General features: G+C 37.0%; 1 protein-coding gene across 1 annotated transcript; it reads right to left on the bottom strand.

Annotated features, from left to right (window-relative positions):
• Positions 1-23,436: 23,436 nt before the first annotated feature.
• On the bottom strand, positions 23,437-54,972 carry RHEX (regulator of hemoglobinization and erythroid cell expansion). The gene is made up of 7 exons (XM_074220419.1): positions 54,860-54,972; positions 32,481-32,548; positions 31,363-31,495; positions 30,908-31,014; positions 28,850-29,038; positions 24,933-25,012; positions 23,437-24,091 (listed from the first exon to the last, which is right to left on the bottom strand). The coding sequence occupies exons 3-7, from the start codon at positions 31,383-31,385 to the stop codon at positions 23,891-23,893; spliced, it is 600 nt and encodes a 199-aa protein (XP_074076520.1). The 5' UTR covers positions 31,386-31,495; positions 32,481-32,548; positions 54,860-54,972; the 3' UTR covers positions 23,437-23,890.
• Between the last annotated feature and the right edge of the window lie 5,788 nt (positions 54,973-60,760).

Genomic DNA, 60,760 nt, shown 5'->3' with positions numbered 1-60,760 from the left:
ATAGCCCCTTTATTAAGAGCCTTTAGAAGAATCCCTGGAGGGATAAACCCTTTGGTTTGTGTGAATAGCCTAACGTCCATCTTGCTTAATAGAAATAGGAAAAATAGTGTGGATGAATTTAGAGTGGCCCCTCTTTAAGGTGGAAACATTGGCTAGATCAGCAAGGACCTTAATTTAGGAACATACAGGATCGAGATCCTGTTCCTCCTAGGGTGCTTCAAACACATATACATTTAAGATGATTGGATATGGCTATGTCTCTTTGGCCTAAAATGTCCAACTCCTACTGGCTCCCAGGACCCAACCTGGAAACTTGAGCAGAGTCCACCATCTCCTTCAAGAGAGTACACTATCTCCTTCACCATCCTCAAGAATCTCTGGTTTGACTACTACAACTCCTTCCTCCACAGATCACAAGCTCACTTTAGTTTAGTTGACAATCTCTGAGAAAAAAAATAGTTTTTTCCTGTGGGCAATCTAAAGACTTGCTTCTCTAGACTTTATCCATATTCATATATATCTATAAGCTTTCACTAGTCCTGTATGCAAACATTTCTATCTTGATGTATGGGGTGTTTAGGAAGAACTAGGACTTTTTTCCCCATTATAAAAATATTTTATTTTTCCAATTACATACAATAGTAGTTTCTATCATTTTTTTTGCAAGGTTTTGAGTTTTATAATTTTTTCTCCCTCCCTTCTTTCCCTCCCCCTCCCCCAACAGAAGGCAATCTGATATAGTCTTTACATTTGCATCCATGATATGCATAGATCAAAACTGATCAAAATTAAAACAGCTCCAAAAGGAAGAAAGAAAACATGAGAGATTGCAAAATTACATAATATAAAAGACAACATTAAAAATTGAAGATAACAAGCTTTGGTCTTCATGTAATCCCACAGATTCTTCTCTGGATACAGATGGTATTCTCCATCAAAGCTTCCCTAAAAATATTTAACTGATGGGATGAGCAAGTCTGTCAAGGTTGTTGTTAGTACAATGTTTTTTCTGGTTCTGCTCATCTCACTCAGCATCAATTTATACAAGTCTTTCCAGCTTTTCTGAAATCCTGAAGGACTAATACTTCTGCAGTGAAGTCTTGCTGAGCCCTTTCCAGGGAAGCTTATCCACCTTTGGTGGTTCACCTGGCACCTCATCTGTGACTCCAAGAAACTGTAGCATGTGTAGTGGCTACATCAATCTTCCCAGCAGACAAGTTAAATCAGGTTGAAGGTAACCAACAAGCCTCACACCCACCAGAGATTTAAGGGGGGATCTAACATATATAATGTGAACAACTTGTTCCAGTGACAATGAAGGCAGGTGAAGCAGGCATTATGGACTTCTGGGAGCTTGGTTAGACATTGAAGATGCCAAGGTCATCCAGGGTATCTGGGGCCATCACCAATTATCTTGATTTTTGTCCTGCCACTGGACTTTGATAACTGTGAAAGAGAGAAAATGAGGCTGAGGACTTTGTGCAACTCTGCCTCACTTAAATCTAATTCACATAGGAGTCATGCTATCACCCCATGATGCTCTTGGTTCCCTTCAAAAACGAAGGACGGGGTGGCTAGGTGGCACAGTGGATAAAGCACTGGCCCTGGAGTCAGGAGTACCTGGGTTCAAATACGGTCTCAGACACCTAGCTGTGTGGCCTTGGTCAGGCCACTTAACCCCATTTGCCTTGCAAAAACCTTAAAAAAAAACAAACAAAAAAATGAAGGACAAACAATAATAGCTTTGGTAGGCCATGCCTACTTTTGTAGAGCTTTGTAGACTTCACCTCTTAGCCATCTGAAGGGTGTCATTGAAGGAAGATGTATGGAGTGTCCTTTATCAAGTCCAAGCTTCAATGCCGATGAGATCCACCATCTAAGATTGGGCATAGCAAAGATCATTCCAGGGTCTAATTCACAGGAATGTCAAACTTCACAGTGAACCAAAGGACCAAAAACTCAGTGGTATTGGCTCTGGGATGGCATTTTGAGGATTATAATTATAAAGAAAGAAATATTATAGGGTGTTTTAGATCTAGAAAGGAACTTAGATGTCATCAAGTCCAAGGCCTTTCCTTTTACATTATGAGAAAACTGAGTCAAGGAGAGATAAAATGACTTATTTGGAGTCACAGCCCTGGTAAGTATCTGAGAGGATTTGCCAATTCCAAGTCCAGCATGGGTTTAAGTGAAGTGGGAATCAGTCCACTATGAAGTGTCTTGGGGCTTCCTTGCATTTTAAACAATAGAATTTAGAACAGAAAGAAGCATTAAAGACCACAGTCTAATTCTCTTTTTTTGCAGAAGAGCAAAATGAGACCCAGAGAGCTTGAGGTTTGCCTAAGATCATGAAAGTAGTTAGTGGCTCACTTGGAATTTGAACCCTACTGTTCAGTATCCAAATTCAGTCTTCTTTTGACTGTACCACACTGAGTTGATATGAGTCTCTCCTTAGAAGTGGGAGCAGGGACTGGAGTAACTGAGGAAAAGAAGATTATGGGGGCCTGGGACCTAGAAGAAGAAGGAAAATGAAGGTGAGGGAGTCCCAAATTTTGCTATTTACAACTGTACCTGTGTGAACATGGACATGTCATTCTCTTCTCTGAAACTCATTTGTAAAATGAAGTAGTTGGAATAATGATCTCAAAGGTCCCTTTCAGTGGACTCCAAGTAGGGATTCAGAGTCCACAATGAGGGGGAAAAACAATAATGACTTAGCTAGGGAAGCTATGTTCCTGTCAAGGGGGGACTTCATAAGTCCAAGAGAGAAAGAAAGGTGTTTCTTCAGCTTGGGTCAAGGGATCCTTGGGTTGAATCTCTTTTACCTAATGGGGCCTGAGCCACTGCATCCTCTGGATCTATCTTGAATTATCTCCTTAATTCTAAACAGGGGAGTCTAGATCCTAGCCCCAGAATCCCGGGCAATTGTGGACAGTCATGATTTTTGAAGCAATAATGAATGGAAAAAAAAGAGACCTTGTGGATTATATTATAATTAAAGATAGGTGTGATCTTTGAAAAGTCAATAATGATAATACAAAGTAGAGATTCACTAGTAGAGATTCTTACCTGCAATAGAGAATAATATTTTCATAGTAATAACTCTTTATTGTTTGTGGAGAAAAAAATAAATCCTTGGTCCTGTCAGAAAAACTGATAAATTCTAGCTTCTCCAGTGGTCAGATAGACCATCCCTGTAGCAGATCAAGGATTCTTAACCTGGACCCTCTGGCAGTCTACTGAAGCCTTTAAACCTCTTCTTAGAATACCATTTTTAAATATATAAAATAAAATGCATAGGATTACAAAGGAAATCATTTATATGAAATATAGTTATCAGAATATATTTTTTTGAAGAAACCAAGTTCATGGAGAATTTATATCCCTACACAAGCTACTGTAGAGGGTGACTGATCTTTCACTGCTCTAGCCTACCAACTAATGGTTCCTGTGAATTTTATTGAAGGGGAATCAGTCATTCTGTGTCTAAATATAATTAGAAACTCCTGTCTCTTTGGACAGACTCCTCTCCTCAAGTTCCATCTCATATCTTTCCAATAAGATATTCATGACAAATGGTTTTTCTTTTTAAATAAAATTAGTAAACTTTACTGTCTGTATCATCTCAAACTTTATTTTTTTAATTAAAAAAAAGACAATCTATTTTATGGGGTAATGGAAAGATCTGTGCATTTAGAAACAGAAAATCTGGAGAGAAAGACTGAATGGTCAAATCAATCTCCCTCCCTCTGTTTATTTTTCTCATCTCTAAAATGAAGAGTTGAACTGGATGACTTCTAAAGTCTCTTCTGTCTCACATACTGTGTGGCCCATAAATGTTAGCTCGCCCACCATCTTCATCTGAGGATGGCCAGTTGTACCCAAGGACCTACAGTAGTCCTGTGACTCCTTCCATCTTAGTTTTAGACAGTTTTCCTATTTGCTATTATATAATCTCCTTCTACTTCCAGTCACATTGGATCTTTCATCTCTTGTCTCTGTCCATATTTAATTGAGCCCCTAAGACCACTCCTGACCCTCCCTCAGTTTTCCCCAAACTGCTTCTCCACAGCGGTTTTCCTCCTTATTGGTCAAGACGTTCTAAATTTAATGACTGCTAGTAGATGGGTCTCATTCCCAAGAGGTATATTTTACTTGCTTTAGAACCAAAATAACTGAGCACAGCACAAAACAATCCAGCTATCTGAAAATAAGAAGAGCAGGACAAAGGATTAGGAAATCATTACAATCCACTGAAGTAGACCACTACAGGGAACACATTGGGTATGTGCTCAATCAAGATTTTAGAACTGAAAAGTACAATAGAGACTGTCTAATTCAGAAGTGTAGTATTTGTTCCTGGCAGGTTGTATGGAGCTCACAAAACTCCTTAGAGGGCCTAATCTGAAAAATTATATTCTTGGAAAATGTTAAATAAGATAAATAAAAATATAGTATAATATCTTTAGTTGTTATAGTCATGTCTGACTCTTCGTGAACTCATTTGGGGTTTTCTTGGGGATTGTTTCCTTCTCCAGGTCACTTTACAGGTGAGGAAACTGGGTTAAGTGACTTGCCCAGGGTCACATAGCTAATAAGTATCTGAGGCTATTCAAACTTAGGAAGATAAATCTTTCTAATTTCAAGCTCAGGTCTCTATCCGCTGTACCACCTAGCTGCCCTATCCAATATAGGGTATTTTATTTATTTTTTCCTAAATTGGTATGCTGTCTCCAAGAATTTGCTTCTATTTGAGTTTGAAACCACTGATCTAGCTTGACTTCCCCCTTGCATTTTACATGTACCCTCTATTAGCTCCTCTCCCACCTCTCACTCTTGGAGAAGTGTCCTGGGTCTCAGGGCAAGGTAATCTCTCCCCCTCATGACTCTGGGATAGGTATCTCTGAGAGGTATGAGTTCATTCTCTAATGCCATTGGCCTGAGGCCCCCTGGTATGCATTGTGTTAAGATTTAGAATAGGGTACATTAAATAGGGTACATTTTAAAAATGGTATGAAACCTCCCCCCACCAAAAGTCTGTAACAGACATACAGAAACCAGAAGAAAGTGGATTGAATTTTAAGGAGCACATATGGCAAAAGGATAATTCACAACTCCGTGCATAGGAATAATTTATTTACTTTTTTTGCTGGGTTGTTTTGTGGAGTCCTGCTGCTCCCTGCCCTTTTATGGCCAGACTATATATGTCTGTGTGCTGTAAAGGAAATCATAAGTTGAATTGAAGCCTCTTTCTCCCTTAAAGAAGTTTTTTCTTAGGGGTTTTGCTGAAAGCCTTTCATCTGAAAAGGTTAAAGCAAACTCCTGAGGAGCAAAAACAGGACTGAGCTTGATAGAGAGAAAACTATCAAGGTCACTCCAATCTGCAGGCATCTTAGAGAGGATGCCCCAGGCTGAAGTAGGTTCTGAAAAAATATTGACTCTTTTGTCAACTTCCCCTCTCAGTGCCTGTTGTTCCATACACACTATAATATAATCTGCCATTTCATTATCCAGACATTTCCAGGAAACTAAATTTTCCCTATGCCACAGAGATAGTTAAGCAGAAAGTCTAACCTCTAGCTAAATGTTAGAATTTTTTCCTAACTGGGAGCCCAGAGCAATTGTGACTGAACTGATAAACTCTTTTTCTTATGAGTGGGGAACCATGCAGACTTTAGGGGCCATTATAATATTGCTCCTAGGCTTAAACAAACTAATTAGAATACTAAGGGATGAGGAAACTGAAGTGCAGAAAAGTGAGTGACTGGTCCAGTTACATAGATAGGTAATAAATAGTAGTCAGAAGTTTTCTTCCAAGAGAGGTTGAGAAAATAGACTTTCCTCCTTATTTTTTTACACAGATGGGGAATTACGTATATGGAATATTGGATATTCTGTTAGTTATTGCTGATGTTTTCCTGAACTGTTTTTCCTCTCATTCTTTGGTGCAAGAATATATAACTGGATGAGTAGGGAAAGGAGGAGGAATGGATTAGGAAAATGAAGATGATAAAAAAAAAACCCGAAAGTATCAATAAAATGTTTTTAAAAGAAAATGTAAAGACAAAAGTAACAGGGTCAAGATTCCAACAAGATCCTTTGTTTGCAAACCCAATACTCTTCCTATGATACCATGATTGAGTAGAATTTCCCATGCAGGATCTGGTCTCTCAAAGAGTGTGTGTGTGTGTGTGTGTGTGTGTGTGTGTGTGTGTGTGTGTGTGTGTGTGAGAGAGAGAGAGAGAGAGAGAGAGAGAGAGAGAGAGAGAGAGAGAGAGAGAGAGAGAGAAATGAAACCCAGACCTGGTTAGACAGGTGAATTCTATTTACAATAAAGAAGCCTGAAGTTTCTTGTATAATTATTGCTTTCTATTTTATTACTGTATATGAAAATGCCCATTTTATAAAAAAAAAACAAGTGAATTCTATAAAACATTCAAAAAACAATTTACTCTTATGTTACCTAAATTGATTGTTGCTAGGTGGCACAGTGGATAAGAGCACTGGCCCTGGAGTCAGGAGGACCTGTGGTCAAATCCAGTCTCAGACATTTAATAATTACCTAGCTGTGTGATCTTGGGCAAGTCACCTAACCCCATTGCCTTGTAAAAATGAATAAACAAACAAAAAAAAAGAATGTAAGAACCTTGAGAAGGTAGGAACTGTTTTTTTTTTTTGCCTCTTTGTATCCTGTTCTTCAGGCAGTTACATCGCACATAGTAATTAATTCTTAAATACTTATTTTGATTATTTATGGCTTTGCAACTATAGAGGGAAAAGGCATCATCCTTCTTTGAGATAATAAGGTCTTGATGGCCAAGCAAGGAGAGATAAAAAAGAAGCAGTACTTTCTTCAAATGTTTGAAGGGTTGGAGCCCAAGAGGATAGGTCCTAGATTTGTTTTGCTTGACTCCAGAGGGGCAGGGATTAGCAGCAATGGGTACAAGTTGTGGAGAGTCTTCCACAGGGATGAGTTTTCAGATGACTACTTGTTTGGGGATAGAATAAGAGGGATTTCTAATGTGCATAGGTTGTATTTAATGACTTTTGAGGTCTTTTCCTAACTTTGGGGATTTTCAGATGCTGTCATTAAATGATCTTCCAGCTCTATAACCTATAATAGGTTTTTATTAATTTTTTAGTGACCTCCATTGCCCCTTTTCTCTACTGTTTTACTTCTGATCTATGGATGGCCTTCCTCTTTCTTCCTATCCTCTATCAAAGTTTACTCTGGAAAGCCATACTTAAAATGATGTATACCATAATAATGTTGTTTGTCCTTCAAAGAAGACCACATCAGGGAGGTGATGCCATGACATGCCCTGGAATTGAATTTGAGAGAGGGAAGTCTGTGCTAAGTCACCAGCCTCACCATCTGGGGGTCCAGTGACCAGATATGAGTCAGGATGACTGGAGCTGGTTCTTGATGCCAGGCAATCAGGTTTAAGTGACTTTCCCAAGGTCACACAGTTAGTAAGCATCAAGTGTCTGAGTTTGGATTCAGCCTTTTGTTCTCCTGACTCCAAGGTTAAGTGCTCTACCTACTGTGCTACCTAACTGTATATTGTGAATTTAAATGAGTGATTTATAGCTCCCAGAAATATTTGCATTTTAAACCTAAACTATCTACAGAGAACAGACTGTGTCCCTGTTTAATCCTGCTTAATCCATTCAGAAAAATTTTAGGCACTTTTTTAACTCCTTTTTTTCCTTAATAGCATTTTCCCCAATTACATGCAAAGATAGTTTTCAATATTCATTTTTGAAAGATTTTGAGTTCCACATTTTTCTCCCTTCCTCTCTCCACTTTCTCCCCAAGAAAGCAAGCAATCTGATATATATTATACATGTGTAATCACATTAAACCTATTTCCATATTAGTCATGTTGTGGAAGAAGAATTAGAAGAAACAGGAAAAGCCACAAGGAAAAAAAAATTTTAAATGAAAATAGTTTTCTTTGAGCTGTATTCAGACTCCATAATTCTTTCTCTGGATGTGAATGAAATTTTCCATCACAAATCTTTTGGAATTGTCTTGGATTTCTGTATTGCTCTAGAGCTAAGTCTGTTATAGTTAATCATCACACAATTTTGCTGTTAATGTGTACAATGTTTTCCTGGTTCTGCTCACCTCACTCAGTATCATCAGTTCTTGTAAGTCTTCCAGGATTTTCCAAAGCCTGCCTGCTCATCATTTCTTATGGTACAGTAGTATTCCACCATATTAATTTACCACATACATATACTTGTTCAGCCATTCTCCAACTGATGGACATCCCCTCAGTTTCCATTTCTCTTTTTATAACTTCATTTTGAAGTTATGAAGATTTTTGCTGGGAAGAGGATGCTTCACCTTCCCTTCTACCCAACCTCTCACCCCATCCTCAAATCATATTCTGATGTAAGACTAGCTCTACTTTAAAAAAAATGTAAAAATATGGGGTAGTGAGGTGGAATAGTGGATAGAGCACCGGCCCTGGAGTCAGGAGTACCTGAGTTCAAATCTGACCTCAGACATTTAATAATTACCTAGCTGTGTGGCCTTGGGCAAGCCACTTAACCCCATTGCCTAGGAAAAACTAAAAAAAAGAAAAAAGAAAAAATAACATGAATAGTAATATGGGATAGAGATTCTGAGAGATCAGAGTACATTTATTTTAGATGTTACATTCTTCCTCTTCCCCCCTCCTTTTAACTCACTCCATGGAAAAGTTAACATGGTTACCTAAGTCACCAGATGGCGCCCTAGTGCTGAAAGTGCCTTGCCCATTTATGAGCTGGCCAACATTGGCTCTTTTGAGATTCTCCCATTCTCTGTCATTGGGCTGCCTCCATAGCCAGTAATCATCCAGAAATCATATAAGTGCTAGCTCCTTCAAAGCTCCTTTGAAGAGAGTTCTTTGATACAACTTAACATGTGCTCTCATTTCTCAGAATAGAGGTCATCTATCATACTGCATACCTAATTTGCTCATTTTTATTGAGGAAACTAATACTGAAGCGAAGTGATTCACCCAAGGTCAGAGAGAAATGTCCAAGACAGAATTTGAATTGGGGTCTTTCTGATTCCAAGCCAGAACTCTATCCACTGTATCAACCACCTACCCATTTATTAATTTGCCATTTAAGGTCCCAGTCCTATTTATTAATTAATCAAAATTCATTAATATTAATGTTATTTCATTATTAACATTTATTAACTTCTAATTAATAAAATATCAGTTAATAATTGATGTTAATTATTTATAAAATTGAAATGTATTAATTAAATCTGTTTAACTACTAAAACATTAATATTTTTTATTGATAAATCAACATTTATCAATTAAAAAGTATTATGATATGTTCATTGTTAATATTTTAGTTAATAAATTATACTTAATAGCTGCCCCGTAGTCTTTACATTGTTTCCATGCTATACACTGATCAAAATTGAATGGAGAGAGAGAGAGAGAGAGATCATATCCTTAAGGAAAAAATAAAATATAAGAGATAGCAAAATTACATAATAAGATAATTTTTTAAAAAAAATTTAAAGGGGTCGGCTAGGTGGCGTAGTGGATAAAGCACCGGCCTTGGAGTCAGGAGTACCTGGGTTCAAATCCGGTCTCAGACACTTAATAATTACCTAACTGTGTGGCCTTGGGCAAGCCACTTAACCCCATTTGCCTTGCAAAAACCTAAAAAAAAAAATTTAAAGGTAATAGTCTTTGGTCTTTGTTTAAACTTCACAATTCTTTCTTTGAATACAGATGGTATTCTCCATCTCAGATACCCTAAAATTGTCTCTAATCGCCGCACTGATGAAAGGAGCGAATCCATTAAGATTGATCATTCCCTTCCATGGGGGGGGTGGGGGGTGGGGGGAGGGAAGTAAGATAGGGAAAAAAATTGTAGAACTCAAAATTCAAATAAAATCTTAAAAAAAAAAAAAAAAAGATTGATCATTCCCCAACTGACAAATGGTCAAGGGATATACAAAGGCAATTTACAGACGAGGAGATCAAAGCAATCCATAGTCATACTTAGTAGAGAAATGCAAATTAAAACTTCTCTGAGGTACCACCTCACACCTCTCAGACTGACCATAAGACCAGAAAGGATAATGATCGTTGTTGGAAGGGTTGTGGGAAATCTAGGACACTATTACATTGTTGGTGGAGCTGTGGACTCATCCAACCTTTCTGGAGAGCAACTTGGAACTATGCCCAAAGGGCAACAAAAATGTTCATACCCTTTGATCCAGCAATACCACTACTGGGTCTATACCCTGAAGAGATGATGAAAAAGGGTAAAATATCACTTGTACAAAAATATTCATAGCAGCCTGTTTGTGGTGGCAAAGAATTGGAAATCAAGTAAATGTCCTTCAGTTGGGGAATGGCTTAACAAATTGTGGTATATGTATGTCATGGAACACTACTGTTCTATTAGAAACCAGGAGGGATGGGAATTCAGAGAAGCCTGGAGGGAATTGCATGAACTGGATACTGAGTGAGATGAGCAGAACCAGAAAAACACTGTACACCCTAACAGCAACATGGGGGCAATGATCAACCTTGATGGACTAACTCATTCCATCAATGCAACAATCAGGAACAATTTGGGGCTGTCTGCAATGGAGAATACCATCTGTATCCAGAGAAAGAACTGTGGAGTTTGAACAAAGACCAAGGGCTATTAACTTTAATTTTTAAAAAAAACTGATATCTTATTGACTGATCTTGCTATCTCTTATACTTTATGTTTCTTCCTTAAGGATATGATTTCTCTCTCATCACATTCCATGTGGATCAATGTATACCATGGAATCAATGTAAAGACTGGCAAATTGCTTTATGTGGGGGGGGGGGGGGAGTAAGATTAGGGTAAAAATTGTAAAACTCAAAATAAATAAAATCTTTAAGTACAAAAAAAAGATTAACCATCAACCCCATGTTTCTGTTATAGTATACAACATTCCTTTGGTTCTGCTCATCTCGCTCAGCATCAGTTCATGTAAATACTTCTAGGCTTCTCTGAATACCCATCCCATCCCCTCCTGGTTTCTAATAGAACAATAGTGTTCCATAAGATACACATACCACAATGTGTTCAGCCATTCCCCAATTGATGGACAATCACTCAATTCCCAATTCTTTGCCACCACAAACAGAGCTGCTATGAATATGTTTGTACAAGCGATGTTTTTTACCCTTTTTGATGATTTCTTTAGGGATTAGACCCAGTAGTGTATCAAAGGGTATGACATTTTTATTGCCCTTTGGGCATAATTCCAAATTGCACTCCAGAAAGGCTGAATGAGTTCACAGCTCCACCAATAATGTATTAATGTCCCAGATTTCTCACATCCCTTCTAACATTGATCATTGTCCTTTCTGGGCATATTGGCCAGTCTGAGAGGTGTGAGGTGGTACCTCAGAGATGCTTTAATTTGCATTTCTCTAATTAGTAATGATTTAGAGCAGTTTTTCATATGACTATGGATCACTTTGATTTTCTCATCCGTAAATTGCCTCTGCATATTATTTGACATTTGTCAATTGAGGAATGGCTTTTTTAAAAATAAATTTGACTCAGTTCTCTATATATTTTATTATATATATTTTCCTTTGTCAGAAACACTAATTGTAAAAATTGTTTCCCAATTTACTACATTTCTTCTGATCTTGGTAATAGTGGTTTTGTTTGTGCAAAAGCTTTTTAATTCAATGGAATCAAAATTATCTAGTTTGCTTTTAATGATGTGCTCCATGTCTTCCTTGGTCATAAATTGCTTCCCTTTCCATAGATCTGACAGATAAACTATTCTTTGATCTCCTAGTTTGTTTATAATATTGTCTTTTATGTCTAAATCCTGTACCATTTTGATCTTATCTTGGTGTAGGGTGTGAGATGTTGGTCTAGTACAAGTTTCTGTCATATTAACTTCCAATTTTCCCAACAGTTTTTATCAAAGAGAGAGTTTTTATCCCAGAAGCTGGACTTTATCAAACAGCAGATTACTATAAACACTTCCTGCTATCTCTTTTGTTGGGGATTTATTTGTTTTACATTACATTATTTATTACATTACATTATTTATTTATTTTACATTACAATAATCTTGTTATAAGAATAAACATAACCCCCCCCCCCCCCCCAGAAGATGAGAAACCTCAAGAGTAGTGAGAGAGAAAAAATGTACTTCAGTCTGTGTTCAGATTCCAATGACTCTGTCTCTGGGGTGAGTTGCCTTCTTTATCATAAGTCCACCAGAGAAATTGCTCCAATATTTTTTCCCACAGTTGCTATTACTAGCTGTATTTCCCTCCACTCTATTCCTTCCCACTCTCATTTATTCTCTTCTCTATCTCCTTTCACCCTGTCCTTGTTCAACACTGTGTTGTATCTGAGTACCCTTTCCCACAATCTTCCCTCTCTTCTATCACTTATTCCCCCTTCCCCCTATTCCCCTTTATCCCATCCTTTTCTTCTCATTTTCCTCTATGGTAAAGATAGATTTCTATCCCCTTTTAAGTGTATTTGTTATTTCCTCTCTGAGCTATTTCTGATGAGAATGAAGGCTCACGCATTCCCCCTCACCTTCCCCCATTCCACTCCATTAAAAAAGCTTTTTCTTGATTCTTATGTGAAATGTCTTAGCCCCTTCTTCTTCTCCTTTCTCTTCCTTCTAGTACTTTCTTTTATCACTCATTGACTCCATATTTTTACTATATTATACCACTATATTCAGCTCCTTCTTGTGTCTTGTCTATATATACTCCTTCTAACTGCTCTTGTAAATGAGAAAGTTCATATGAGCTATCAGTATCTTCTTCCCATGCAGGAATATAAACAGTTCGACATTAAGTTCTTCATAGTTAGTCTTTCTCTCCCCCTCTGTGGTTCAGTCCTGTACTTGGAAATCAAATTTTCTCTTCAGCTCTTATTGTTTCAGTAGGAAAGTTTGAAAGTTCCCTGTTTCATTGAAAGGTCCAACTTATCTCCAGAAAGAGGATGTTCAGTTTTGCTGGGTAGTTGATTCTTGGTTGTAAACCAAGATCTTTTGCTTTCTGAAATATCATATTCCAAGCCCTGTGAGCCCTTAATGTAGATGCTGCCAGATCCTGTGTAATCCTGACTATAGAGTCATAGCAGTTGAATTGTTTGTTTCTGCAGATTTTAGTATTTTCTCTTTGACTTGGGAGTTTTGGCTATAATATTCCTGGAAGTTTTCTTTTGGGATCTCTTTCAGGAGGTGATTGGTGAATTCCCTCAATTTCTATTTTACCCTCTGCTTCTAGGATCTCAGTAATTTTGCTGTATTATTTCTTGAAAAATGAAGCCTAGGCTCAATAATTTTTAAATTATCTCTCCTGGGTCTGTTTTTGAGGTCAGTTGTTTTTCCAATGAGATATTTCACATTTTCTTCTAATTTGGTGGGTTTTTTGGAATAGTTTTATTTCTTCCTGATTTCTTGCAAAGTCATCAGCTTCCTTTAGTTCTATTCTGCATTTGAAGGAGTTATTTTCTTCAGGGAACTTTTTTATCTCCTTTTCCAGCTGGCCAATTATGCTTAAGTCATTCTTCTCCTCATTTGCCTTTTGTGTTGTTTTTTCTATTTGACCTAACTTGGTTTTTAACATATTACTTTCTTCAGTATTTTTTTGTATTTCTTTCTCCAACCTGCCAATTTGGTTTTCATGATTTATCTGCATCAGTCTCATTTCTCCTCCCAGTTTTTCCTCTACCTCCATTAATTGCTTTTCAAAGTATTTTTTTGAGCTCATCCATAGCCTGAAACCATTTTCTATTTCTCTTGGAGGTTTTGGATACAGAAGATTTGATTTTGTCATCTTCTGAATCTTCCATGGGACCAAAGAAATTTTCTGTGGTCAGATTCTTTTCCTATTATTTGTTAATTTCCTCAGTCTACAACTGATATACTGCACTTCCAAGGCTTTGGGAGTTTTTTGGGTCACCTCACTGGTACTTTAATTCCTCTAAGGTCTTATGAGAGGCTCTGATTGCTTTCTTGCCTTTTCTTTGATATATGGATGACCACAGGTGTTCCCCTCTGCCCTGGAACAGTGAGGAGAGTCCCTGCACAGCTATGGTATTATGGAAGCCCAAACTTCAACCTGGCTCTGAGTGTGGGAAAACAACAGGGCAGAGAGACATCTGCAGTCTCCCCTGACCCCCTTACCATCTGTGGGATACACTCTAGAGGTGTAGGTTGGCTTCCCCAATTCCCACTGCAAGTTCTCACCACAGGACTGCTCTGAGGCTAGGCTGGCTCCACACTCATTCTCATGTAACAGAGTTCTCTGACCACCCTTTCAAGCTGTTCCCAGTGATCATTGGGCCAGGAGGTCTGGAAACCTCTGCCTCTGCCAGGACCCAGGCACCCCCAGGGATCTAGGCACCCTGCCTGGCTGCACTGCAGCTGCAGTTTTTTCCAACCCCTGGTCCCATTGAAACAAACCTTTCCTGCAGAACTTCTAAGTTGTCTTAGACTGGAAAATTCTATCACTCAGTTTTTCTGTGGGTTCTGCCCCCTCTAAATTTTGACTAGAGTCATAATTTGAAGGTTTTTGCAACTTTGGGGGGAACAAGTTTCCAGGAATTCCTGCCTTCATGAGCCATCTTGGCTCTGCCCCCCCCCACTATCTCTTTTGCATCTATTCTATTCCACTGATCCACGACTCTATTTCTTAGCCAATACCAGACAGTTTTGATGACTGATGCTTTATAGTATAATTTAAATCTGGTAGGGCTAAACCACCTACTTTTTCACTTTTTTTCATTAAATCCCTGGATATTCTTGACTTTTTATTTCTCCATATGAATTTACTTACAATTTTTCTTGCCCATTAAAGTAATTTTTTGGAAGTTTGATTGGTAAGGCATTAAATAAATAGTTTGATTTAGGTAGAATCATCATTTTTATTATATAAGCTTGGCCTATCCATAAGCAGTCGATATTTGCCCAGTTATTTAAATCTGATTTTATTTGTGTGAGAAATATTTTTGGTCATTTTTGTAGAGTTTCTGAATCTGCCTTGGTAGGTAGACTCCCAAATATTTTATATGATCTGGAGTTACTTTAAATGGGATTTCTCTTTCTAACTCTTGCTGCTAGTAATATATAGATATGTTGAGGGTTTATGAGGGTTTATTATATATCCTACAACTTTGCTAAAGTTGCTAATTGTTTCTAGAAGCTTTTTAGATGATTTTTTAGGATTCTCTGGTATACCATCATGTCATCTGCAAAGAGTGAGAGTTTTGTTTTCCCTTCCCAATTCTAATTCCTTCAATTTCTTTTTCTTCTCTTATTGCTGACTGAGACTTACATTTCTAACATAATATTGAATAGTAGTGGTGATAACAGGCATCCTTGTTCCACCCCTGATCTTATTGGGAATGCCTCTAGCTTATCCCCTTTGCCTATAATGCTTGTTGGTGGTTTCAAATAGATACTGCTAAAATCCTAAGAAACAATCCTTTTATTCCTACATTCTCTATTGTTTTTAGTAGGAATGGGTACTGTATTTTGTTAAAGGCTTTTTCAGCATCTATTGAGATACTCAAATGATTTCTGATAGGTTTGTTATTGATATAGTTAATTGTACTTACAGTTTTCTTAATATTGAACTAACACAGAATTCCTGGAATAAATCCTGCTTGGTCATAGTGTATTGTCCTAGTGATAGTTTGCTGTAATTGCTTTGCTAAGATTTTATTTAAGATTTTTGCATCTATATTCATTAGGGAGATAGGTCTATAATTTTCTTTCTCTGTTTTATTCTTACTGGTTTAGGTATCAGCACTATAATGGTGTCATAGAAAGAGTTAAGCAGAGTTCTGTCTTCACGTGTTTTTCCAAAGAGTTTATATAATTTGAACCAATTGTTCCTTAAATTTTTGATAGAATTGACTTGTGAATCCATCTAGCCCTGGAGATTTTTTCTTCAGGAATTCAATAATGGCTTGTTGAATTTCTTTTTTTGAGATAGGGTTATTTAGGTATTTATTTTCCTCTTCATTTAACCTGGGCAACTTATAGTTTTGTAAATATTCATCCATTTCATTTAGATTATCAAATTTATCAGCATAGAGTTGGGCAAAATATTTCCAAATTGTTACTTTAATTTCCTCCTCATTGGTGGTGAGTTTACCTTTTTTCATTTATGATACTAGCAATTTGATTTTCTTCTTTCTTTTTTTTAAAATCAAATTAGCCAGAGATTTATGAATTTTGTTTTTTTCATAAAACTAACTCTTGGTTTTATTTATTAGTTCAATAGTTTTCTTGCTTTCAATTTTACTAATTTCTCCTTTAAGTTTTCAAATTTTGACTTTGGTATTTAATTGAGGGGGGGGATTAATTTGTTCTTTTTCTCTCCATGGCTCATTATTGTATGTAATTTTTATTGCACTATGATCTGAGAAGGATGTATTCACTATTTCTGCCATCCTACATTTGATTATAAGGTTTTTATGCCCTAGTACATGGTCAATTTTTGTGTAAGTTCCATGTACTGCAGGAAAAAAGTATATTCCTTTAATGACTACTCAAATTTCTCCAAAGGTCTATCATTTCTAGGTTTTCTAACACTCTATTTACCTACTTAACTTCCTTCTTGTTTATTTTATGGTTAGATTTATCTAAATCTGAGAGCAGGAGGTTGAGGTCTCCCACCAGTAGTTTTACTGTCTGTCTTTCTGTAACTCATTCAACTTCTCCTCTAAGAATTTGTATGCGATACCACTTGGTTAATACATAATTAGTATAAAATTGCTTCATTGTGTATGGTACCTTTTATGAGGATATAGTTTCCTTATCGCTTTTAATAAGATCTATTTTTGCAGCTGCTTTGTCTGAGATAAGGATTGCCACCCCTGATTTTTTCACTTCAGCTGAAGCAAAATCTATTTTGCTCCAAACTTTTACCTTTACTCTGCTTCAAATGAGTTTCTTGTAAGCAGCATATTGTAGGATTCTAGTTTTAATCCACTCTGCTATTTGCTTACATTTTATGGGAGGATTCATCCCATCACATTCAAAGTGACAATTTCTAACTCTTCATTGCCCTGCATACTATCTTCCTTCTGTATTTTTCCTCTTTATCCATATTCTCTAGTATTTTGTTTCTGAATACCACCTCCTTCAGTTTGTTTGCACCCTTATATCTAGTCTTCCATCCCTTTCTTTCCCCTTTCCCTTTGCTCCTTCTTCCTTCCCTTCCTTCTGTAAGTTCCTCTTTTCCTCCCCCCTTCCCCTTTTCCTCTTTTCCCCTTTTAATACTTGAAAGGTAACATAAGTTTCTTAATTTAACTGAATATGTGTATGTTAACTTTAAGCCAAATCTGATGAGAGTAAGATTCAGGTTGTTCTCACCTCCTCTTTTCTTCCCCTCTATTGCAATACATCTTTATGTAATGTGATTTACCCTATTCAATCTCCTCCATCCTCCTATCTCTTTACTATTCTCCCCTTTTTAAGATTTTTTGCATCTATATTCATTAGGGGGGGTAGGTCTATAATTTTCTTTAAATCATTCTATCAGAGTCATGGATAAGTCATGAATGTTCATTACTTCTGGCTAAGTATATTCTCTCTAATAAAGTTATGATTCTCAAGAATTATTCTCCCATGTGGGGATATAGCCAGTTTCCTCTTATTGGATTGAAGTTTTTTCCTTTACCCTTTTTTAACCTTTTCATATGTCTCTTGAGTCTCCTGTTTTGAGTCCAATATTTTCTATTTAGCTCTGGCCTTTTCATCAGGAAAAATTGGAAGTCTCCTATTTCATTAAATTTCCATCTTTTCCCCTGGAAGAGAAGACTCAGTTTTGCCTGATAGTCAGTTCTTGGCTGCATTACAAGCTCCCTTGCTCTATAGAATATCACATTCCAGGTCCATTGATCCCTTAATGCTGATGCAGATAGGTCCTGTGTAATCCTTACTGTGGTTCCTTGGTATCTAAATTGTTTTTTTCTCTCCTCAGTGTTTTCAAGAAGCTCAATGATTCTTAAGTTGTCTCTCCTGGATCTATTCTGAAGGTCAGTGGTTTTGCTGATGAGATATTTTTCGTTTTCTTAGGTTTTTTTTTTGGTCTTGCTTACATATTCTTATTGCCTCATGAAGTCATTGGTTTCCACAGATTCCATTCTCTTTTTTTATAGAAGAATTTTCTTCGTTTATCTTTTGCAACTCCTTTTCCAATTGGCAATTCTATTTTTGTAAGAGTTTTCTGTTTGCCCAATTGAGGTTTTGAGAGAATTATTTTCTTTTTGCATTTGTCCAGTTGTATTTTCCAAGGATTTGTTTTCTTGTTGTGAGGTGTTACTTTTCTCTTGAGTTTCTTTTCCCAATTTTTCCACTTGATTTTTAAACTCCTTCCTGATTTTTTCTTGGAAGTTTTTCTGGGCTGGAGACCAATTCATATTCTCCTCAGAAGTTCTAGATCTCAGGGGGGGGGGGGGGCAGAGCCAAGATGGTAACAGGAGAAGAGCCTTTCTTAGGTGCTCTCTCTCTAATATTAACAAAAATCATAAAATAATGACTCTAACTAAATTTTTGAGACAGAACTCATAGAAAGATCCAGTGAGGCAATTCTCCAGCCCAAGGTAACCTGGAAAATAGTGGAAAGACTCTGCTACATGGGGTTAGACAGGCAGCTCCAGTGCACCTGGGAGCCATGGCTCATGGCAGCAGGGACAATTTCCTGACCTAAACCCTGGGGAGCACCGGGCACAACTTGGAAGATCAGCAGGGGGAACCTCTGCCAGAGCAAGCACATGAAGCCCAGCCCTCAGGGCACTCAGTGAGCAGCAGTGACTGTAGTAGCCCAGATCCAGGAAACAGAAGCAGGAAGAGCCAGTAAGCAGGAGCCCCCAGGCAACTGAGCCTTGAGTGCTCAGCCTACCAAAGGTAGGGGAGTGGAGAGAGACCCCCGAGATTTGTCCTCTGTACCTGGAACAGGACTCTGGGGGTCTGACCACATTCAGATCCTGATTGCAGTCTAGGACCCCCATAGAACAGCAGCCCCCCCCCAGCCCTGTGGCAGAGGAGTACACATATGGTCATTCACAGACCAGGAGGGAAGACAGAGCTTCACACACTGAGATTCTTGGCGGGGGGGTATCCCAATAATACTCAAAAGCTCAGGAAGCACTCCAAAATCGGGCACAGGTTGGGGAAATGATTAAACAGAGAAAAAAGAGGAGCACCATTGAGAAATACATTATCTATGATCCCAAGAAGGATCAAAATACTCAATCTGAAGATGAGGAAGTACAAGCTCCTTCATCTAAAGACTGCAAGAAAAAACAGAAATTGGGCTTAGGCTATGACAGAGCTCAAAAAAGATTTTGAAAATCAAGTGAGGGAGATAGAAAAAAATTGAGAAAAGAAATGACAGAGATGCAGGAAAAACATGAAAAATAGGTCAGCAGCTTAGTCAAGGAGATCCAAAAAATGCTGAAGAAAATAACATGTTAAAAACCAGCATAAGTCAAATGGATAAAACAGTTCAAAACGTTATTGAGGAGAAGAATGCTTTAAAAAACAGAATTGTCCAGATGGAAAAAGAGATAAGATAGCTCTCCAAGGAAAACAAATTCTTCAGATGTAGAATGGAGCTAAAGGAAGCTGCTGACTTTACAAGAAGTCAAGACACAATACTTCAACACCAAAAGAATGAAAAATTAGAAGAAAATGTGAAATATCTCATTGAAAAAACAACTGATCTGGAAAACAGATTCAGGAAAGATAATTTTTTTTTAGGTTTTTGCAAGGCAAATGGGGTTAATGGCTTGCCCAAGGCTACACAGCCAGGTAATTATTAAGAGTCTGAGACCAGATTTGAACCCAGGTACTCCTCACTCCAAGGCTGGTGCTTTATCCACTATGCCATGTAGCCACCCCCAGGAAAGATAATTTAAAAATTATTGAGACACCTGAAAGTCATGATCAGGAAAAGAACTTTGACATCATTTTTAAAGAATTTCTACAGGAAAATTGGCCTGATATCCTAGAAGCAGAGGGCAAAATAGAAATTGAGAGAATCCACTGATCTCCCTGGAAAGAAATCCAAAAAACAACCCCCAGGAATATTATAGCCAAATTCCAGAACTCCCAAGTCAAAGAGAAAATATTACAAGCAGCCAGAAGGACTCAATTCTAATATAGTGGAGCTGCAGTCAGGACCACACAGGACTTAGCAGCAACTACATTAAGGGCTCATAGGGATTGGAATATAATATTCCTGAAGGCAAAAGAGCTCAGAATGCAAGAATCAACTACCTAGCAAAACTGAACATCGTCTTCCAGGGAAAAAGGATGGACTTTCAATGAACCAGGGGAATTTCAAATGTTCCTGTTAAAATGGCCAGAGTTGAATAGAAAGTTTGATCTTCAAATACAGGACTCAGGTAAGCATAGAGAGTGGAGGAGAAGGGTAAAATATGAGAGACTTAATGATGATTAACTGAATGTATTCTTGCATAGAAAAATGATACTAATAGTACTCATAAGAAACTTATTTAATAGAACAGGTAGAAGGAGCTTTTATAGATGAAGCACTGGAAAGAGCTGAATTTGAAGATATAATATATTGTAAAAATGGAGTCAATTGCTAAAAGGGAAATGAAATGGGAGTAAGAGAAAGGAAGGGTGGAATAGGCTAAGACATTTCACATAATAAGTTTTTTATTACAATCAGCTATTGCAATGATATGGAAGTGGGGAAGATGACAGGGAATGAGGGAACCTTCACTCTCATCAGAGGTGGCTCAGAGAGGAAACAGCACATATACTCAATGGGGTATAGACATCTAGAGTAAGAAGGAGAGAAAGGGGATAGGAGAAGGGGGAGGCATGTGAGTGATGGAGGAGAGGGTGGACCATAGGGTAGAATGGTCAGATATAACACATTTTCTTTTTAACTTCGTGCAAGGGGCTGGGATTGAATGACCTGTCAGGCCAAGTGGCTGCTGGGCCTTAGGGGTGGTATGTGGCCTTGGGGCCTCTTGGCCCCAGGGCTGGTGATCAGTCTGCTGAACCACTCAGCTACTCTGCAGCACATTTAAGAAGAGGGACAAAGTGAAAGGAGAGAGAAAATATAGTATATGGTAGTGGGGAAGTACGAATGGAGGGAGTTGTGATCAGCAATGGCAACAGTGGAAAAATATGGAAGTAGCTTTTGTGATGGATTTATCATAAAGAATGTGATCCACCTGCAACAGACCTGGTGGTGTTGGAACACAAACTGAAGCACATTTATTATTATTATTGTTGTTGTTATTATTGTTGTTGTTGTTATTATTATTATTATTATTATTATTTTGATTTTTGTAGGGCAATGGTGTTGGAGTGACTTGCCCAGGGTCACACAGTTGGGTGATTGTTGGGTATCTGGGGCCATATTTGAACACATGTGCTCCTGACTCCAGGGCCGGTGCTCTGTCCACTGCACCACCTGGCTGCCCCATTATTATTTTTTTTAATTTTAATTTAAAATTTTTCTCGTTCCTTTTCTTTATTGCTCATGAGGGTCTATATTTGGGAGGTATTATATTTACTCTTAAATAAGAATATTTTAGTAATATATAAAAAACATCATTTATACAAAAATAAAAATAAATATAATGAAAAAGTTCTAGATCTCCCTGAGTTAGGATCTTCTACTTAAAGGTAGTTTTTTATGGACCCCTCTTTCTGCTGGCTTTTCATTATTTTCCTAAGATCTTGTGTTGGGGAAGGGGCTGGTTCACAAACCTTTGGTATTGAGAGGCTTTGCTCACTGGGTTTAGTAACTCCTAGTGGGCTGGCTAGTAGGGGGTGCTGGTTGCTTTCTCTAGGGTGTCTGTGACTTTGATTTGAGGCCCACTCCCTAGGCCTGGGGGAGGGGTGCTGCTGGATACTGTTATCCTGCAACAATGTGGGTTGGGCCCTGGGGCTAGATAGTTAATCTCCTTATTCTACTGAGGGAGCACTGATTCCCATGCCTGGGCCAGGAGGTAGGGGTGGGGGGGCTGTTACTGTGTTTGTTCTGGGAAGAGGACTCTGCTGAAAGTATGGAGTCCACAGCCCTGGTCTTCCAGACTAGTCTAGTTGACCCAAGCAGATTGATGTCCAGTCACATTGTCCACCTCCCTATGTTGGAACTCCCCCTCCAGTCCCAGCCGCAGCTCACACAGCCAAAGCCTCTGCAGCTGTTCTTAGGTTGGTCGTTGGGATTTACCCTACCACCCCTAGGCTGACTCTGCTCTCTGCCCCTGGTTCACTCATGCTCCCCTGAGACAGACCTTGTTGGTAGGTATTCTTCTCCTAGCTTCTTTTTCTGGGTTTTGTTGATCAAATTTCTGTTAAGAGGCATGATTCATATTAATTCTGAGGGAAATCCAGGAAACTTTAGCATAGTGCCTGACTTTTTCCATGGCATACATTTACTTCACTTAGGTCAATTTTCCAGTCGTTTGGTCTATTGTTTCAAGTCTTATTAACCATCCTCCCTAGAAAACTCACCCTTCATTCACTTACCTTAGACTCATTTTATATCAGATATTCTCAAGTCTCTATGACATATATGGGGTCAAATATTTTGTGAGTTATTCCCAGAACTCTAGTTTTTGATTGATTTTAAAGTATTAATGATATTAAAGCAAAAATTGTAAACTCATAAAATCCTCACAAAAATATTACAGCAACTTATCCCCCCAAAACCATGTACTATGATCTTGTTCACGAGTTGGAGTCATCTCCAGGACACAAGGATAATTAAGCAATTCATATAGAAAAACAATTAACACAATCATATTAAAAACAAAAAATACCTAAAGTCATGTGACTAAATCAAGAGATGTAGGGATAAAAAAGCCTCTGAACAAGTCACAGATCAAATAGTACATAAGTAACAATAAAAATAATAATAGCAGCTCCTGTTTATATTGCCCTACTATGTAGGCATTTTACAAATATTATCTCATTTGATCCTCACAGCAATGGGTACTATTATTACTCCCATTTTATAGATGAGAAAACTGAGGGAGACAGAGGTTAAATGACTTGTCCAGGGTCACACAGCTAGTACAAGTGTCTGAAGTCATTTTTTAACTTAGCTCTTTCTGACTTCAGGAAGAGCACTGTTCCACCTAGTACTGTACAAACACACTTAAAAAATATGTAATAAAGGCACTTATTTGCCATCAAAAACATTTTGATTTATTTGTATTTTGAATTTAGCAAACAAAAATAGTCATATACTTTCATTATATATATGTATATAGAAACATTAACATATAGAAAAATACATACAATATATTTATTTATTAGAATAGGAAAAGATCGGACACAGAAAGAGGAATTGTATTCCACTCATTTTCTTTTTTTAGCATACAATAAATTCAACTTGCAGCGTTTAAAGCTATCTTACTTGTCTGTGCTCCTTTCTGTCCTCCCTTCTAGTATCTTTTTTGCATTTAAGAAAAAGCCTCAATGACCTTGTTTTATTTCTTTCTTTTATTTTCATTTCTATCTCTCTCTCTCTCTCTTCTCTCAGTTTGACTTCTCCTGACAAGCAGCATTATTGTCTAGCATTGTTATCTCTGCATGTATTATATCACCCTAGTAGAGTTTATGCTTACTAAGGACCATGAAACCCCAGCACCCAGTATGGCTTTCTTTATACAGTAGGCACTTAACAAATCTTCTTGAATTGAATGGAATGGATTCTAACATCTTCCTGAACAAAATGTTCCATGTCTTAGCATCTTGATGATTTTTGATCTGAATCCTTCTTATTATAAATTGTTTCATTGTGTTTATTAGGGAAAGAAACTCCTTCCAATTCAAATGCAGGAATTTACAGAGAAGGGAGTCCCATTTGGCTGTCAGAATTCACATAGCCACTTCTGTGTACTCCACTTTCTCAGAGGAAAAGGAATAATCGAAATTCCAGGCATAGTTTTTATGCTCTTTGGGGTTCACATTGACATAATCACCAGCTGCCTTTATGTTCTCATAGTCCTCAGGAGACAAAGGCTTTCGGCAACCAGTGACTGGAAAGACCAGGCTGCTATAATTTATATCCTGGGGTGCCTAGGAATGCCAGAAAGAAAGCAGAAAATGAGGAACCAAAATCCAGTTTTCATTATGGATGGGGTGATGGGTAGAACTCAGCACAACATTTTCATCTCTTAGTATATTTAGGGTAGGGTCAAAGGGATAATTAATTATTCAGAGAAAGAGATAATGAAACCCACATTACAGTTATCCCTTCCACATCACAGGGATTAAGAGTACAGCACCATGGCAATCTGGAAAATCCAAGTGAAATTTTTTGCCTTCCCTTCATATCAGAGAAGTTTGATTTTTTTTTCTTTTTCTTTTTACATCACATTTTGGTAAAAAAATGGGTTAATCATTGGGACTTAGGTTCTGCATCATCTACCAACCTTTATGTGTCTGCAGCTTCCACACAACTCCCTAAAAATTTCCATTTAATTTCATATACTGACTCACAATATATTGAAATGGGGAAAGTTACATTGTAGAAAGGATAATAGTCCTCCATTTAAGTGGTATGTGGGCAGGGGGTGGGCAGTATTGGTGAGTTACAGAGTGGGTAGGGAGAAGCCTAGGGACTCAACTCCCAAGGATGCCAGTATTACAGATCTAACTATATTCAAGAGAGCAGGCCTGTGATCTCTTCATTAACATATTCATTTTGGTACTCACCTCAGATCTTTGCCTCTTACTCAGTTCCAGCAGGAAGGTGTATGATTTACTATCTTTTTTTCCTTAGCTCCTTCTCATACTTCCTTGGCCATTTCATTCTGAGATATCTTTTTCCCATGCCAATTCCCCTCAGTCGGAACTATTCTGCCCACCCCACCAGGGTTGTCCAGTTGTTGCTTTTGTCCCTGGAAGACCCTCTTACCTTGCTGGTAGAAGCTGTAGGATAACTTTCAGAACTGTCAGAGCTGTCTGAGGAGGAATCACTGTCACTGTCATTATCATCTAGGGAAGAGAAGCATAACACAGGATGAAAGTGCATCAGGATTGGATAGGAGCTTAGAGGTGATCTAAGCCAACCTCCTTAGTTTATAGAGGATTTCATAAACCATTCTTCTTCCAGGGAAATTAGTCTATATATTGATTAAACACTTCCTGTGTCTCAAATGCTAGTGATACAGTGCAAGGCAGAACACAATCAGAATGGGAGGGACAACAGATCATGAATTCAAAAACAGAATCTCAATTGGGCTAGAAGTCTGAGGCAGAGAGGGGAAGTGATCCACCCCAAGTCCTATATGAAAAAGTAAAACAAGGATTCAAACCCAGGTTCCTAAAGTCTACTCAAAGATATCCCCTACAGTCTTAAGAAAGCCAGAAGTTCCAGTTATACCACCTGAACCATGAGTCAAATGACTGATTCAGTCCTATAGGCATAAAAATAATTATGCTAATGATAGTTTACATTATAGGCTCTTTAAGGGTTTTTTGTTTTTTTGGTAGAGGCAAAAGAGTTTAAGTGACTTATTCAGGGTCACACAACTAGTAAGTGTCTGAGATTGAATTTTAACTCGTCTTCCTGACTCCAGTAATCTATGAACTATGATGCCACCTAACTGCCCCTCTCTAAGGTTTCCAAACAAGGGAATGCTGGTGAATGTTTAACAACTGACTCTGGGAGAAAAATATACTCACTATATACTTTTAAATTTAACCTGCATATTAACATTTTCTCTGTCATTTTCTTAAATCTAAGCAATTGACAAATTGATAAATCAAGTCCTGATTTCCAAGTATGATTCCCAAGCTGTAAAGGCTCACACTAAAAATTTAATATTCATCTCAATTTAATCAGCTTAACTCAGCATAACTCTGATACAGAGAAGTTTATTTGCAAAATAGAAACTTTAATTAGCTCCATTCCACAGATAGAAAAACCAAGGTTTAGAAAAGTGAAATAGAAATACATGTTATGGGATTAGGAATGGAAACCCAATCAAATTTTCTGACTTTGAGTGCTGTTCTTTTCACTATAATACATTGTTACTTTTTCAAGAATATCAGTGTGGAAGGAGAAGGGAAATCAGCAGAAGCTTCAGGATAGCAGGAGAAAGGACATTAAACTAGGAGGAAGACTACAGAATAGACTTGTAAGATGGCAACTTGGTTTGGTAAAAAGAGCATTGAAAATTAAGAGACCTAGGGATGAGTCTAGTTGAATACTCTATAACCTGTTAAATCACCACCCATCTCCAACTTCCAGTTCCATAATTCAGTTACTCAAGTTTCCACTTCATAAGTTTATGCAAAGATACTATTTTGTTAAGTCTTTAAGAGATATCAAAACATGAACCTAGGCGCAGCTAGGTGGCACAGTGGATAAAGTACCGGCCCTGGAATCAGGAGTACCTGGGTTCAAATCCGGTCTCAGACACTTAGTAATTACCTAGCTGTGTGGCCTTGGGCAAGCCACTTAACCCCATTGCCTTGCAAAAACCTAAAAAAAATGAACCTAGTTCTTGTCCTGTTCTTGGAGATGACTGACTAACATTTAGGCTAGAGGTTCCTTGATTTTGGAAAGCTGATGGGGATACCACATGAAGAGTCAAGGGCCTGGTTTCAGGTGGTCAATAAATTTTTATGAGTGCTTATCGAGTGCCAAGCTCCTGGGATTCAAAGAAAGGAAAGAAACAGTCCCTGCTCTCAAGAAAAAAAGCAGGAAGACTACAAGCAAACAGCTTAGCAGGGTAAATTGGAGAAAATATTGGTGGAATATAGTAGGATTAGGGAGTGTTTCTTGTAGAAGGTAAGACTTCAACTAACACTGTAAGAAAACTAGAGATGCTTAGAGATAGAGATGAGGGGAAAGAGACCAGAGTCAGGGAGAAAGAGAGAGACAGAGACACAGAGAGACAGAGACAGAAACAGAGAGAAATATCCCATGATCCCATCCCATCTCCTATGAATACCATCCTAGATGACACTGAGCAATTCACTAAACTTTCCCTGTACCTCAATTTCTCCACCTGAAAAAAGGGGCAATTGAACTCAATGACCAATGAATTCCTTTATATCTCTTAATCCTGTAACCCTTGTGATTAAAATGTCTCTTAGAGAAATCCTTTTATCTCATCTGCTCCTAGACCACTCTTCCCCTCACCTACCCTCATGAACCAACAAGTGAATTTAAGAGTCAGTTCAGTGTTAAATAAATTTGCTAAACAGATTCTTCTCACAAGGGAACCAAAAAAATAATAATACCATAAGTGTCCATCATACTCATCTGCACCTAGGGAACTGACAGTTGAGTTGGTATTTAGAGCACTAATGATAGAGTGGATTATTCATTTGTGGAGGCAATAGTGTCTTTCATTATGCTGATAGTTCCTCAATTTCCTTGTCATGCCATAAGATTTTCCAGTCTTATGGCAGTAAAAATAGAAGATGGGATCCTGGCTTAATGGAAATCACTTGGGAGTCAAGAGACTGAACCAAAAAGTAAAAGAGTTTTAACAGTGAATTTCATCATATTCAATCCTGTTCCATGTTCTAACTTATCAGGCTCTTTTTTAGATCCTAATTCTTGTCACCCAGGTTGATAGCTATCCTTCTCAGCTTTGTGTCATCTATAGATAAGGCTTCTATCTATATCTTTATCTTGGTTCTTTATCAAGAATTTAAAAGAGCAAAAGACCAAACACAGTTTCCTATAAGGCTCCACTGGAGATATCTCTTGCCAATCTGGCATTGAACCAAGCAAAGACTCATCTTCAAATTCAAACCGCTCAGCTAATCCTAAACTGTTATCTAAATCATTTTATCTTTTAGCCCACATCTATCCATCTTTTTCATAAGATAGCACAAGAATCTTTTTCTGACACTTTTTTAAACAAAGAGTAGGTACTTGAGAGCTATAGTATAATATTTTCCTATATTAAAGTAAAAATCAAACAGGGATCTAAGATTAGTCTAGCAAGACCAACTTTTCAACATCATTTTCTTTTTTAGATAGTCATTAACCATCTCTTTGCTATTCTGCTCTAAAATTTTTCCAAAGTCAAGTTTACTGATCTATAATTTGTATTCTCTATTCTCTTTTCTTTTTTTGAAATTCAGGACAAGATTTGCTCTTCCCCAATCTTCCCCTCACATTCTCCATAATATTAAGTAACTAATAAATAGGAACAATGGAAACCTGGATCCTTGCCCCAACTTTGCTATTAACTTGCTGTGTGACCCTAAGTCAGTCTTTTTCCCTCTCTGGGTCTCAGTTTCCCTCCTTCAAAAATGAAGGGCTAAAATAAAATAAAATAAAGTCTCTTCAGCTCTTATGCACTAAGATTCTATGATAGACCTACTACTTCATTTGCTTAATTATTTATTATTTATTATGTATTAGGAACCAGAGAGAGAGAGAGAGAGAGAGAGAGAGAGAGAGAGAGAGAGAGAGAGAAGGAAGGAAGAAAAAGGAAGGAAAGAAGAAAATGAGGGAGGGAGGAAAAGAAGGAAGGGAGAAGAGGAAGAAGAAAGAGACAGGAAGGAGAAAGGAGGGGAGAAAGAGAAGGGAAGGAAATGAAAAAAGTGAAGGAAGGTAGGAATGAAAGGAAAGAAAAAAGAGGAACAGGGAGGAAAGAAGGAAGGAAGGAAGGAAGGAAGGAAGGAAGGAAGGAAGGAAGGAAGGAAGGAAGGAAGGAAGGAGGGAAGGAAGGAAAGAAGGAAGGAAGGAAGGAAAATGGAGAAGGGCTGATACAAGGAGAAAAACCAAAGGGGCTGCCCCTTCCAAGGTCTTCAGGGAGAGCAGTAGCAATTCTAATGACTTCAAAGCCAGTTATGATTACTTACCCCTATAAGACAAAACAGGTCCTGGAGCACTCCTCTTAGACTCTCTCTTTTTTGAGACAGGTGCATCGTTATTGCCTTCTGACCTCTTTGGTGCTTGGGTCTGGCCCTGGATTTGGGTCTGGGTCTGGACCTGGGTTTGGACCTGGATCTGGGCACTTACAGTTTTCACCATTTGCTCATAGTAGTTGGCTAGAGGGAGATTATTTGGTGATTAAAATCTAAAGTTAGACTTTTCCTATTTTTTTTTAACCAAGTATCCTCTGCCCAAATGCTTTCATTAGAGTACTAGAAAATAATAGTTATCTAGAACTGGGAGTTCTCAAAAGGTCGGTCATATCATCTCATCCCCTACCTTCAAGCAACTAATTGCTTAACCCGTTAAGCAGATTTATTCTATTGGTGTTTCTACCATCTCCCGTAGGAGTGCATAAGGTGCCTGTGTTTCTTTATGGTTGACACATACCTTCTCTTATTCAATTCATATCCGTTCCTTAGCTAATATTTTAATATAGTCAGGAGATGAAAAAATAGAGCAGAAGCAGGCTAAACAATAGCAACTCCTTCATCCCTTTCCTCATAGGTTTTATTTTCCTTGGGAGTTCTTTTTATGAGATTGGATTTTTTTAAGTTTCCATATTTTATTCTGTTCAAATGGGTATTTTATACTTTTGTATGCATTTACTTCTTTTAATAACTGAATTGTATTAGCATATAATTGGATTAAATTATTTCTAAGTTTATCTCTTTTATAATTTCTTCTTTTTTTTCTTTCATTCTTATTTTCCTTTCTTTTGTTGTTGTTTGGTCTTATCTAATTCTTTGTGAACCCACAAATGCAGTCCATGGGATTCTCTTCTCAGAGATACTGGATTGGGTTACCATTTTCTCCTATGCATCCCTATCAGGGTTAAGTGATTTGCCCAGGGTCATACAACTAGTAAACTCTGGTTTGGTTTGAACAGATCCTCTTAATTCCAGGCCTAGTCCTCGGTTCACTGCACCAGTTAGCTGCCCTTCCCTTTATTTATTTTTATATAAAATTAATTATTGTTATTTAAAAAAAACCAAACAGCTCCTAGTAGTATTTGTAATTTCAATAGATTTTTATATTGATTTTTTTATTTTATCTTTTTTAAGATTTTCAGAATTGTGAAGATGTGTTTATTTTGCTTTGTTGTTTTTTTAGGGTTTTTTAGTTGAAAGCCCATTTCATTGATCTTTTGCTTCTTTGTTTTATTAATGAAAAGTGGTCAAAGATATATTTTTCTCTAAGGACTGCTAAGGCTTTAACTCACAACTTTTGACATATCTTATAGTCATCATTTTCTTTGATAAAACTATATATTTTTTCAGTGATTAGTGATTGTTTGACCCACACATTTTCAGACATATTATTTAGTTGGCATTTAAATTCCACTTCCTGATTATAATTTTTATTTTTCTGCGTTAAATAAAGAAATGCATTTGACATTTCTGCTTTTCATAGATGCTATTTTGATCCCTTTTGATTATTTGTCCCCAAGCAGGGAGTCTGAATGGTAGAATGACATGGAATGGGAATATTTTGAATGATGGAGTATTTAGAGAGAGCTTCTTAACTATAAGGGAGAACTGGAACTAGAGCATGGCAAACAGGACTTTGTCCTAGGTCATATCCTTCACAGGAAGGTGAACTTCCACGGTCCCCTCTTACTATCCCTGAACTTCATCTTAATGTCTTCCAGAGATGTCAAGTATAACTGCCTCCATGGCACTCTTTGGAAGATAAATGATGAACTATGTCTTTGATGGGGTCTCTGTGCTATTTCTCTGTGACCCTACCCCTCCAATTGAATTTACCTCTAATGCATTGGAACAAGGAAAATTGTGCCAGCTGTAGTACAATGGAGCAAGTTCTTTATTCTGAGGGACCCTTTGAAGAGTGTGGTCAATGTATATGGTGCCTTGGCACACTAGGGTATTCGGTTTCTTATTAAGTAAGGAATCACATTTAGAATTGCTGGACCTCCAGTATCTAAGTTCTGCCTTGGGCCCACGGATAACTAGCTTGAAAATTACCTATTTGTCTGCAGAGTAAAATGTATAGGACTAAGAGGAGAATAGCCTGAAGGAATAAGCCCATTACTTCAATCAGAATGACATGCCAGAGTTCAGCTTGCTTGGAGCTGGAAAAAAAAAAGGGAAGGGGGGGAAAAGGACCAAAATTAGTGTCTTTAAGAATGCTGTGGCTGCTTCAACATCTCTCCTGGACCCTGACTATATGCTGAGCAATTTCATGAGATATGGAAGTTTAAGGATAAAATTCACTTCTGTGACTCTAAATAGTCATATAGCCTTTGTGAAGCTTCATATATGGCAAAGACTAGCAGGAAGAAGGGAGAAAATCCCAGGGAGACTAAGGAACTATTGTTGACCCAGAACCCAAGCACATTTAAGCCTGGACCAGAAATCAGACCCAGGTGTGTGTGAGAATGGGAAGAGGAGCTCAAAGGGGTTGTGATTCCAACACTAGCCTCGATCTACTGTCATTGTCCATGTGTGCCAAATAGGATTTATCAATTTTCTTTGAAGCTCAAGCTTCTCTGCGGAAAAAATGAGTAGAAAGGAAAGTGTCCAACTGCTGCCTGGATCCTCTCTCCTGGAGATCTGCAAGAGGCAAAGCATCAGAGTTAGAACCTTGTTAGTTTAGAATTTGGATAATGAAGAAATGTGTTTTGGAGATTGTCTTCTATATAATGAACATCATATTTCTTGCCTTCTCAATGAATCGAAAGGGAGTGGAGGGAGGGAGAGAATTTGAAACTGAAAATAAAAGCAATTTTCTAAAGAATTTAAATTTTTTAAAGTGAATTTTACAAAGAACAAGCTTGGTTAAGAGAGAGAGGGAGAGAGGGAGAGGGAGAGGGAGAGAGACAGAGACAGAGAGAGAGAGAGAGACAGAGACAGAGACAGAGACACACAGAGACAGAGACACACAGAGAGAGACAGAGAGATAATAAGGCAACTCAACTTTATTGAAGTGGGAGGTCCAAAGTGATTACTACACATTCTTTAGTCTTTCTTGATATATTCATTGGTTATGATTTTTTCCCTCTTTTCTTCTAGTTTTCATCTTTAAAAAATACTATTTGTTTATGGAATTGCTCATTTGGAGGGGAAGACAGAAAGGTACTGAGGAAAATTGTAGTGAAATAGAAAATAAAGTCATCAACAAATATTAAAATTATTTTTAAAAAGATAAAAATCAATCCTATTCTAAAAATAGTGTTAGATGCTAAACTTTTTTCTGACAGTAAATGTCAATGTTTTAATATACAATGAAAATGATAATGATTTCCTAAATTAATTTACATACCTATTTTAATGCTAATTAAAATACCAAGGCAAGGGTTCTTTCACAGAACTGGGTAAAATCATAATGAAATTTAAGTGGAAAAACAAATTGATAAGAATATGAAGGAGCACTCTGAAAAAATTGATGAGGATTTGAGATACTAGAGTCATAAGATGGGTATTTGACACATCTATAGTAAATAAAAATTGATGAAAGAATTCATTATTTAATAATGGTATAGGAAAAGTCAGGAATGTGGCAGGAAATTGATTTAGACATACTACTTAAACCACCTACCTCAGTCAGAAAGCCAGTCAAGAAGTTTTTTACTAAGCACTTCTTTGAGGTAGGTACTCAGCTAAGTACTGGGAATACAAAGAAAGCAAAAATGAAATTTAGCAGAGATGAAATTCAAACATTGATGATTATGTCGATGTGAACCCCAAGGATCATAAAAGTTATGCTTGGATAGACTCAAACATCAAAAAGTATTATAAATAAGCTAGAAGAAATTGGAATATGGAATTTACCTCAATTATAGAGGGGAAACTATTTTTCCTGTTACATAAAAAAAGGAATTATTAAAGATAAGCCATATTTTCTTAGCTACGTCAAGATAAATTGTCATTCAAAAAAATGTAATCTGGGGGTGGCTAGGTGGTGCAGTGGGGGACATCTAGGTGGCGCAGTGGATAAAGCACCAGCCCTGGAGTCAGGAGTACCTGGGTTCAAATCCAGTCTCAGACACTTAATAATTACCTAGCTGTGTGGCCTTGGGCAAGCCACTTAACCCCATTGCCTTGCAAAAAAAAAATGTAATCAATATAAAACAGATTGTGAAAATATGCATGGCAAACATGATGTATAAAAAGATAAACACAAAAATCAATGGACTAAAACTACTAATAATTCAAAAAAGTCTATGATAGATAAAAGGTCAAAAGATTAAGAGAGTATTTTAAAAAGAAGAAAATTAAATCATTAATAATTACTTGACAAATGCTCAAGGCCTTACTAATAAGCAAGAGGTAAAAAAGCAAAACAATGTTAATACTTTTTACCTATTAAAATGACAAAAATAATTAAAAGCAATAAAATTAATTTCTGGAGGAGTTTGGAGAAACTCTATTCATTACTAGAAAAATTGCAAATTAGTAGAGTTTTATTTTTTGGAAAGCAGTATAACATAAAAGTTACAAATACAATCTTGGTTTTTGACCTAATAATTCTACTGTTGGGAAGATACTCTGAAAATGTTATTTTTTAAAAAGAGTTATCTATTAAAATATTTTATTTATATATTTATTTATTTAAACATTTAAAACTATTTTCTTGTAATTTTTACAACTGAAAGCAAATGAAATGTCCAATAATAATGGAATGGTTAAATAAATTATGATGCATTAATGTGATGGATATAATGGGAGTAATGACTAAAAAAGTAAGATACAGTGAATTGAACTAGGCTCAGTTTTAGGAAGAAAGCTGTCAATTCCTTTGAACACATACTGGCTATGTAACCTCAAACAAATTATTTAATCTCTCAGACAACTTTCTAGGAGTTATGTACTCCCAAACAAATTGACCCTGGTAGAGGGAGCTTCCACACCAGGAATTACCTGCACTGAGAAAGCTACAGCAATTTGGCAAATAATGTTAAGAAGATAAATGAATAAATAAGATAAAAGCATAAAAAGAAGATTTATTCACCATCATTTATATTTTTTTCTGTCTACTGTCTTACCTAGGTGATATGCTTGTGTTTACCCCCTGATTGCATTCCAAGTCATTAATTTTCTCATAAGATTACTATATTGCTACCCAGATCTCAACTTCCCAGAGCCCACACAATTATTTTATATTCTATGACCTTCCTATTTCAGCTGCTGCCATAGTATTTGACGTTTTGCAATTTTGCCAGATCCTATGGATTCAAGAGCCAAGTCCCTAAAAAGTGATGTCAGTGACAAAGACCATCATGAATAATCAGGTCTAGCCAATTTACTTCCCTTTGCCTTAGAATAATCAGGTTTCTGGAATATATCCTTAATATATGTAGGATGGTACGATGTTATTGGGTGACAGTCTCACTCAAATGATGATTACAGTGACCAAGGATATGGGAGAACATTTCATTCATTGATCCCCATTAATGCTTGTATAAAGAACCAAATCTTTGGATCTGGCTCTGTGGATTAAAGGCCAGTCTGCAAAGGGGGTAAAGGAATCTCACTAGTATAAAAAAAAAATTAAGGGCAAGATCACAGATTCACTTTACCCTGATCTGGTTTCTTGACAAGAGGTTGCTTATAAAATTGCCCAATGTTTCCATAAATTAAGAGCAACAGACATAAAAAATGTCAAGAAATCTGAAAATAATGCAAAATGGAAAAAAGCAAAACCAGAATAGGGTACAGCAATTATGACATAAAATAAAGTAAAAGGAAATGAATTAGCAAAGCATTCTTGAGGAGAATAAGAGGTAGAAGTTAAAAAAAAGTTCTTCAATTATTTAGCAACAAATAGTTGCAAACTATATTTGTGTAAAACAGTTGGTTCTAAAAATGTTTTTAAACCCAAGAAGACTCATTCATGAAGAGCATGATGTATAGGATTTTTTTTCTTCCCATTAGTGTTTTCTTTACTGAGAATGCTGGGACTCTAGTGGTTCAACCTAGGGTTGCAGTTTCCTTGCCTAGGCTTGCTCTAAGGTGATGATAAATTGTCCTTTAGAAATGGTGTCTATGGAGCACCAACATGGAAGAGCTCACAGCATTTAGAGCTAGACAGGACCTTGGAGATCATCTTCTCCAAATTCTTCCTTTACCAAGTGGGAAAACTGAGTCCCTGAGAAAGGAAGCATATATGCCCAAGATTGTACAGCTGGTAATTAGCAGAACCAGGATGAACTGCACATGCTCTGACTCCAGATCTTAGGGCTTTGACACTTGACCCTGCTGACTCTCCAAGCACCCACCATCCTACGGCAGAGTTGTTACTTCTAAAAATCCTTGACTAATATTAAAATTTCCATTCCATGGAATTAGTGTCTTTCCCAGTGTTCTTAGGATCCTATATCTAGGGTTATAAGGGACATTAGAGGCTATCTACTTCTACCATGTTAGTTTATCTAGGTCTAAAGAGCTTAAAAGACTTGTTCAAGGTCAGTTATTTCTGGTGAGAGAGCTCAGCTTTGAATACTGGTTTTCTCACTTCAAGTTCAATTATCTTTCCACAGCATCAGTATGCCTAACCAAAGGAGCTGGGGTTAGAAATCCATAAAGGTGAATGTGTGTGTGTGTGTGTGTGCACATGCATGGGTGTGTGTGTGGTGTTTTAATCTCTGTTATACTTGGGCACCTTAGGCTAAAGACTTGAAATTAAGGGACAAGTTGAGTCAACTTTCCCAGAAATGGTATTGGAGTGGGACAAGTTGAGTCAACAGAAATGGTGTTGGAGTTAAATGGCAAAGCTGGACCCAGTACCACCCCATTCCTTTCCTCTACTGTGGAACAAGAACAGTGGAACAGAAAAAAAACAAGTTCCAAACAAGTCCCTCAGTCTCTTCTCACCATGATGATCCTCAGCAATGCATGACTTTTTTCCAGGAGTCAAAGCTGAGATTACTACAAGTTGGCCTCATTAGGTATTATAGAAATTTTAGGTATTATAGGAAAAACCTGAGTAATGACCTACAACTGGGAAGGCTTGGCTTGAATCCCAAGTCCACCATTTGCTTTCTGGCAAACCATGGAAATGTACCATTCCTCCTTTCTTACATGTAAAATTGTGCATATAATGCCTTCAGTACCCTCTTCCCAGATTCTTAACAATGGATCCACATGATTGTCACATGAGGTGCCTAGACTTAGTTGGACTCAGATTTGGAACTGGGAGCTGGGGAACACGACAAAGGTGGCAAACACTGACACCCTCCCCTCCCATACAGAGTAAATTCAGCACTGTCCTTCTGCAGTCCTAGCCCTCCCCTGTCCCCCTATTCTTTTGTATTCTCTGCACCTTAAATCCATTCCTCTACATTCACATTCTTTCCATCTTTAGGAACTCAGTGAAATCTCTGCTTCTCCCAAACACACCAAAATCTCTTGGTATTTTCTCTGCGGGTGGCTATTCCTTCTCTCACCATCCTGAAAACATGGGGCTAGACTGGCTTGGACCTTGCTCCTACAACTCCTTCTACCTCCTAGCAATCACCTAACCTCCTCTGAAGTTCTCTTCATCCCATACAGGTCCGCAGAGCTGTCAACAAACCTCTAGGTCATTTTTCCTCTTCCTGAATAAGGTATCAGATTCATAGTCTTCTCCATCCAAATCCCTGCCCCCTTCAAACAGCCAACCTATCTGTTTCTCAGAGCTCCCATGTCATCCATAGCATACCCAGTCTCCTCAGCTGAACTTGCTCTGACTGTCATTTCTAAATAAGCCTCCAGCTATTATTATAAATGTGATCTAGTATTGATGACTGAGATTCTCCTAGCAAGCTAACCTAAGGGCAGATACAATTCCAGTGACCATTTCAGGTTACTTCAAAGTGAAGCATTATTGCCACCTGCCTGTTTGCTCAGACATGTACAGACACATAAACACTCTCACACACACATTCACATACATACAGACACAGAAACACCCCCCCACACCCACACATTCACACACATACTCACATACATATGCACATACACATACACTAATCAAGATGGATAACACACCTTGGGGTGATAGGTATGTAGGCTGATTACTGATTTACTCTAAGAGAGCAGTTTCAAACATTTTGGTCTCAGGAATCCTTTACACTCTTAAAAAATTGCTAAAGATCCTCCAAGAACTTCCAGTTGTGTTGGTTGTACACAGGGTCTTTCCAGTAAATGTTTACTTTTCATCTCCTCTCCTTTCTCCTCCTCTCCTCTCCTTTTCTCTCTTCTCTCTTCTTTACTCTTTACTTCTTTCCTGACCGATATGTCCTATCCTGTCTGCTCCTCTTCTCTCCTTTCCTCTCTTTTCTTCCCTTTTCTTCCTAACTCTTCCAGTGATAGGCTTACTCTCCATCTTGATCCTTTGCTTTCCCCTTTCAATTATATCACAAGTCCAATCGTATCATTAGCAGGGTTGAGGGTTCAGAGAAGGATAGGAGGGACAAAGTCTAGGCAGAGAGTGACTGTGTGAAGCTATTCATCTCTTTCCTCCTAGAGAGTTGTCAGGCTTGTAGATAAATGACAAAAAAATCCAATCTCTTGAGCAGTGGCAGAATGACAGAGCCCAGAGAGACTGCTGTGTCTGCAATTGTATGTGCCCTGAATAAAAATAGAAGAGATTCACTGAACTTGAAGTAAAATATAAGAGTTTAGGATTCAGGATGAAGAAAGGAGGGCTAGTGATTAATATTGTAGAAAAATAGGTATCTCAAAATAGGTGATGCTTTCATTAAAGATAGGCTATGGGCTTCTAGAATAGATCTTTGCAAGGGAATGGAGTTTTCCCTTCCTACTCCTCCCCTCCTTTACCCCAAATTATAAAAGATCAAGCAAGACTCCAATGAAGAATATGGGAAGAATTTTCCAATTTATACTTCCAGGAGATGGGAGGGAGGTCCACAGATTTTACACATTGCACATGTTTTCAGTCTTGAAAAAATATCAATATCTTATTTCCCCCAATTATACATGAAAACAATTTTAATATTTGGTTTTTAATTCTTTTGAGTTCGAAATTCTCTACCTCCATACCTCCTCTTCCTTCTCTTTAAGAAAACATGTAATCTCACAAAGGTTATACATGTGCAGCTATACAAAACATATTTCCACATTATTCATGGAAGAAAACAAAGATAAAAACCCTCAAGAAAAATGAAGCAAAGAAAAAGTAGGTTTTGTTCGGCATTCAGACTCCATCAGTTCTTTCTCTGGAGATGTAAAGCATTTTTTATCATAAGTCCTTCAGAATTGCCTTGGATCACAGTATTGCTGTCAATAGCCAAGTCATTCACAGTTGATCATCATAAAATGTTACAGTGTTCTCCTGGTTCCATTCATTTTACTTTGCAGAAGTTCATTAAATCTTTCCAGTTTTTTCTGAGAGTATTCTGTTTTTCATTTTTTATAGCACAATAGTATTCCACTGCTGTCATATACCATAACTTGCTTAGCCATTTCCCAATTGATGGACATCTCCTTCATTTACAATTCTTTGCCACCACTAAAAGAGCTGCTATAAATATTTTGGTATATTTAGGCCCTTTTCCTTTTTGTTTTTTTTTTAAATCTCTTTGGGATATAGGCCCAGGAGTGTTATTGCTTGATTAAAGGATATGCATGGCTTTATAGCCTTTTAGGCATAGTTCCAAACTGTTTTACAGAATGGTTGAATCATTATACAAATTCGCTAATAGTACATTAGTGTTTCAATTTTCCCCACAAACCCTCTAATATTTGTCATTTTACTTTTCTGTCATATTAGCTATTCTGATAGGTATGGGATGGTAGCTCAGAGTTGTGGTTTTTGGGGGTTTTTTGCAAGGCAATGGGGTTAAGTGGCTTGCACAAGGCCACACAGCAAACTAATTATTGTGTCTGAGGTCAAATTTGAACTCAGGTCCTCCTGACTCCAGGGCTGGTACTCTATCCACTGCATCACCTAGCTGCCCCTCAGAGTTGTTTTAATTTGTGTTTCTCTAATCTATAGTGATTTACAATATTTTTTCAAAAGACTATCAATAACTTTGATTATTTCATCTGAAAACTGCCTATTTATAACCTTTGACCATTTATCAATTAAGGAATGGTTCTTCTTTGACCTAGTATACTTGAGAAATGAAGTCTTTATCAGAGAAACTTGCTGGAAATTTTTTCATAACTATGATTTCTATGTATTTTTCTCCATTCTGCTTTACTCCTGTATATCCTACTCTTTCATGCCTTTCACCCTATGCATTCTCAAAAGTGTCTTTGCTTCTGACTTTTATCTCCCCCAATCTGCCCTCTCTTCTATTCAGTCTCCTCCTCATCCCCTTCCCCTCCTACTTTCCTATAGGGTAAAATAGATTACTATACCCAACTGAGTGTATATGTTAGTTCCTTTTTGAGCCAACTCCAGTGAACACTGGTCATTTGCTTCCTTTGACCTATCTCCTCCATCACTGTAAAAACTCTTTTGCACCTCTTTTATGTCAGATAATTTACCCTGATCTAGTTCTCTCTTTCCTTTTCTCAGTGCATTCCTCTTTCTCACCCCTTAATTTTGTGGAGAGTTTTTAAAAAGATATTCATTCTATCATATTTAACTCATGCTTATGCCTTCTGTTTCTATATAGTCCTTCTAACTGCCCTAATAATGAGAAAATTTTAAGAATAACAAGTATCATTCTCTGATATAGAATAAACCATGTGCTTATTAAATACCTTATGATTTCTCTTTCCTGTTACCTTTTTAATGCTTCTCTTAAGTTTTGTATTTTTAATTCAGCTCTGATCTTTTCATCAGGAATGTTTGAAAGTCCTCGATTTCATTGGATATCCATTTTCCCCTGAAGGATTATACTAAGTTTTGTGGGATAAGTGATTCTTGGTTGTAATCCTGTCTATTTTGCCCTCCAATGCATCATATTCCTGACATTTTGATGTAGAAAATACTAAATCTTGTGTTATTCTGACTGTGGCTCTGTGATATTTGAATTGTTTCTTTCTGACTGCTTATAGTATTTTCTTCTTAATCTGGGAGATGTCAAATTTGGCTATAATATTCCTAGTTTTTATTTGGGAACTCTCAATTTTTATTTTGCCCTCTAGTTCTAGAATATCAGGGCAGTTTCCTTGATAATATCTTGAAAAATGATGTCTAGGCTCTTTTTATTTTTTTGATCATGGCTTTCAGGTAGTCTTAAATAAACTTTTCTGGATATATTTTCCAGATCAGTTGTTCTTCCAATGAAATATTTCACATTTTTTTCTTTTTTTCATTCTTTTGATTTTGTTTTATTATTTCTTGATGTCTTATAGAGTCATTAGCTTCCACAGGCCCAATTCTAATTTTTAGGGAATTATTTTCTTCAGTGAAATTTTATATCTCCTTTTCTATTTGGTCCATTCTACTTTTTAAGGAATTCTTTCTTAAGTGAATTTTTGTATTTCTTTTCCCATTTGACCAATTCTTCTTTCAAGTCATTCTTCTTTTCATTGGATTTTTGTGCCTTTTTTTTAACCATTTTGCCTATTCCACTAGTTTTGGTTCCTTTACCAAGTTGTTGACTCTTTTTTTCATGATTTTTCTTGTATCATTCTCAAGTTCTCTCTTTAATTTTTCCTCTACTTCTCTTACTTAATTTTTTTAAGGTTATTGCAAGGCAAATGGGGTTAAGTGGCTTGCCCAAGATCCACACAGCTAGGTAATTATTAAGTGTCTGAGGTCAGATTTGAACTCAAGTACTTCTAACTCCAGGGCCGGTGCTCTACCCACTGCGCCACCTAGAAGCCCCTTCTTACTTGATTTTAAAAATCCTTTTTGAGCTCTTTCAAGGCCTGAGACCAATTTATATTTTACATTTAAATTTTGGTTGAGATACTTTTGACTTTGTTGTCTTGTAACTTTGGGTTTTGATTCTTCCTGATCAACATAGTACTTTCTTTTATTGTGATCTTTTTCTGCTATTTCTGACTTTTAACTCTTTGCTAAAGTTGGGACTCTGCTTCTGGAGTAAAGAGGTCTCTGTCCCAAGTTTAAGATATTTTGTGCAGTTCTTTTCAGAGATAATTCTGGAGACTGTAAGTTTTCAGTTCTTCCAAGGTAGTATGATCTAGAGAGAAGTATGTTTACTACCCTTCTCACCTGTGCTCTAGTCTGTGAAAGACCACAAACACTCTTTTCTGCCCTAAAACTGTTCCTCTGCAGCTGCAAACTTTGCTGTGCTTAAGGCTCCTACTCACCTTGGAACTGAGTTGCAAAACTGAAACCCAGATCCAAATATGGGTAATGCAACAGAGTTTGGGCCCTGGTGTCAGCAAAGGGACCCCTGTAATCTCCTCCTAACCAGTTGTATGATCCTCTTACCATCTGTGGGCTGAGAAGTCTGGAAACCACCATTGCCACCACTGATTCAGCTGCCCACATGTCCTATGTTCTTTGTTGAGCTTTTATGTGTGCTGGTTCCTGCTTTCACATCACTGCAGCAGACCTCTACTATTGACCTTCTAAGTTGTCTTGGGCTGGAAAATGTTTCACCCCCATCTGTTTGTTGCTTCAGAATTTTGTTGGGGGCATTTAAAGTTGGTTGGGGGCGGCTAGGTGGTGTAGTGGATAAAGCACCGGCCTTGGAGTCAGGAGTACCTGGGTTCAAATCCGGTCTCAGACACTTAATAATTACCTAGCTGTGTGGCCTTGGGCAAGCCGCTTAACCCCGTTTGCCTTGCAAAAAAAAAAAAAAAAAACCTAAAGTTGGTTGGAGGTGCTTGGGGCAAGTTCCTGTCTTTTTTTGCTAACAACTGTACTTTCCCAAACTTTTTTTTTAGGTTTTTGTAAGGCAAACTGGGTTAAGCAGCTTGCCCAAGGCCACACAGCTAGGTAATTATTAAGTGTCTGAGACCGGATTTGAACCCAGGTACTCCTGACTCCAGGGCCGGTGCTTTATCCACTATGCCACCTAGCCACCCCAAAAGTTCAAGGACCACATGATTATGAAGGAGAAGTTATAGGCTTGAATCACAGTTCTACTATTTTGTTTTTGTTTTTTAGATTTTTTCAAGGCAATGGGGTTAAGCGACTTGCCCAAAGCCACACAGCTAGGTAATTATTAAGTGTCTGAGGCCAGATTTGAATTCAGGTACTCCTGACTCCAAGGCCAGTGCTCTATCCGCTGTACCACCTAGCCACCCCTTTTGCCCAAACTTTTTAAATGTATTGATCAATGTACTAATTTTTTTCTTCTTTAAAAATTTCATTTGTCATAGCTCTCTGAGAAAGGGGAATATTTGGGATGATTATGGTAAAGAAACAGAAAATATCAATAAAAATAATTTTTTAAAAAAGACAAGTTGTATATATATATATATATATACATATATATATTTTAAAAATTTAACTTTTATCTTAATTTGGAAATGTCAGAATTTTTGACTAAAAAACAAATCCTTTGATGTCCCCAATTCAAATTTCTCAAAAGGGCAAGGAATAATGGCCTATTATCTCCAGGATCAAATAAAAGCAGACACACACACACACACACACACACACACACACACACACACACACACACATATATATATATGCATATATATGCATATATATATATATATATATATAAGGAGATATTGTAGGCTCCATTGCAATAAAATGATTATTGAAATGAAGCAAGTCACATAAATTTTTTGATTTCCCACTGTGTATAAAAGTTATATTTACAGGGAGCATCTGGGTGGTGCAGTGGATAGAGCATTGACCCTGCAGTCAGATCTGAGTTCAAATCCAACCTCAGGCACTTAATGATCTCCTAGTTGTGTAAACTTGGGCAAGTCACTTAACCCTATTGCCTTGCCAAAAAAAACCCCAAAATTATATTTACAATATAATGTAGTTTATTAAGTGATTAAAAATATTTTATTGCTTTAAAAAAATGCTATCATCTGAGGCACCAGGGCACCTTTTTGCTGGTAAGAGAACTTGTCTCAATGCTGATGACTACAGTGCTTGCTGAAGGTTGACATAGCTGTGACAATTTCTTAAAAATAAGACAATAATGAACTTTGCCTCAAAAATTGATTCTTCCTTTTACTATGTAGACCCCATTGTAGAGTTATTATTTTTTATAATTTCAATCTTGTTTTATCTCAGGAAATAGAGAGGCAGGAGGAGAGAGAGAGAGGGATGGGGAATGATGGTCAGTGGAGCAGTCAGAATACAAATAACATTTATCAGTTAAGTCTACTGACTTAAATGAGTGCAGTTCCTGGTACCCAAAACAGTTACAACAACAGTATCAAAGATCACTGATCACAGATCACCATATAATAATAATGAAAAAATCTGAAATATTATAAAAACTACTAAAAATGTGACACAGAGACACAAACAGGAATACATGCTATTAGAAAAATGGGGTCCATAGACTTGATCAATGCAAGATTGCTACAACCTTAATTTGTAAAAAATGAAATTATCTGCAAAGCACAATAAAGTGAAATACAATAAAATGAGATGTGCCTATATAAATCTTCTGTTTGGCATTCAAAACCTTTACAGCCTGACCCCCTCCTACCTTTTAAATGTTCTTATACCTTACTCCTGCATATTTTGCATTCGAAGACATTTCATCTCCAGACTCTGAGCATAATCACTGACTGTCCCCCCAAACTTGGAATTCTCTTCTAATCCCTTCCTCCTAACTTCCCTGACTTCCTTCAAGTCCCAATTAAAATTCCACATTCCATGGAAAATCTTTCCTGATTCCTTCTTAATGCTATTGAATATCTTCAGTTTTTCCTGTCTAGATCTTGTTTGTTTATAGTTGTTTTTACCTTATCTTTCCCAATGGACTGTAAACTTCTTGAGGGCAGGGACTCCCATCTTTCTTTGTATATTTTCTGCACTGAGCACAGTAGGTGTCTAATAATTGCTTATTGACCAACACGACACAATTTCCTCCAGTTATTTCCCGTTACCTTATCTGATCCTCATAACACCCAGATGAAAGCATATTTAAGTCTTATTAACTCCATTTTGTGGATGAGAAAGATCAGAAGGGTTAAATTGTACAGGTGAAAAGAAAGCTAGTTTTGGAGCCAAATGAACAGGTTTCAAACCCATTCTGCTACTTTATCCATGTGACCTTGGGCAAATTAAGTAATTATAAGTCTCTGCTTCTTCATCTGAAAAATTGGAAGGTTGCACTAGACCTAAGGTCCCTTCCAGTTTCAAAGCTGTGATCCTCCTAAGAAGGAGCCAGATTGTACTGACTTAAATGCCAAATGGAGGACTCTGTATTTGATCCTAGAGGTAACAAGGAGTCACTAGAATTTATTGAATAGATTAGTGATAATTCAAAAAGTCAATTTGGCTGTTGAGTGGAAGAAATATTAGAGATATCAAAGACTTCCATCAATGAGATCAATTAGAAGCTTTTGCAAAAATCTAAGCAAGAGAAAATGAGACTTGTATTGGGGTGGTGGCTATATAAGTAAAGGGAAGAGGTGGAATGTGTGGAAATAAAAATGACAAGACTCAGAAACAAATTGGAGGAGATGAGAATGATACATAGACTGTGAACTTTAGTAACTGGGAAGATGATGGTGTCCTCAATAATTATAGGGAAGTCTAGAAGAGGGTTTTGAGGATAATGACAGCCAGAATTCTCTCTCCCTCTTGGATCATCTGAGTAAATTCAGGACTTTAGCCTTTAAATCAACTAGCTTCAAAATAGATGCTAATTTTTCCAGTTTCAATCCATTAGCTAGTCTCTCCTCCAACAGCAGAGAGGAACAGCATAAAAAAGGTAGGGTTCAGTTGATATGAAAGCTTGGAGGTGGGAAATAGAGTTTGCCGAATATTGAACAAGAGGAATAGTATTTCTGGATCATAGAACACATGAAGCAGAGAAAAATGTTTAAGGATTAAGATGATAAAATGTTGACAGAAATATTGACAAGTAGATTTTTTTAAGTCAGGGCTTTACATTTATTTTGGGTAAATTCTGAAGATAAGACCCAGTACAGGATAAGGTATAGAAATTGTAATAGACACCATTATTTCAATACTTAATAGCTTCCAACTGCTCATTAAGGTCATATGAAATTAATTGCAGAAAGATTTGCTAGTATATAAAACCCATTCATCAAACAAAAGCATATTTAACATTTGAGGGGCAAGCAAATTGTTAGAGAAGCTAATGGAATATGTATGTAAGTGTAATTTTGAGGGCATCTATTCCATTTGTAAAGAAAGGGAGCTTAGAGTTCTCTTCTAAAATGCTTGAGATATATCAGTTGGGCTGATAGTAAGGTAGTGGCCCTATCTGATGGGGACCTTTAAATTACTTGTTATTTGGAGGCCTTAAGGATGAATTTCCTCTAGAACCAGAACTAGTTTATGTAACTCCATTCTAAAATTTCAGCCTTTATTTAAAACTTCTATAAATACTCTTTCCTTGATTCAAGAACTAGATTGGGGTCTTAGTTGTAATCTGTGCCCAAATGATCAAAATTGGTCTTCTATTTGGCCCATAGTTTTACGTTTAGTGAATCTGCTTCTGAAAAAGGTGCTTACTTATGAAAAGAGTGGTTAAATAGAATTGCATATTGAAAGGGACAAGGAGGGGGCAGAAAGGAGAGAGGAGAAGTCTAATGAAAGTTGAAGACTTGAAAAGAAAAACAAATTATTTAGGTTTCATGGACCCTAATAGCCTGCTTGACAGTAGTGGGCCCTTCTGCCTTAGTTTTATGAGTTTGATGTTGGGAAGAGGAATATAATAGAGCAGAAACTGTTTGAGCTTAGACTTTATTTTATAATGGGCAGATGAAAAAGAAAATTCTGGCCATTGAAGTGACATTGCTGTACAATATTCTTGGATCCCACCAGTTAAGATGACTATTCATTACCCACAGACAAACTGAGGGTTGTCTTTCAACAAGAATTTATAAACACTTCCTGTATATCAGTACTTTGCCAAGTATGAGGTTTCATAGTTAAAAACACTATTTCCAATCTTTAGGAACTCATATTCTTTTTTTTTTAGGTTTTTGCAAGGCAAATGGGGTTAAATGGCTTGCCCAAGGCCACACTGCTGGGTAATTATTAAGTGTCTGAGGGTGCTTTATCCATTATGCCAACTAGCCACCCCAGGAATTCATTCTAAAAGAGGAGTTTACTTTATAAAAGTAATAAAAAAGTAATAAATAGAAATTTATAATAAATGGAAAGGAATCTCACATTAAAAGATACTCTTAAGGGATGGTGTGAGAAGACCCTAGGAAAAGATATTAGCTGAATACTTACTCAATCTAAGAAAGCCAGGAGGATGGTGATGGGAGAAAGAGCAGTTCAGAGATGGGAGACAGTCACTGCAAAGACACAGGATTGGGACATGAAAGAAGAGCAACAGGGCTGGTGTTGCTGGGCTAATTGTAGACTTTCTCAGGAAGGGATTAAAGGGTAAGGAGACTAGAAAAATAGGAAGAGGTAGGTTGTGAAAGGTTCAGCACTTTATAGTTACATAGCACAGCAATATATTATTCAATATAGTATAGTTACATATATGTATGTATATATATATATATATATGTGTGTGTACACACACACACACACACACACACACATATATATATATATATATATATATATATATATCTGGCCACTGGACCTAGATAGCTCTGGAGAGAAAATGAGGCTGATGACTTAGCACAGCAACACAAATCCAATTCAAAAGCATGTCATGACATCACTTCCCTGATATTATGGACTTCAAGAATGAAGGACAAACATCATCATCATAAATGATGATGATCATTATTATCTATCTACCTATCAATCAATCAAACAGTTATAAAACACAAGGATCATCACCTCTTTTAATCATCACAACAACCTTCTGCAGGTGGTCTAGAAGGAAAGATTTAGCCCTATTTTGCAAATATGGAAACTGATGTTTTAAAAGGTAAAGTGACTCAAGGTTACAGACCTAGGTAATTGTTTGATCTGGAACTCAGCTCTTCTCATTGTGATTCCAGTGTCTTTTCTACTATATACACAAGGATTCCTCCTTCCCTTGAATTACCACATCTACAAAGGGCAGACAAGATTATGAAGATTATGACCTCTAGGAGATCAAGAATTGTGTCATTCATTTTTCTATCTTCCTTAGAGCTAAGGAAGGGAGAGAGGAAGTGCCAGATAGTGCAGCAGATAGACCTCTGCATCTGAAATCAGGAAGACTTGTTTTCCTGAATTCAAATTTAGCCTCAGACACATAATAACCCTGTGACTTAACCCTGTGCCCCATTGTCTGATCTGGAAAATGAGTTGGAGACAGAAATGGCAAAGCACTTTGGGGATCTTTGCCAAGAAAACCCAAATGAATGCCCATCAATTGGGGAATGGTTGAACAAGGTATGGTATATGAATGTTACAGAATACTATCGTTCTATAAGAAACCATGAATAGTAGAACTCTAAAGAAGCATGGAACAAATTACAGGAAATGAGCAAAGGGAGCAGAACCAAAAGAACATGGTATACATTAACAACAACATTGTGAGTTGATCAACCTTGATGGATTCAGATGCTCTCAGTAGTTCTTAGAACTAGGACAACCCTGGGAAACCTGTTAGGGACAGTGCTATCCACATGCAGAGGAAGAAAAACAAAATAAAACAAATTCTAAAGAATCTGAATGAACACTACATTCACTTTTTTAAAATTTCTCTTATATTTTTCTTTCCTATCTCATGGTTAATTCCTCATACAGAAAATGACTAATCTGTAATCATGTTAAACACAAATGTGTACGTACATGTTCACCAAACTGTTCACCACTGAAGGGAGGTGGATGGGAAGAGAGGGCGGAAGGAAATTATGTAACTTAAAAATATGCATATACATGTGGATGAATGTTGAAAAACTTTCCTAACATGTAATTGGAAAAAAATAAAAGAAAATATCAAGAAAAAATAAAAGAAAAAAAGAAAACCCCAAATGGGGTCATGAAGAGTCTGATATGACTGAAACCACTTCAACAACAAACAAGAGAGTCAGACACTGCTAAACGCTTTATAAATATTATTTCATTTGGTGTTCATAATAACACTGAGAGGTAGATATTAATACTATAAAGTTAAGGGTTAACCTTGATGACCTCTCAATTCTTCTTTATCTCTCATTCTATAATGGAATAATTCTAAATGTTAATTGAAGTATCCAGGAGTTCCTGATATTTAAAAGCAGTACTTAAATAATAAGGGGGAAAGGAAGTATGCTATATAGTATGGTGACAAGATAATGGATTCTGCTACTTACAACTTGTAGTCTTCGACAAATCATTGATTCCTCAACTGGAAAAAAATACAGTGGAAGAGATCCCTGTATCCTTTTGGGAATAATGTCATTAAGGAGGTAGAAACGGTAGGTTGGGAAAGGAGTTCTATTGGGGTGAGAGGATATTCAACGGTGGTCTAATTCAAGTGACAGTCATCCTGACCCAAGAGGAAGTCTTATCGATGGTAAGAGTGAGAGATTAAGTTGGATGTTTTCATTTAGTTTCCACTTGGTGACCTTCAGATCAAGATAGATTTTTATCTATCAAGTCTACATAAAAAACTCTAAATCAATGATGTCAAACTCAAATAGAAATGTAGGCCACTAATTCCTGCATAAGAATCCCAGCAGTCATACATTTACTTAGGTTTAAAATGTAACATTCATGTTGTATTATATTTGTATTTATTTTATTAAATATTTCCCAATTCTGTTTTAACCTAGCTTGTATTGAGGGATAAATGCAGGCTTATATGGGTGGTATGTTCTACACTTCACCTCTAAATAAAAAAATAATGATAATAATAACTCCATTAGCAGGGATTCTTCACTTTTTTGGTTACTGACTCTGTTGGCAGTCTAGTGAAACCTATGTACCCCTTCTCAAAATGATGTTTTTAATTGCATAAAATATATATATATATATATATATATATATATATAAGATTATAAAGAAAATTAATTATAGTGAAATCATTAAAATATTAATTTTAATAAAAATATTTAAAATAAGTTCATAGATCCCAGGTTAAAAATATCTATTCTAGAATCTGACTTGGAAAGCAGGAAGACTTGGGTTCCAGTCTTGTTTTGATCCCACAACTGTAAGCATTGGATTATAAGCTACAGACAAGTCTGTATCAGTTGAGGGAGTTTCTAAACTGGAAGTTCCTCAAACTGACAAAATCATAGAATTGGACCAAAAATAATAGCTCACATTCCTGCAGGAGTTCTAGAAAAGATTTTCCTCCCTATGAGGTGGGTAGTGAAAATATTATTATCCTTATTTAATAAACAAAGAAACTGACAATCAGAGAAACGATATAACTTATCAGTATCACATATAAGGACATATTATTAGTATTCTTGGACTCATATGGTGAGAAACACAGAAAAAAATGCCCCCTGTATCCTTTCCAAAATAAAACGAACCAAAGTGACTTCAACAGGCATGAAGTCAAATTAGTCTAAGAACACTAAATGAGAGGGGTGGGCCTGACTAAAGATATAATAATGTAATATATTTTCAAATATGATAAATCATTGAAAAAAGTAATGATGGAGGCAGCTAGGTGGTGGCTACGTAGTGTAGTGCATAGAGCACTGGCCCTGGAGTCAGGAGTACCTGAGTTCAAATCCGACCCTAGACACTTAATAATTACTTAGCTGTGTGGCCTTGGGCAAGCCACTTAACCCCATTTGCCTTGCAAAAACCTAAAAACAAAAATAATGATAATGACCATTTATAGAGTATGCTAAGGTTTGTAAAGTTCTTTTCCTACAATTGCTTTTTTCTTAAACAACCCAAGAAAAGTAACAACCACAGCACCATATATAGAATACCTACTGTATTGTCAGACACTATCTACCAAAGTCAATTCAAATATCTTATTTGATTCTCACAACAGTCCCCATTTTAAAGATGAGCTATAAACATTATGATATACATTTTACATATGAAGATTCTCTTTATTATTTCTAACTCCACAACATTTTGGGTATCTGTCCCCTTTCTCTCCACTCAGATGGCCACCTATCCTAGATCAGACCCTCATCACCTCTCTCATGGATTTTTTTTAGGCTTTTTTTTTGCAAGGCAAATGGGGTTAAGTGGCTTGCCCAAAGCCACACAGCTAGGTAATTATTAAGTGTCTGAGGTCGGATTTGAACCCAGGTACTCCTGACTCCAGGGCCAGTGCTCTATCCACTGCGCCACCTAGCCGTCCCATCTCATGGATTATTTCAGTAAATTCCTGGTTGAAGTCCTTGCTTCCAGTTTTTCCCAGTTTCTCAGTATTTCTGTATCTGGCACATCAGAAGTTCATCGATTGATGCTACCTACTAAAATAATGCCCCCTAATGGATCTAACCAGATTTCTTCTTTCTTCAAAAACTTGTACTGACTACATTCCCCAGTCTAGCATTTAAGGCCCCTAAAGTCTGATTCTGACCTACCTTTCAAGTCTGGTATTATGCTTCTTCTCTTCATAGACTCAAAGTCACAGTCAACTTGGATGACTGGATATTACCGGAACTTGACTTTCCGCTAGCCGCCTCTTTATATTCATTGGCCCATCTATTCTCTCTGCCTCGAATGCACTCCTTCCTCCTCCCTACCTCTCAGAATCCTTAACTTCCTTTGTCATCCAATTTCGATTCTACCTCCTTTGGGAAGCTTTCCTTGCTCCCCCAGTTGTTCTCCTCCCTTCTCAGCTTTTCGTGGACTATACTAATTTGTTTGCATGTTATGGGCTCCCATCCCCACTCTCTGTTTCCCCACTACCCACCCCCCACACACACACAGTATAAGCTCCTCAAGGGCAGGGAGCCCCCCAAAGCCTAGTTCATTGCCTTTCACATGACAAATAGATAATAAGTATTTGCTAAACTAAGGAACCTGAGGCTCAGAGCATTTTTTAAAGTGGGTAAGTATTGGGGCAGCTAAGGGGCACAGTGGATATAAATCACTAGCCCTGGAGTCAGCAGGAAATGAGTTCAAATTTGACCTCAGAAACTTAATTATTACCAAGCTGTGTGAACTTGAGCAAGTCACTTAACCCTCGCAAAAAAATAAAAATAAAAAAGATGCGTAAGTGTCAGAGGCAGGAATGATGCTCAGTCTTTACAATTTTAAACTCAATACCCTTTCTATTACACCCTATGCATCTATCAATCCCAAGTAGCCCAAGTGGTCCCACTCCAGAAGATATACAGAAAACAAAAATAAGACAATTCTTGTCCTCAAGGAGCCATATTCTATATGGGGAGTTCAACTCACAGAGAAAATTATTCAGCCAAATGAAGAGAAACTTAAGGGAAAAGTGACAAAGGTCCTGAAAGTATAGCCCATAGACTTTGCCCCTGATACACAGTGATAAGATGATATAATTGAAAAAGCACTGGAATTGAAATCAGAAGACATAGGTTCTCATCGTAGCTTTGCTATTTACTGACTGTATGATCCTGGATAAATGATGACTTCTCTGGACCTCAGTTTCCTCATTTTTAAAAACTGACCTATTTGATCTTAACCCCTTCTAGCTCTACATTCCATGATTCTCTATGTGTTCTCTATAACCTATGATCCTGTCAATCACAATAAAGACAAGAGACACATGATAACAGAAATTCACAAATTCAGAATTTACCACAAATTCAGATCCTAGGGTAATCATTTCTGAATACTGTCGGTATATATTCTACCTTGTCTATAAGGCCTAACAAAAATAAAAAGTGTTTATATACTGCTTTGAGCTCTGTGGAAATAAAAACAAAAATAAGATAATTCTTGTCCTCAAGAAGCTATATCCTACATGGGGCGTACAACTCACAGAGAAACAGAACATGTGTCCAGTGATTGGGTAATAACTGAGCAAATATATTCCTGCCACTTATGACAATTTCTGCCAATGGAAAGCACTGAAGAATTCACTGAAACATAGACACAGGGAAATATCACAATTCACACAAATAAATAAATGCAAGATTTCTTCAAAATAAATAAACAGTAACTAAATACTGAATCACCAAAGTCATGTTGTAGAAGGCACACAATCATTAACACTCAGATAGAACTAGGTACTGTAACTTTAATTCAATTTAATAATTCAATGCAAACAATTATGGTTGAACTTGTGTTGGACACATCAAGTCAGTCAATCAATTAATTAATCTGTAATGAGGTTCTATCTCTGGCACTTTTTGCTATAAAGCAATGATGTCAAACAGATAGAAATGGGGCTCATTAATCTATCCATAAGGATCTTTGCTACTGCCTATTGACTGAGTTTTAAGATGAAATATCTATATTTTGTTGTATTTTTATTTATTTTGTAAATATTTCCCAATTAATATTTTAATCTGGTTCAGCTGGGAACCCATATGTTTGATGTTTCTACCTAAAGAGAATCATAAAGGAATTGGAGGTCAACTTTATTTGTTAGTTATTTGATATGTGAAAAGTCAGTTCTCTAACCTTAGTAGGATCAGAAAAGGATTGTATAACAAAGAAAAAAATTTGAGCTTGGTGTAAAAAACAAATTTTAAACAAGGTACAGAAAATACAAAAGTAAAATGAGATTCCTTGGGGGACAAAGAATTTTCCCTCATTGTAGGTTTTCAGACCCACATGGTTTGGGATGTCCGTTGTTTGGATATGATAAGAGTTGGAATAGATTGCAGCTGCAATATCTCCTAACTCCCCAAATTCCATGGAGGGATCATTTAGTTCAGTTCCCTTTTTTTTTAATAGATAAGGACAACAAAACCCAGAAAGGGACAATTGACTTGCCTAATATCATACATTATTCATTTTTTAAAAAATTCAATCTTAGGGACAACTAGGTGGCGCAATGGATAAAGCACTGGCCCTGGAGGCAGGAGAACCTGAGTTCAAATTGGGCCTCAGACACTTAATAATTACCTAGCTGTGTGGCCTTAGGCATGTCACTTAACCCCATTGCCTTGCAAAAAACAAAGAAAAAAAATTCAATCTTTTATTTGTGGGTATATTTTATTTGGACATGACTGACACTTTCCAACAAACATCCACACAAAGTCCATTACCAAGTTCATCTTAACTATTAACAGAAAAGAAATTTGTGCTTTTCAGTTTGAGAGCCAAGTACTAAAACAACCATTTTATTTGAGTAGTTTCATTGCTTCTCCATGTTGACTTCATTTACAGGATTATAGTCATTCTGATCTTGTTCTTTTAGCTCTTTTTTTATTTTTTGGCTTTGTTTTACATTATACAAGTCTTCCTATGTTTTTCTGAATTCTTCATACTTGCCATTCATTATGGAGCAGTAATATTCCATTTTATTCATATATCATAATTTGTCCAGCCATTCCCCAATCATGAACCTATATTTTGTTTCCTGATTTCAATATCACAAAAAATGCTGCTGTGAAATATTTGTAAATATGGATCTATAACTGGTATCAATAACTTTCTTAAACTATAATCCTAGCAGGGGAATTTCTGGGACAAAAAAAAGTAACAATTTGAAAAGTTTTTATACAAAATTGTTTTCCAGAACAGTTGAATAAATTCGCTTCATCTATGGTGAATTATTGTGCCAATCTTCCTACAATCCTCCTAACAATGTTTTCCAATCTTTTAACATTATTAATAGCTTGAACTTTAGTTATATTCTAGAAAGAACTTAATTCAGGTACCACTTCCATGAAACCTACCTGACCTTCCTTTAGCAGAAAGTGAATCTTCTTTCTCAAATTTATCTGGATCTTTTCTTTTGCATTTTATTTCATATTTTTCTCATTCTTTTTTTGCACATTTGCTTTCCATATTTTTATCCTCCTTTCTCCCTCTGTTATCCACATATTTATCCTCTATTCTCCCTCCTCCCTTATTAAATTGATCATAAGCTTCTTAAGAGTCATGATCTGTATCATTTCAATCTTTGCATTCTCTGTGGCTACCATAATACATTACACAGAGTAGGGTTTTTTTTACCATTTGCATTGGATAGAAAAGGGAAACAAATCCAAAATGTCTCCACTTAGTGACTTTTGCAAAAGTGATCTTGGAAAAGAACCACAAAAACTGAAAAACTGAAAGAAGCTTATTCCATTGTGCTTGCCTGATTAATTTCATCAGTCAATCCTTACAATGAAGAAGAGAAGCACCAGATTATTCTCTTCAATTTATAGAAGGGAAAGTTAAGTCTCAGAAATGCTAAATAATTAATTCCAGGTCAGTCACATCCATGGTGGAGATATTCTTGCCTATTGTGGTCTCCTGATTCCCACCCAGGCTAAGGTTCGCCATTCAGAGCCAATGCTTCCTCTCTTACACAATAGAGCTACCATATGGTGGGGAAGGGCAGCCTGTGGGAGATTTTTGGAAGACTAACTGGACTGCCTCATATGAATAGCTGTTGCACATATGGTGTTTTTCAGTTTGCCAAATACCTTCATATGCATTCATTAGCTCACTTGCTCCTCGAAGTAACCCTTGAGGTAAGTAGCACAAGTACTATTAGTCTCATTTTACACATGAAGACACTCATCTAAGTTAAGTCATTACCTGAAATCACTCTGTAAATGAATGTCAGAGCTTGGTTTTGAACCCAGATCTAATGCTCTGCCCACTATACCATGCTGTCTTCCCCAGAAGAGTAAAATGATATTCAGAGCGGATACTGCCAGTTTCAAAGCTGAGAGTCTGGCCCAGTTCAGGATCCCCACTGCAAATTTAAGGCTCGGATATAGAGATTTCCTCCCTTAAACTTAAGTAGCAAGAGACATTTGGAGCCTCCCTGAGCTTCCCTTAGACACCTAACTACTCTCTACTATATTTTAAAGGAAACACCTCCAGAGACCAGCATCACTGCACCCTAACTCACTCCATTTCTGCATTTTGGCATCTGCCTCCTGGATGAGCCTCCCTCTCCCTCCTTGAAAGCCTACCTGGAGTGAACTTCTTTCTCCCTTCACAGACTGCTTTGTAGTTTCCTCAAGGCTAGGATACTGCTGCAGTTTGAGAAGATAGCAATCTGAAATGTTAAGAATAATGGAGCAAGTAGTGATGACAGCTGGAAGCTCCTATCTGTTGAACTCTTCCTATTTGACTGGGCTCCCTTACCTACAATTTGGGTAGATAGCAGAGATTAGCTAACTACCTTTTTTCTCTGTAACTTTGTAGTTGCAAAGTTTATTCAGTACAATGTTGTGAAATATGGTACCCCTGCATCTACCTCTGGATTTTAAAATACTTGGAATCTCATTCTTTTTAGTGATTAATTTGATGCATGACTTGGGCAGATTGATCCTCTTTTCTGCATCTCAGGATCCTCTTCTGGGCAAAAAGGCTACAGGATTTAATATTCTAGGATTTTGTTTATGGTGTGGTCATAAAGTAATATAACCAATTTTCCCATCAGCTTCTGGGAAGAAGTTTTATTACTTTATAAGTATGTAAGACACATCTCAGAGATAATACTTATGCCTTCATGATCACCTTATTAAATTTTACCTGCAGAGTATTCCCTCCTCTCAACTTCAATGTATAAACCAAAAGCAAAACTGTGCTTCACCAGATATATTTCCTTGTAGTCAAATGCTCTTTCCCTGTCCATAATAGGGTGGTCTATGGATTTCAGTAAGGAACAGAGTTGAGATTACCAGAAAATACTTTGATGAATTTTTTTCTTGGACAGTTTTCTCAGAAAATTCTATTTTACTCATGACATAAAAATTAATATATATTAGCCATTTCATATATATCTTAGATAAGTGGAAAGAAAGAAAGAAAGAAAGAAAGAAAGAAAGAAAGAAAGAAAGAAAGAAAGAAAGAAAGAAAGAAAGAAAGAAAGAAATATGTTATTTCATTGTGCAGCATATTGGAAAATTATCTAGACCTGAAGTCAGGAAGACCTGAGTTGGAATCTCATTTTTAATGCTTTCTAGGTTATATGTCAATTGGCACCTCTTTTTTCATCTGTAAAATGGGAATTATTTTACTGGATTGTAATGAGGGTCATATGAGTTAATATGTAAAGACCCTTAAATTAATATCTTCTGCCTCCTAAAAGGATATCTCCTCTCATAAGACTCTAGTTCTTGATGTACACGAACCAGGCTCAGTTCTAAGAAAGCTGAAACCAAAGAAAAGAGATGCAGTCTTTTATCTTGCAATTTCTGGTTTCTTAGGTCCTCACCCGGAGCCATATTGGAAATCTCTTTAATAAAGCCTATGTACGAATCGTTTTAGGGTACCACCCAAAGAGATTAAGAGGGTTATAAAATACAAAAGGGAAAGGGAAGGGAAGAATATATATATATATATATATATATATATATATATATATATATACATATATATATATGTATATATATATAAAATATATACAAAATATATACATGCATATATATAATACATAAGTTTGTGCCAAGCACCTTACAGATATTATCTCATTTGAGCCTCATAAAAACTCTGAGAGGAATCTGAGATACACACTAATTTACTCTGAGAGGAATCTGAGACACACACACACACACACACACACACACACACACACACACACACACACACAGTGTCTGAAGTCAGATGTGAACTCAGGTCTTCTTGAGTCCAGACCCAATGCTCTATACATTGTACTACCAGCTACCTAATAAGCAAAAGTAAAACACACATAAACACACTTTTCTACCTTATTTAGAACTTGACCATCACCTGTTCTATTATACTCTCCTAGCTTTAGAGAAGCTTCCTAGGAGACTTAGGGGTCTATTGAACAGTTTCTCTTATCTAGGCAGCAACTAAAGAGCTGGAACCTCAGGCCAGATATGACATAACTTGACTTCCTGACAGTGATCATTCTCTCCTGGAACGTTGTTGATACCAGAAGCTTCTCCCATCACTTGAGTTCACTAATTTTCTTCCAGAGCTAGGAATATTCATCTTTGAGTATCACTGTTGAATCACCTAAGCTCAAGAAAAGAACTACAAAGAAGAGGGAATAGAGGGTTTCAATTACAGTCCCAAGCTTGCCAAGACAGTGCAAGTTCTCAATATCGTGTGCATGTAGCTGGCATAACTGCTGGTGTGAGGAAGAGAAAGAAAACCCCGTCCCTACTTTGTTGGAAGTCTGAGGGGCGACTGGCATTGACTGTGTCCCAAAAGAGAGCTTGCCTTAAAAGAAATCAACTCTCCTCCTATCCTTGTTGTTTCTGTCCTTCATTCTTGAAGGATACCATGACTTCGGTGAGCTAATACCATGAGTTGCATGTGAATTGGATTTGAGGAGGGGCTATGCTAAGTTATCAAACCCACTTTCTTCTCTGGAGTCCAGTGGCAAGATATGAATCAGGACAACTGGAGATGGCCCTGGATGTGAGGCAGTGCAGGTTAAATGGCTGGGGCAGCTAGGTGGCATAGTAGATAAAGCACCGGCCCTGGAGTCAGGAGTACCTGGGTTCAAATCCGGTCTCAGACACTTGATAATTACCTAGCTGTGTGGCCTTGGGCAAGCCACTTAACCCCGTTTGCCTTGCAAAAACCTAAAAAAAAGAAAAAAAAGAAGTGGCAACTGTCTGAGGCTGATTTTGAACTCAGGCCCTCTTGACCAGTGCTCTATCCACTGTGCCACTAGTTGCCCTAAATGCCCTCACATCCTAGGACCAGAGAACAGGTGGATCTTCTTGTCTTGGTCACAGTCTCCTTTTGAACAAACTCCTCATCTCTTTCCCTTCCCCTTATCATGGGGACCAAGGGATGAACCAGGAGATTCTGATCATCTTTAGCAAAGACCTAAGCAGGCATCATTGGAAATGGTCCTACCAACTATCCAGATGCCTCTAGGAAGTGTTCTAATCCAATCCCTAACTACATAAATATTATTGTTTTGGGGATTGTTGCTGTTGTTACTAAAGACCCTATTCAACTCTCCTTCTAAAAGGTACTCCCCTTGTCCCTTCATATTTTAATGAACTTCAGTGTAGAAGGAGATCAACATTCTCAAGAAGAGGGTGATTATAAATTAAAAGTGATCCATGTGATCCATATTTAATACCTTCCCCAAACTTTCTCCTTTCTACCCATAGGATTGAAGAATAGGAATTTTCAACCCTGCAGAAGTGTCTTCAGTGTGACACTCATTTTACAGTGAAAGGTCCAATATATGAAAACCTTTGCCCCCAAGTCACAAATTGGTCCCTCAGAACCCTGATTTGGGAAGTCAAATGGAAAGCTTTGAGGTTTTGGCTTCCGGTGCTAAAAATAAATATATGCTAGATTAGTAGATAATTTCAGAAAAACTGCTGACATGTTTTTCAACTGCTACCTACTCCTTTTAGCTAATAGTATCAGTCATAACCTGAGAAAGGTTTTTACATTCTGATATTAAAAAATTCTTTCTGTCATATACCACTGTTCCTTTTCAGATTATGATTTTTAAACAGTATTTTATTTTTCCAATTACATGCAAAGATAATTTTCAACATTAATTTTTATAAGATTTTGAGTTCCAAATTTTTTCTCTTCCTTCCTCCAGTCCCCCATTCCCTAAGATGGCAAGCAATCTGATATAGGTTATACATGAACAATCATGTAAACATATTTCCAAATAAGTCACGTTATGAAAGAAGAAGAAAGAGAACAAAAGGGAAAAGTCAAAAAAGTGAAAATAATATGCTTTGATCGGCATTCAAATCCATAGTTCTTTCTCTGGATGTGGATAGCATTTTCCCTCATGTTCTTTTGGAATTGTCTTGAATCATTGTATTGCTGAAAAGAGTTAAGTCAGTCATAATTGGTCATCACACAATGTTGCTGTTAATGTACAATGTTCTTGTTCAGATTATGATTCTTTAGGAATTGCATTTGTATTTTTGACAAGGATTCTAAGGACTGAAAGGAATTTTAGCTTTTAAGACACTGAGACCTAAAGAATTTGCTCTCAGGTGATTCAAAAATTATAATATCTCACTGTTTTATGTAGCATTTTACAGTTAGAAAGTGTTCTCTCTACAATATTCATTCATTCATTCATTCTTTCAACATTTATTTATGAATGAATCCTTTCAAATACAGAAACATATACTGTAGGGCTTTAGGGTTCTGCGTTTCAAGGAGACTTGAGTTCAGATTCATCTCAAACACTAGTTGATTGTCCTTGGTCAAGTTAATTAACTTCTTTGCAGGCCAAGCAACTCTTTAGGACATAATGCTAAATCATGTACACTTTGCAATCTGTAATAGTGGAGAGGAATTTCCACACCCAAAGTTCCCCTCAATGATAAAATTATGGATCTTTGAATATTCCTTTCCTATGTATTATTTTATTTGAGCTTCCCAACAAAGTCTAATGAATAAAAGGAAGTTTCAAAAGTTAAATGACTTAGTCATAATCCCACAGCTAATAAATGGTAAATTTAGGACATAGACTTTTTATCCAAGGAATAGGTTCCCTTATGGTTGATAATTTTTCTATAGGCTAACAATAATGAAGTAATCTTAAGACTTTCAGGTTTTGTCACATTGTATAAATGTTTATACTCTATTTGCATAAACCAATTTAATATATTCACTAGTTATTTAAAAGATCTGGTCATGGTTATCCAAGTATCCAAAGCATTATGTTCCTCTTATAACTTTATGCTTCTGGGTAAAGAGACTGCAGACAATAATTCCCACAGAAATGCAGAATGTCAGAACTCAAAGAGACCCTGAAAATCATTTTATATAATCACCTCATTTTAGATAGAGAGAAATTACAGCCCAGAGAAGTAATTCCCTGAACCTCAGCACTGTGCCTCAGCTGCCTTTTCCCTTCACTCCCTGTATCAAGTGTTTTTCCAACTGTGACAGATGATGAGATGGGAAATGCATAGAAAACCTTCCAGGAAGATATGAGTTCAAGTCTCACTTCTGATGTACATTGACCATGTAACTCAGATCAGGCATTTAATCTGTTGTTGTTCAATCAGATCCAACTTTTTGTCATCCCATTTGAGGTTTTCCTTGGAAAAGATATTAAAATGGTGCCATTTTCTTCTCCAGCTCATTTTAAAAATGAGGAAACTAAGGCAAATATGGTATGTGATTTGTTCAGGGTCACATCAATAGTATATATCTGAGGTTGGATTTGAACTCAGGAAGATGTTTTCCTGACTTCAGGTACAGCATTCTAACTTCTATACCACCTAGATGGACCTCTTAGAGACCTAAGTAAATCTCTAAGATTATAAATTACATAGAAAGAGTCAATCTATATCAGTAGAGGGAGTTTTTCATCAAGAGATTCTATAGAATGAAATCACAGGTCCAGAGCAGCAACAGCAACCAAAAGGAACCATTGTCCTGCTCTATGGAAGCTAACTGAATATGACATCAGACTTGGTTGATGGGCCATTTGATTTTGATGAGTTGTTTATTATTTCTTTGAAGCAAGGCTTATTGGGTAGGGGAAAAAAGGAAGGCATATTTAGAATTGTATATGACACAATAATAAAAAGCATTAATGGAATGGGTGAAAATTGACAGGAGGGAGGGGAAAGTAACCCGTGTGATTTTATTACCATGAGAACTCTCAATGAGATAATTCTTTATCAAGGCAAATTTAGTCTTAAGAGAATTGTCTTTAGTCCTGAATGATTAGAAAATTCCAAGATCATACGACTAGACTGTTTCTGAGGTAGGACTGGAGCTTGGGTCTTCCTGACACATAAACCAGAGCAATAAAACTATAAAATGAATGAATGCAAAATCAGCATTATTTTGCTTGGCAAGTAATTTCAAACTGAATGTCTGAGTTCTCTAACATATCCATGTATCACACAAACATTAACCACCTCTGGCTCAGGCATAGG

This window comes from Macrotis lagotis, chromosome 2, assembly GCF_037893015.1.
Source record: "Macrotis lagotis isolate mMagLag1 chromosome 2, bilby.v1.9.chrom.fasta, whole genome shotgun sequence".
Lineage (NCBI taxonomy): Eukaryota > Metazoa > Chordata > Mammalia > Peramelemorphia > Peramelidae > Macrotis > Macrotis lagotis.
Note: the sequence above shows the minus strand (reverse complement) of the source record. Positions and strands in the feature narration are given on the sequence as shown.

Excerpts from the sequence above, each read along its gene's own strand:
- RHEX (XM_074220419.1), bottom strand. The coding sequence starts at position 31,385 with ATGGACAATGACAGTAGATCGAG. Across the intron at positions 31,015-31,362 it reads GACAATGACAGTAGATCGAG|CTCCAAGCAAGCTGAACTCT; the intron begins GCTAGTGTTGGA and ends TTTTTTTTCCAG. Across the intron at positions 29,039-30,907 it reads TTTACTCTGCAGACAAATAG|CCAACTACTATGAGCAAATG; the intron begins GTAATTTTCAAG and ends ATCTCCCTCTAG.